The following is a 72,089-nucleotide window of genomic DNA, read 5'->3' on the forward strand; positions in this document are numbered from 1 at the left end:
TCCAAGAAGCGTGTGGAGAAACCAAGGCGCAAAATAACTGCCCATGAACTGAGAAAAGTCAAGCGTGCAGCTGCCAAGATGCCACTTGCCACCAGTTTGGCCATATTTCAGAGCTGCAACATCACTGGAGTGCCCAAAAGCACAAGGTGTGCAATACTCAGAGACATGGCCAAGGTAAGAAAGGCTGAAAGACGACCACCACTGAACAAGACACACAAGCTGAAACGTCAAGACTGGGCCAAGAAATATCTCAAGACTGATTTTTCTAAGGTTTTATGGACTGATGAGTCTTGATGGGCCAGATGGATGGATTGGTAAAGGGCAGAGAGCTCCAGTCCGACTCAGACGCCAGCAAGGTGGAGGTGGAGTACTGGTTTGGGCTGGTATTATCAAAGATGAGCTTGTGGGGCCTTTTCGGGTTGAGGATGGAGTCAAGCTCAACTCCCAGTCCTACTGCCAGTTTCTGGAAGACACCTTCTTCAAGCAGTGGTACAGGAAGAAGTCTGCATCCTTCAAGAAAAACATGATTTTCATGCAGGACAATGCTCCATCACACGCGTCCAAGTACTCCACAGCGTGGCTGGCAAGAAAGGGTATAAAAGAAGAAAATCTAATGACATGGCCTCCTTGTTCACCTGATCTGAACCCCATTGAGAACCTGTGGTCCATCATCAAATGTGAGATTTACAAGGAGGGAAAACAGTACACCTCTCTGAACTGTGTCTGGGAGGCTGTGGTTGCTGCTGCACGCAATGTTGATGGTGAACAGATCAAAACACTGACAGAATCCATGGATGGCAGGCTTTTGAGTGTTCTTGCAAAGAAAGGTGGCTATATTGGTCACTGATTTGTTTTTGTTATGTTTTTGAATGTCAGAAATGTATATTTGTGAATGTTGAGATGTTATATTGGTTTCACTGGTAAAAATAAATAATTGAAATGGGTATATATTTGTTTTTTGTTAAGTTGCCTAATAATTATGCACAGTAATAGTCACCTGCACACACAGATATCCCCCTAAAATAGCTATAACTAAAAACAAACTAAAAACTACTTCCAAAAATATTCAGCTTTGATATTAATGAGTTTTTTGGGTTCATTGAGAACATGGTTGTTGTTCAATAATAAAATTAATCCTCAAAAATACAACTTGCCTAATAATTCTGCACTCCCTGTATGTGTTCAGCAATATGTGTACAGTGATACCACCCATAGGTTTGCTGGGTTGTTTGGGGTCTAAAAGGCCACGATAAAGACTTGTGCATGTCAGTTTTTCAACTTGATATATAGGTATGCTTGGCCTATCTTCAGTTTGCTGTATTTTTGCATTTTTGCGAACGTCAGAATCCACGGTGATGCAGGTAAAGGAGGGAGTGCTTAAGTAGGATCAACAAGCCCCTCCCACAACTCCAGGCAAGCCTTTACATTTGTGTTTGGTGCTTTTCTTGTAACATAAACATATGTATTGTATGGTGTACATTATAGATATGAACAAGTCGGTTGAAGTGTGCCGAAACCGACGTATGCAGTAGGCCTGTAATAAAGAGGGCAAACATTTGCAGTGTTAATGCATAGATGAAACATAGTGCAAAGAAAATACCTCAAAAGGACAATTTAACAAATGCAGACCTCATTTCTAACACAGGTTGAGGTATATACAAAGCAAATGCTGATGACTTCCAGCGGCCCAAAGACTTAATTACGTGTACCGGAATTTCGTGACTAGATTGAAGATATGTATCCAGTACTTTTACCGGGCACCATTTGTTTGAAGTAGGACAATATATGATATGCAATTCTTTGCCCAGCTGACTTGTTTTAGTAACGGGTAATGACAAGATACCGTGATCATGTCGTTCAACGACATAGGACCGTTTGAGGCAGTCTTGTGCGTATTTGTTACCATGTATGGTAAACTCGCCAGGTTTAAGAAAACCATAATATGCCAAGTAAATGGCTGTTTTGATTACCAGATTTGTAGTGTGTTCAAATGGGGCAGTATCCAATAACATCCACTATTTAAGAAAAGTTTTATAAAACAGTGATAATTTCCATATTGTCAGTTACGCTTGCTGTTGATTGAAAATTAGGAATTATAACAGCATAACTATTTTTGGAGTCTGGAGTTTCCATCCAAGGTTGCGGAGATAGAGACATGTAAACATTGCTTCCATTTCAAAGAATTGAGAAGTCGCTGTTTTATATTCCAAATTATGAACAACCTTTTTACATAGAGCCATAAAGAGAAAGACTTGGCTTTAAAAAAAAAAAAAAATATTGATAAAATATTAATAATAATAATAATAATAATAATATGTTGTAAGAGCATTGAAAATCTAATAATGCAAAATTATGTTGATATTGCAAAGCCTGCAATATTCTAAACAGATTATTAAAATTAAAGAAAAAAGAAAAATAATAATGAATAAAGAATAATGCATAAAAAAATGCAGTGTCAATTAAAGTGATAATACTCTGATATATTAAATCACATTGCATATCACATATCTGCTATATAATTCAAATATAATTAAATATAATTAAAGTGACATTACTGTCCAAAGCCCATCCAAAGCCCATTACTGTCCAAAGCCCATCTATACTTTTCAGTGGTCACCTCCAAAGAAGCCTCTGAAACTGGGGGGCTTAGAGGGGTGCTCATCCTAAAAGGAATCAGATTTCACACTTAAAAAATAAATAAAAATAAAACAAAGAAAAACAAATGATAGAAAATGAATCACAGGAACACCCAGAACATGAATTTTTGTATATAATCTTAACTTGCAGATATTTTATGCCTTAAAGACATACAAAGGATAATTTAATATGCAGATATCTTTAAAAATTAAGCAATGTTAAATAAATAAATAAATAATAATAAAAAAAAAATATATATATATATATATATATTTACCACAATATAAACAGCTTTGTTAAACAGATTCAAGTACAAGTACTTATGTCAAGAAATATACAGAATACTTTTACAACAGGCAGGTTTAGCATAAACGCAAAGTGGTTGTTTTTTGGGATTTATTATTGCCCGAAAAATCTCTGAGCATATTCAGAATTTTTGAGAGCAGCAAGTAAGATAGCAGATTGCAATGGACACCATTACAATATTGCTTTGCCGATTGAGATCAGAGCTTTAAAGAATAAATAAATAAATGTTCTATAGCTCGCTATACCACTGGCTTTTATTGAACAGTTGGCACAACACTTATGAATAGTTTGTAATACTGCACATTATAGCTAAAAGGGTACAGGGTAAAAATGCTATTTCACTGTTTAATAGACTTACCCAGTATTTAAGGACGACATGTTTCTTGCAAAGTCATCAGGACTTTGAGGGAGGTTCTAACTACGTTTAATTAATTAATTAACTAAAGAAAAAAAGTTTTAGTTTTTTTCCCCTGCAAGTGAATTTTCAGCGCAAGGTCATTTTGTGTTCAGACTATTCGGATTTTAAAAAAGCTGTTCATTATCTCACACTAGGAACAGCCTTGTAATTCAATGTTATTGTTTTAACTTTAATATGTCATAGTTAATACAGAGGATAAAGTAATTTAAAGAAAGTATATTGAAAGTATATTAATTGATAGGATTTCATTTATCTATTTTGGTCCACTGTAACCTGATCTCGAGTCTCAGTCTGGTGTTCAAACAGTTTTTCTTACAATACGTTGTGTGTTTATATCCACAACTGCATTTTGCTTTGTGGAAACAAATTGAAAGCCTGGCATTGCAATACGTGTATGGACATGCTTATAACAAAGCATGGGCCCTCTCCTCATATAGTTGGCCGTTAACAGGCACTTTGATGCAATGTGTCTACCAACGCTTTTCTGTGGTCACTGGATCACAAAAGCATACCCTATCTCTCAGTCATGATGCAGAGTTTATGCTTGCAAGGATATCCAGACCTTATCCACCTGGTATCCACATAAATACTCCTATCGTTTAGAGGGGTTAATTACATAATAACCAGTGAAGGTAATATGTTGGTTGTTCTTCCTATAGAGGAAAGATAGACTTGCCCAAAAGCCTTTTCATGGGTAGGACAAGCTCTTATAGAGAGAGGTAATCTACTACTAACTCCTGAAAAGGAATATTGGTGGTCCAATATGGGAAATACTGTAATTCATGTGTTTAGTAAGCATAAGCATTTGCATATTGCCACATTACTGATGTACTGTTTATTGAAGTATTAATATCTAACATACTTTTTGAATTACTATATATTGGAAGTTTGCCAACATCTCATGGTTATAAATATGTTTTTGTATGTGTTGATGCATGTACCAGGTTTACTTGGATATATCCTGTGCGAAGTGCAACCTCTGATGCCACCTTTTCTAGTCTCACTTCCTTAGTATGCATTTGATAATCCCAGGACCATCCATTTGGATGGTGGTCCTGCAGTTACTGCAAAGGAAGCCTAAAACTGGGCAACCACATTTGGGTTACTTTGGGATTTCAGTGCCCCAACCACCCCAAAGTAGTGGGGTTGTGGTCTGGGAAAATGCGAAGGTTAAATGATTATTAACCAAGTTACTAGTTGCTTGCCCCACACAGTGGTATCTATTTATTCCTATGGTACAGATAAGCATTCACAACATACCTGATGATACAAATGGTGAGACACCATATGAAATGTTACATGTTTTTCACTGACAAACATATTTCTGCACCAGGGAGAGCTTAGAACCATTGGTTCTATTGGAGAAATTTAGGTAATTTTTTTTTCCAGCCCACCTCACCATGCACCACCACCTATTTCCTACTGTTGGCCAGCTTGTCCTGGAGAGGGTGACTGAGAACTTTTACTACAGAGAACAATCAGAGCCAACAGAGAACAGTGAGTTTTGATATTTTACAACCTGCTAAATACTTCCAGGACGTTCACAGAACCACTGACTGATACAATGGATGCTGTTAAAGATGACAAGATAAAACAAACAGAGGACGACAGAAATTCCACCAGAACACAGCCACTAGAATCATAGCCACGTAACAGACTGAATCATGATCTGACATCTGAACCTGCAAATGTGAAGGAGAAGGATGAACAGACAGATTCCAGTTAACATGGAATGTATGAAAAATGAATCATCAACATCATTATAAGAAAGACTCTGGAGAAAACAGACTGAACCTGAATTATCTTATACAGTAAGAAAGAAATGCAAAGATGGAAGCAAAAGGATGCAAGAAAATTGGTTATGGTGTCTCCTTCTTACAATCTGCAGCATTATCATAACATCAATCAAGCTGTCGTTTTAAAACTGCATTGGGATTATGTTAACAAGCAGGAAGCACCTGAACTGACTTGGACTGCACACTATACAAGTTCTTTGATCGTGAGGACTACCTCCAAGAACCATCTCAAAAGGAGAGACACAGCTCACAGTGAAATGATTGCTACATCGGTATTTCACAAGGAACCTATTGAGATCATTCCAAAAAATGATTATACATGAGAAAGATGTGATTGGACAATTACAAATCCTAATAATGGACTCAACGATGATGGCAAAGCATGCTGAAATCAGAAAAAGACGGGACGGATGCTTGTGAAAGACTTTGGTTGCACCTATGAAGGTGATGTAAGAAAAGATGTTATGGGCAAATGAAAATATTACAAGTTTTAGAATGAAATGTTGTATTTCTTAAACTGTGTACTTTGTCTTTAAGAGATATTGCAAACTGACAAGGTGCTAGAAATGGAACATATTGTTTTTCATAACTGTTTCTTTAAGCAATAACCTCAGTGCATAATATGTTTGCACCATTTTGTCCCAGACGAATTACAATAACAATAATGCATAAACAAGCTTCAAGGCTATACTACAACTTTTTCAGTACACAATATACTGTGGTAACCTTAGTAGATAAGGATGTTCAGACTTTAAAACGCCATCTTGTCTCAATTTAATGGAACTTCCCCAAATCCGGGAATATCCCATGACGTATACACCCTTTAGTTATGGACTTGTATTTTTGCCAAGTTAAAGCAGCACTGTCATGCCGAATTCCGTTTTTTTTTTAACCCCCCTCCCGCCTCAACTACATCCAATTGACCCCCTAGTCATCCCCAAATGCCCCTATGCCCCCCACATTACCTATTTTGTATTCTTTATTTTCTGCCCCGATCTATATTCAGGGCGCCGCCATCTTTGTGTGGGTAGGTGAAGTCCCTGTGGGACACGTCATCTACCCACACTACACAGACTGTGAGATTCCCGCACATGCCCAGTGAAACACCTGGACATGCGAACGGGAATTTCACCTATTCATTCATTCATCAGACAGACGAATGAATGAATAGAAAAAATCAGACGAACAAACTAACACTGTGTATCAGTGTTCGTTTGTTTGTTCGGTTTATTACAAGGAGGGAGCTACCGGCGTGCAGCTCCCTCCTTGTAATATGTGAAGATAGAAGCGGCAGGGAGCAGTGCTCCCCACCACTTCATAAGCCCCCCAGGTCCCCTCCTCACTCTATGGGGGTCAATATGACCCCCATAATAGCACAAGGGAGATTAAAATCTCCCCAATGCCCCTACTCGCTATACCGCGAGTAGGGGCATGTCCACTAAACAGTGAGCAGCCTGTGGCTGCTCACTGTAAAAAAAAAAAACAAAAAAAGGGTAATAAGGGGGGGGACGGGGGACCTACTGTCCTCCCCCGCCGGCCCCCACCCCTGGACGGCGGGTGGGGGCCATAATGGGAATGAGGGGGGACCTACTGTGGCGGGTGGGGGCCATAATAGTAATAAGGGGGGGGGGACCTACTGTCCTCCACCCCCCGGCCCCCACCCCTGGGCGGCGGGTGGGGGCCATAATAGTAATAGGGGGGGGGACCTACTGTCGTACCCCCCCCGGCCCCCACCCATGGGCGGTGGGTGGGGGCCATAATAGTAATAAGGGGGGGGGACCTACTGTCCTCCACCCCCCGGCCCCCACCCCTGGGCGGCGGGTGGGGGCCATAATAGTAATAAGGGGGGGGGGACCTACTGTCCTCCAGCCCCCGGCCCCCACCCCTGGGCGGCGGGTGGGGGCCATAATAGTAATAGGGGGGGGGGACCTACTGTCCCCCCCCCCCCGGCCCCCACCCATGGGCGGCGGCCATAATAGTAATAAGGGGGGGGGACCTACTGTCCTCCACCCCCGGCCCCCACCCCTGGGCGGCGGGTGGGGGCCATAATAGTAATAAGGGGGGGGGGACCTACTGTCCTCCAGCCCCCGGCCCCCACCCCTGGGCGGCGGGTGGGGGCCCTAATGGAAAAAAGGGGGGGGGACCTACTGTCCTCCCCCCCGGCCCCCACCCCTGGGCGGCGGGTGGGGGCCATAATAGTAATAAGGGGGGGGAGGATCTACTGTTCTTTGGAATTTTCCCACGCTTGTAAAATGACACAGAGCACTGTGATTGGATGGCTTGAAATCCATCCAATCACAGTGCTCTGTGTCATTTTACAAGCGTGGGAAAGTTCTTTGGAACTTTCCCACGCTTGTAAAATGACACAGAGCACTGTGATTGGATGGATTTCAAGCCATCCAATCACAGTGCTCTGTGTCATTTTACAAGCGTGGGAAAGTTCCAAAGAACTTTCCCACGCTTGTAAAATGACACAGAGCACTGTGATTGGATGGATTTCAAGTTTCCAGGTATGGCCTTAGTTAGATCACTGGGAGGAGAGGAATGATTCTCCACGAACAGAAAGTCGTCTAGGTAATGTATTACCACATGGCATCTGCAATTGTTTAACAGGAGCCAACATAAAGTTTCGGCAAAGGTGTCAAATATTTTTGGGCTGCTTTTTGACCCGAATGTGAGCCTTGTGAGAAAAAAATAGAAACCTTTCCATTTCAGACCATGCAGATGTCATAGTGAAGGGCGTATGGGTAGTAATTTGAATGTCTGTCTTACTCAGCCAAGCCCCTACACCAGCTGTTATAATGGTGTGTATGGCGTTGTCTATGGTGGCGTACTGAAGTGAAAATTCCTTGGATGGAATTAGAGAATTAAGGCTAGGTATGGCCAAGGAGTGAGGTGCGGATAGGTCTAAAATGTGTTTCCCTGAGGATTTCCCAGTGACTAATCCTATATGGTTGGTTCTCCAATTGTAAAATGGGGGAGAGTGAAAAGGTACAACAAGAACCCATCTTCCAATTCTCTTTGTAAAAGAGCATCACTATTTCCATGTCAGAAAATGCTGATTGCAAATTGTTGCATTCGGAAATGCCAGCAGGGGTATTAAGCCTGTATGAAATCCCTCTGTGGAACCATCAATCAAGAAATCCACTAAATGTTTGGATGGGTAAGAGGCTAATGCGTGAGCCAAAGAACCAATGTTTATGGATGTCAAATACAGTTTAGCATAGGGGGCGTGTCCAGCTTCCGGTGAGAGCGGTCGCATGGCTTAGGAGCTCCGCATCCAGCCCGACCTGAACGCGACTGAAAGCGACTTATCTGACACGAATTGAGTATATTACTCCACCGGCTGGTGCATGTGGATAGTGGCATCCAAAATGCCATCTTCTAAACAATTAAAAATCTCGGAACCGGCAAAAATAAAGAGAACGGAACGCCGGCGAGATAAACAAGATGGCGACGAAGCCTCTGCAGCGTCGGATGGTTTATCTGACCACGAGGCAAACTCGACCGCTTACACCAACTCTCCCGTGACTGAACGTTGCCTCCATAGAATGTTGCAGGAACTTCGTGCAACATTAACAGCGGACTTTCAACGTATAAACAGCGATCTCAAAAGAGAAATATCGGATATAGGGGACAGAACGGATCATCTCGAAAATAAAACTGAGGAACTCTGCGTGGCACATAATGAGGTAGTGGATAAGTTGCAGAAACTTTCAGAGGAAAACGAGATGCTGAAAATTAAACTGGCGGACGTCGAGGACAGGTCGAGGAGGCAGAACGTGAGATTCAGAGGCATACCAGATGATATCTCCCACGATGCTCTCCCTGCCCATATTTTATCCATCTGCAAATCACTTGTCCCGGATCTACCGGACTCAGCATGGGCATTTGATCGGATGCACAGGCTTCCGAGGCCTGCTCGCCTCTCCAATGAAGTGCCTAAGGATGTGATAGTAAAATTTCATTACTATGCTCATAAGGACGCACTCCTGTCGGCGGCGAGGAAACTGCAAACGCTTCCCGAACCTCACCAAAGCATTGCCCTATTCGCTGACCTGTCGGCCGCGACAATGGCGAGACGTAAAGAATTTATCACGATAACAAAAACGCTGCGCAACCACAATGTAGTATACAGATGGGGCTACCCTACTAAACTGTTAATTTGGAGACAAGGTAAACACCATGTTATCAACGATCCGGCGGACAGGATGAAAGCACTTACAACTTGGGGATTATGGAATCCCAGTCACCCCCCCCATAATGTAGCTGGCAACACCTCTCCAAGACGAATCCAAGCAGATTGGCATATGGCTAAGGCTTCACCCAAGAAGTCATGAACTTTGAAGTGACTTTGTTACAGGTTTTTCAGTTACACTTGTAGTGCCTATCTTTCAGTTACAGGTACCTTATTCGATGCTAACTTCTTTAGAAGTTTTCTTGTTAAGCTATTATGATGTCCCCCTCCCCAAAGTTTTGTCTAGCCATAACTCCATTGACCTTTATGTCCGCATGTCATCTCCTTATATCTAATTTCCACAGGGGTCTTGTAAGCGTGCATGGTTACTTTAATACAAGACCTGGTAGGTTATTCTACTTTGACACTGTTTAACGGATCTTGTTGCGTAACTTGGCATATCCCGACTTCAGACAGTTCGTTTCTGTGTTAGCAGGTCACTAAACTGTATCCTACGCTGGGTTTTATATATGTACTTGGCTTGTCAAACAGTCCTACATAACGCACGCCCAGGCCTAGCTCAGAGTACGTTAGCCCGAATGTGTTTAAATACGTTTCAGACTTAATGTTTTTTGTTTAGTATCCTAACGGCTAACGTTATATGATGATTTAGCAGTTTACATAAGGTGCAATGCATAGCATGATATACGCATAGCGTTATACATTACACGCCTAGGAGAGCCATTTAAACAATTGCCACTTCTTGAGTTAATTCTCTTTTGTGACATGATTTTAAGGTTGGCTCTTTAATATATGCTTATCGAGTTATGAGAGAAAATATAACCAGCGGTGTTTTATTACATAGTCGACCTCGACCGATCACACGCTGGAGTTTGTTTATATGCGCTGACATGCTCGTCGACAGGTCGATTCCCCTCTATTGGCTCTGTAACTCACTGGGCCTTCTGGGCAAAGGCCGTAGTTGTTATAATTAAGGTTTTTGCTGTCCACGGGGAAACTAATACTACTGGTATAGCTACCGGTAAACTGATAATATGACCCCTGTGAAACTATAAGTGACCAATGGTCTATTAGCCTTATGTATGCCCCACATGACAATTGGGCATTATATACGTAACTACATGCTTTATGTCTTAACATTGTGTTCATACACCACCACCATACCTCCGTAGGTCACTGAATGGAGGCAAGCCCTATATGACGCAAAAATTGTTATTATTTTTATTTATTATTTATCATTTATGGTCCCTTCACTTTTCATTTTCACGTGTGATACCGATATTGAATCATTTCAGGTCGGGAGGAGTTCATAGCCTCCCCCATTCACCCTTGGAGTCGCTATTCCATCCCTTCCAAGGATGACTTTTGTATATCTTCCTTTTCAGGAAGAGGTGTGTAAATATGTTTGGTTTTATGTTTCCTTTTTCCTTTCTCTCACCTTCTTACCTCTCCTTTCTGTGAGTCCGGACAAAACCCCTAAACAGGACAAGTTGCATGTGAGGCGTTTTCGCCTTATTGTTATATGCATTCACATAATGTTTTTCGTACATCATCACAACAGGTACCTAGAGGCCAAACATAATCAAGTGTCGGTACGTCCAGCTACCAATCTAGTATCAGCCCCCATTACTCTACACCCATGTCACAACACGTAATGAAAATCATGTCAATCAATGCTAGGGGCCTGAATAGTCCCTTCAAAAGGCGACAATTGTTTAAAACCATGAATGACGCTGCTGCAGCAATAGTTTGTGTTCAAGAAACACATTTTAATACAAAGAACCCTCCTCAAATTCGCTCCGCACTATACCCTACAGCCTACTATGCAAATGCCCCGAATAAATCTAAGGGCGTGGCGGTAATTTTCCACAAAGATTGGGTGTTTACGCTACGTAAGAAATTTGTAGATGCCTCGGGTAGAGTACTCGTCTTGGTGGGAGACTTGAATGGTATACTGCTAACTGTAGCATCAATATATGCCTCCAATGAAGCACAATTTTCCTTCCTCAATAAAACAATTAAAAGGATCGCACGTATGAAACAGGGTCATGTTATTATATGCGGTGACTGCAACTGCACCCTTGACCCATCCATTGACACAAAACGCACAGGCGATAAATTGCCCAGTAAACAAAGTACCCAAACTGCTAAACTTTTCTCCAACCTCTTACATTCCCAAGACATATATGACACTTGGAGAAGCCTTTTTCCCTCATCACACGACTTTACATATTTTTCGCAGGTACATCTCACTTACTCGCGAATAGATATGTGCCTCATTGATAAGTCCACCCTCCCTCACCTCATAGACCAATCAATAGGCCAAAGAACATGGTCGGACCATGCTCCAATTATAGTTACATTAACAGTACCGTACCCTACAAAGGGTCGAGGGAAATGGAGGTTGAACGAATCCCTCTTAGATGAACCAACGATCCAGCATAAGATTGCCTCTATAATAGCCCAGTATTTCAGCCTCAATAATACCGATGATACTACTACTGAAACCCAATGGCTAGCCCACAAAGCGATGGTTAGAGGCGAATTTATTAAAATGGGTTCTTTTCGTAAAAGGAGCTTCCAAACCAAAGACATAGCATTACGACAAGAGTTGGCTTCACTAGAACAATCCAACAAAAAGTCCCCCTCCAAAATACTGGCAAAACAAATCGCTAAAATACAACACAAAATTCATGAAATCCAAACTCAACTGTACACCAAACAGATGTTAACAACTAAACAAAAATTTTATCATATGGGTAACAAAGCTGGCAAGATATTAGCAAACCAATTAAAATCTAAATATCTACAAACCAAATTACCTTATATTACATCCAAGGACAACATTAGAATACTTACTCACTGGAAAGTGCTATATAGAGATTTGATTGAACAACAACGCAGTTGATATAAGTCAACTTGAACCTGAAAAGTAAGGATAGAAATAAATAAGGGAATCTCTGACATACTAGCCTTAATACAGTACTGTGGCCAATAGCGCAATATCAAACTGACCAGAGTACTTTGTAGCCAATAAGAGGTTTAGTAAACATACACCCATTAAACCTTGAAGCTGATCCATATCTTATGCAGACAGACCATACATATTAACCCCTCATATTAACCATATTATAATTATGCATATGTAAATGTATTCATTGTAATATATTCCCACTAAGGGTTAAATCCATGACATCTCATGATAATTGATGTAAACGATCCCCAAGTTTTATTCGTATCACAATCAGCTGGATACATATATAAACCTTTACTGGCTACTGAATCTTTATCTTGTCTCTGATGAAGTGGGGCTAACACCCACGAAACGCGTTAGACCACACCAGTACTGAGCAGGATACGGACACAGGACTTCGTAAACCAGCAACACGGGATTCCCTCTCCTCTCCCGACTAGTGAGAGTGTGCACCCTAAGATCTGGGGACCAATCGGCCTACAGCGCGCATTACCCAGAGTGAGGTCTGGGACGCACGCCAACCTCACAGCCGACAGCCAGAAGATTACAGTTTCTTGCAACACTGTATCTATATCCATCCTTGGAGGTCCCTGCGGTTTATTCGATTTTAGAACTGCCAAACTGCTGGTAATATCCTTGTTATACGTTCCTGGCTCATATTTTTATACTATTAATACTAATTATTATTTTTATAAATTCCTAGTGTTTTTACTTTTGATTGAAAAATTATATCCAATAAATTCCACATTACTGCATTTATTCACTTATTCATTTTCTCCTTTTTTTATATATATTTTTTAACGGTTTTAAAGAGATATGGTTTATATTACATTATAGAATACAGCCATATATACCGTATATCTAATACATAATACAAGAGGTTTATATCTCTAGTACAAAGTTTAACTCTGTCTATAACAGATTTAAAGACGTATACACCATATATAATTATTTCAAGTTTTTTTGACACAAATAGGGAACAGTTCCTCATACTGTTCTCCTATAGCATCCTTTCCTGTTTGGAGCTTTAAATCAAAAGTATATTATTTGGTGTGTAGCAAAATTTGACTCTGCCTTTAGCAGATTTAAAGACATACACCCCATATATGCAAGTGCTGTGCTCCTTCTGAATCACCAGAATACATTAGAATACGCCTTTCTGAATGAACTGACTCCTGGACCCACTGCACCTGATCTCTTTTTTTGATTTCAGTTGCGACCCAAAATAATCAGACCATACATATGTATATACTTAAACTCAGGAAAAAGCCCATGACTATGAAATTCATATGTATATCTAATTGTGTAACCAACATCAATAAACATAAGATATCTATAGAAAGAAAGGGGAAGATAAAAGTAGTCTGTCAATATCATAAAACTTGAATTGTCATATCTGTCTATTAGTGTAAAATGCCCTAAAAAGTAGTGTATATGTGCTGAGTCTGTCCCATGTTAAAATATGTGCAAAGAGGGCAGAATGCCCAGTAAATGTCTGAGTAATAGAAAAATCGTTAACCATATGGAATGGTTTATCAGTAGATAATATTGAGATAAATTGATCCCAGTGCATGTGAACTCAGTAGTATTGTAATATAATGTAAGTACCCCAGTAGTGTGTAACACAGTAGTATATGTAACACAGTAGTATGCAATGCAGTAGTATGCAACACAGTAATATGCACACAGTAGTATGAAACAACGTAATATGTACGTTTTATGCATGTTGCTGAAGTAACCGGAGTTTCTCCCACGTGAGAGAAGTAAACAAAACGGTCGGCAAATGAGGAGACCTTGGGTGGTCACTGAATGCTGCGTCCATGTGTAAGACTTCCGCCCACCTCCCCATAGCAGACAATTAGCATGTGGCAGAGGGGTGAGGGGACCGGGACCATATGAAAACTCACAATTTTTGCGCCCCCCAGCATATGGGTAAAAAAGCAGCAGTTTGTTTGCCGACCGTGAGTGCCCAGACCACAAACCGGAAGGGACAGGATCGTGACCCGGAAGAAGTGAAACCGGAAGTGATCACCTGCCTACGTCAGAATCAACGGTGATTCAGGTAAAGTGGGTAGTGCTTACGTAGGATCAACAAGCCCCTCCCACAACTCCAGGCAAGCCTTTACATGTATGATCATATAATGTAACTAAACACCCATTATTTTTGCCTAGATTAGGTGTTTTAAAAAAAAATTAATAAAATCTGTCAGCATTGAAGTTGCTGTTTAGTGGTTAGGTGAGTGCGCTGGATCTTGTGTATAGTATGTAATATATATATATATATATATATATATATATATATATATATATTAAAAAATATATATTTTCGCACCCTTCCTGGGTGGTATGCCTATTCCTCATTCTCGGGTCCTCTGGCAGTTTGAGAGTTCTGTGCAGTATCTTAGCTGTTCCTAGAACTGCACTCTTCTGGATAGCGATCTCAGATGTCCCATCTGGAATCTGTTGAAGCCACTCCCCCAACTTGGGAGTTACAGCCCCGAGTGCTCCTATCACAACTGGAACTACTACTGCATTCACTTTCCACATCCTTTCTAGTTCTTCTTTCAGTCCTTGGTATTTGTCCACCATCTCATGTTCCTTCTTCCTGATGTCACTGGATATTGCCACTTCCACCACAACCGCAGTCTTTCGTTCCTTGTCTACCACCACGGTGTCTGGTTGGTTGGCCAGCACTTACTTGTCTGTTTGGATCTTGAAGTCCCACAGTATCTTAGCACTGTCATTCTCAACTACCCTTTGTGGTATCTCCCATCTGGACAGGAAGGCAGGTCCAATCCATATTCTGTGCAGATGTTTCGGTGCACAATCCCAGCAACTTGGTTGTGTCTCTGCATGTATGCTGTTCCTGCTAACATCTTGCATTTGGCTACTAGGTGCTGGACTGTCTCAGAGGCCTCTTTGCACAGTCCGCACCTTGGGTCTTGCCTGGTGTGGTAGACTTTAGCTTTTATTGATCTGGTGCTGAGTGGCTGCTCCTGTGCTGCTAGGATTAGTGCCTCAGTGCTGTCTTTCAGTCCTGCCTTTTCCAACCAATGGTAGGATTTTGTCATGTGAGCCACATCCACAATCTGCCAGGGGTACACCCCATGGAGAGGGTTGTTGCCAAGGAACCTCCTCTTTTTCTGCATCCTCAATCTGTGGATGTCTCAGGCATTCCCTTAGCAGTTCATCTTTGGGAACGATCTTCGTGATGTACTTGTGGATGCTCTGTGTTTCATCCAGGACTGTGGCCTTGGCACTTATCAGGCCCTGACATCCTCCCTTCCGGTAGGTACAGTTTCTGGTTGCTGGATTTCGGGTGGAATTCTCCATTTATATTGAGTCGTTTCCTGGTCTTGACATCCATGGTGACCAGTTCTTCTCTTGACCAGGTTATTATTCTAGCTGGGTACCTGATGACTGGTAGAGCATATGTGTTGATGGCTTGGATCTTGTTCTTGCCATTGAGATGGGACTTCAGGACCTGTCTGACTCTTTGGAGGTACTTGGATGTTGCTATACTCCTTGCCTCTTCCTCGTGTTTGGCATGTGTTTGTGGTACCCCCAGGTACTTGTAGCTGTTCTCTACATCTTATATTTGGCCTTCTGGAATTTCAACTCCTTCTGTCCTGATCATCTTCCATCTTTTTGCTATCATGTGTCCATACTTCTATAGTCCGAACAACATTCCTATGTCCTTACCGTATATCCTAGTTAGGTGGATCAGTGAGTCAATGTCTCGCTCATTCTTGGCATACAGCTTGATGTCGTCCATGTAGAGTAGGTGGCTGCTGGTAGCTCCACTCTTGAACCTGTATCCGTATCCACTCTTCTTGATGATCTGGCTTAGGGGGTTGAGACCTATGCAGAACAGAATTGGGGATAGCGCATCACCTTGGTATATGCCACATTTAATGTTCACTTAAGTTATTGTCCTGGAATTTGCTTCTAGCGTTGTTTTCCACTTGCCCATCAAGTTCTTGGTGAAGACTCTTATTGTTTTGCTGACCTTGTAGAGAGCCAAGCATTCCAGTATCCATGTGTGTGGCTTTGTGTCATAACTGCAGCTAGTATGCTGTCTGTGTGTTACTTTCCAGTAAACTTCGGTAGTCTTGTCTGCAAGTTAATCTGCTAGTTTTTCTAGGATCATTTCCCTTGTATCTGTTGCTATGCCATCTAGGGGTATGGATTCAGGTTGACAATTCTCTGCAGGTAAGAATGTGGGTATGGGAATTTCTTCATCCTCATGGTGTATGGTTGATTTCTTCTGTAGTCTAAATGGAAATAAATGGGCTACAGAAGAAATATCTCTCTCTCTCTCTCTCTCTCTCTCTCTCTCTCTCTATATATATATATATAGTCACTATTATAAATATAATAATATAAAGCCACTGAATGATGCACTATTTTTTCTTCAAATATATTTTATTTTGACAGCTTAATACATTTTTATGAATATGTACAAGTTAGTCCTGTAAACTGTGTGGGTTCTTCAAGAATAGAACATAATCCCTTTATGTAAAAAAATAATATCAATTCTACTTCAATAGAATGCATTTGAGTCTCAGCCAAATATACACAGCTCTCAAATCAAATTAATTAAGGGAAAAACAATAGTACATTTACTAAAAGGTAAAAGTAACACTTTCAGCTAAGAAAAAAAAACAATTGAAAAAAGAAAGCAAGGGATTAATTAACAACCTATGTTTAACAAGTAGAATTAAAAAAAAATCAATCCAGTTGAAGACCAGATCATTTGACATGTTTAGTTCTATTAAAAATCTTTAAAGAACAGAAAATATTTTAAAATTTTGACTTGTCAAGTTTTTTATTGAAGATGTGATACTTTTATTTGAATTTATATTTTTATCGATATTTAAATCGTACTAACATATTTTAGCAGTTAAAGGGTGTGGCAAAAGTAACCTCGCCACTGGCTTTTGGAGTAGCCTGTTTGAAAGCCTCATGCCTTGTGACTATGGTCCCTGTAATAGACTTTGGTTAAAGATACTGTTTGTGCCTTTTTGAATTTGTATGGCTACACTTCTTACTCCCGAAGCAGTTTGAAGAGGCACTTCTGTGGCAAAAGTAACCTCACCGCTGTTTTTTGGAGGGGCCTGTTTGCCAGCATCCTACCCTGGGACTATGGGCCCTGTGATAACCCATGTTCAAAAGTACTGTTCCTGCCCCTTGGACTTTTAACTGGAACAGATTCAAACATGTGGTGGTGGCCATCTTAAATTGTCCAGCAGTGTTTTGTCGTTGAGTGTATGGAACTGTTTTGGGGATGGGACCATGTGTAACGATCACTTACCTTTCTCCGCCGGTCCCGCGCAGAGCGGCATTCTCCTCCCATGCCGACGTCAGAAGAAAAGTGCTGCCAAAATTCAAACGTGGCCACGCTCCCGGACCTTTTGGGGGCGTGGCTTTAAAGTTAAAGAACCCACACTATATAAGGGCTATCTTGACACTTGTCAGGTGCCCTAGTGTGGTTCTTGTCTGAAGTCCCCTAGTGCTCTTTACTCCTGACTGTCTTTTTGGTATTTGACCCTTGGCTATCTCTCCGACTATCCTTTTCTCTGGTTTCCCATTACTTGGCTTGGATCATCGTGTGCCCGTCTTCTGTAATCCCTTGACCTCTGGCTATTCCTTTAACTATTCTCAGACGCTAGTCCGGCCACTCTAAGGTCCGGTAAACGTCTTCCTCTGGGTTTCACGCTGTGTGAAGGGGTCACTGTCGTGACACCATGTGCATGCCTGCGTTTGTTTCTATACAACTTAGAAGGGCACTGTTTGGTGAAATCATTCGTCTGGATGAGGGGAACAAGCTCCAGGGTAAGACTCTTGACTACTGTTAGGTAGTTTGTTCATTTTAAAACTACCGAACTAGACCAACCGCAAGCTCTGATTCTCTGCGTGCAGTCGGTCAAAATGTGACTTCCATAGAATCCCTGAACTGATCTGGGTGATATTTGCATATGTTGGTCACCCAGATCAGGGCTATCAGAGGATGTAACTTTTGTGTGGATATTATGTGTTTTTGGGGTACTTTTGGGGTTTTATAGAAATATGTGTTTTTTTCTGCCTGGAAATAATTGAGTTAATACAGTATCTGACTTAATTATCTCCCAGGTAGAGGGAAGGGATTGTGTGCTGTGGTCTGTGACATTGTAAATCAGTCTACCATATGGTCCATGTGGGTGTACCCCTTGCATGAGGATTGTCATATAAGGTCAACTGTGGCACCATTAAAATGAGTTCCTCTTCACCCTCAAAATAGAGCCTCGTCTCATGTGCGGAGGGGACAGCTATATTCACTCTGGGGATTACTATACTCCTTATACTCCCCTGTGTTTTAATCACTAGGTCTTATACGAGCTGTTCCTGCTATAATCTCTGGAGTAGGAGAGGTGCACCCACTGGAAGCTGGATCCTGACAGCGAGTCCCCAGCCAAGTTGCAGCGGCTAAGGGGCTACAGTGCTTATGGTGTCTGGTGGAGTGCTTGGAGTTCTCAGTGAGCACTAGGAGCATCGATTGGCGGAGGTACCGGATTGTGGTGCCAGGCAGTCTGTCACAAAGGAATACTTTAAAAATGAAACAATTTTAGCTTAATAAAGCAATTTTGGCATATAGATTGTGCCCCTGCAGTCCCACAGCTCAATTAACTGTTATTTAGGAATTACATTATTTTTGCTGTTCATGCAGCCCTAGCCACAACGCCCAGGGCTGTGACTCACACAAATTCATAAAAGAGGGTGCACTGTGTCTTTAAGACAAAATGTGCAATATTTGACAATAATCACGAATTGTGATTGCAAAAATCATGCAAATTGTGATATTTATATATAGTGCACAAATATATATAAGGTGCAAAAAAGTGGGAAATCTTCACTTTAGAGAGATAAACTTACCCCTAGGGGTTTGCTTTTTTTTTCAAAATGCCCACCTTTGATCGGGATGATGTGGTCTTTTTCCTTTAGAATGATGTCCATAATTATCCAACAGAGACAGCGCAACCTCATACAACTGGATAAACAAATTATCAAGATAAAAGAGCTTTAAAACCAGTTGCTAACTGTGCAGAAATTGAGAACACATTTAAAGATGTTAAAGAAAAGGTAGAACAAAATACTCTTATCATAAAAAAGAAGATATTTCAGAGAGATCATAACAATTACACTAATAATTGTATAAGATTTTTTTCCAAAAAAAATCCTTCTCACTTATATTACAACACTATGAGAAATCCAAATAATGTGGTTCCAAAAAAACACAATACCCCACACATGTTTAGAGAGGGAGAGGACACACAGACTAACTCTCCCATGAGAAATTGGAGGAGAGATCAAACATTTTTCACCTTTTTACAGTAACCAATCATGTGCATTTACAGTATGAAAACACTCCCACACAAACCGTGTAACTCCTCCTCTCTATCCTGGAGATAATTCGGTTAAGAGTCCTGAAGTAACTCAATTACCTGCAGAGAATATCCCCATTTTACAATAACGGAAAAAAACACATAGAAATACATGTCTTATTTTACCGAACGGAACCCCCCCAGATATCCCCGGATATCCCCAGATAGCTTGGATCTGAGCGCTCAATATAACCGAACAGCACTCAGATCCCGTACATACAGTTGAATCACCATGGAGCTGAAAGTGTTCATTGTGCATTCGGCAAAAAGAATGGGCTCCATGGGTTTAGTTATCTGGGACAGTTCCGTTCATGGATGGTCAATATACCGAGTGGCACCTTCGTATGAACTGGAACGATGAGATGGATGGTTGGTGACTCAGCGGTGTTCGTAGGAAACAGTGTCCGAAATTAGTTCCATGCAGTTGTCGCCGAACACTGCTGGGCGTTCGACAGTCCAAGATGGCCACCGCCACGTGTTCGTTCATACGAACGACTACCACCCAGCTGACCATTCGGGAGTTGGAAGTGACTGCAGCTAACCACAATGTTAATAAGGTCAAAAAGGTTACCAAGCAGCACGCTTCCATGCTGGGTGGCCCACCATTCGGTAGTTTACTCGTATTTTAGGGAATGCAATCAGGGAACACACGAACAACCAGGGACGGGCGAACAAACAGACAAAATAGTCTTAAATAACAATCCAGAGGCAGAGAGGTCTGCCACACTCCTCCTCCTCTTTTATAGGTCGGGGCTCTCCTACAAGGGCTCAACGACTACCTCAAAAACTCCTCTTCTTAATACCAGAAGAAGAGGAGTATGGGAGGAAAGATCCTCACATAGGCATTTTCAATCTAACCTCTAAAACCCTATCCAAGGACCACATTAATGTATTAAGCAAAGTCTTAAAGTTTGCTCCCACCTGTCATAACGATCATTTCAATACTTTTATTGATTTAAAAAATTTTTACTAGGAAATTCTGCTTTAAAAAGTTTTTTTTAAAAAAAATTCAGTTAAAGGGACTCTCCAGTGCCAGGAAAACAATCCATTTTCCTGGCACTGCAGGTCCCCTCTCCCTCCTACCACCCATCCCCAGTTGCTGAAGGGGTAAAAACCCCTTCAGTGACTTACCTGAGACCCCCGCCAATGCCCCTTGGCGGTGGTTTGGGGTCGCCGCCACTCCTCCTCTTCACTATGCCAGCCGGCTGAGGAGACCAATGCCACGCATGCGCATTAAAGCTCTCCATAGGAAAGCATTGAAAAAAATTCTCAATGCTTTCCTATAGGGAATTGAGCGTCGCTAAAATTGAGCTAATAGCTGAAATGCTGTCTATTTTTATTACTTGAATTAGGACTATATGGACTTTTAGTGGTGATTTCTGTGTTTATACACTGCTTTATTTTATGTTCATATATGTTTTTTTAATAATAAGTAATAATCCGGTATCCTGTCCTGGTACTCTATTGTTTAGCCTGTATAGGCACCCTATATGCTAACTATATAGAGCCTGGCAAGGCTCTATTTTTGTTAAGTTGATTCTATTTATTTTAATCTCACTTTTACAGTTATTATACAGAAAGCACTATGTTTTTATTTTGTCTGTATTTTCAGATGTATTGAACTTGTGCTGCTCCTACACAATAAATATATTTTATGTGTATCCACGTTGGGTGTATATTGTTGTATATCTTATAAGTCTTATATAAAGGGGAGTACACCTTTTCTTACACCCTTTGTATCATTACTGTATTATGGTTTCACTTTAAGCTTTCTTGAAGCGCCTACACAAACAGTTTTTCTCAAAAAATATATATACCTGTGCTCCCAATGTAATAAGGGTGCTCTTATACTGATAGACCCACTTGGTTCAGCTTGAGTAATTCTCTCCAACATTCATAATATAAATAAAAACAAAAAAGAGAGAGATGTATAGCTTTCACAATCTTCACATTAAAAGGCCGCTTGGTATATCACTTCCTACTCTCTCTGCCACCCTTCTGATTGGATTGCAGTCCGTTCTGTAAAATGGTTTTTGTTTTAATATTTCCTTCTTCCATGTAAATCTTGAAATCTAAAAAAAATGATGTTGCATTTACTATAGGAGCTAATGAGGTGAATCCCCCAATTGTTATCATTTAATTTGTTTAAAGTTTTTTTCCAAATTTGTTTCAGTACCTTTCCATATAAAGAATACATTGTCAATGTACCTATAGTTTGTGACTAGGTCTGCCCCCCCCCATTCCTGGCTATTATAAATAGAAAATATTCTCCCAACCAGACATAAATACATTTGTGTAACTAGTCCCCATGTCTAATTAACTTGTCTAATTAATTTTTATACATATTATTAATATTCCCCCCCCCCTTTTTATTTTTCTATGATGAGCAGGTACTTTTTTATAGATTATTTTCGAGATTGTATGTGATTTAAAAAAAAAAAGAAATTACCAGTGTAAGAATATGCTGTATAGATAATTTGTATGTTTTTAAGTTTGTTGTTTAGGTGATATACCACTTTTTGTGCTAATAATATGGACTTTTGTATAAAGACACTATTTGCATAAAGTTTTAATTTAGAACCAATGACTTTGAGACTATTGGGGTCTGCACGCCCATTTGGACAGATTTATAATATGGACTTTTGTATAAAGACACTATTTGCATAAAGTTTTAATTTAGAACCAATGACTTTGAGACTATTGGGGTCTGCACGCCCATTTGGACAGATTTATAATGAAGACAGCAGCAAGAGGGAAGTGTGATATGATAAAGCCGATCTCTGGCGAAACATGTCATCATGCACGTCCCGCTATTACATCTCCGCCTCCAGGAAGTATCCATATTTGGAACCCACAGTAAACGGCTAGCCAGCAACAATACCGAACGGACTGCATTCCAATCAGAAGGGTGTCAGAAAGAGTGGGAGATGATATGCCAAGCGGACTTTTAATGTTAAGATTGTAATATAAAGATTATATCTGATTTGCTGCTGTGATTTGGTCCTTGTTAAAGGAGGTACCAAAAGTGCAAACAGTTGGAACATACTTCTCTGCTCTTTTCTTCTGAGTGTGATTCTTTGAGTTTTTTGTAGAAATTCCCTAAACTGTGTTACACTATATCTCTCTCTCTTTTGTTTTTATTTATATTATGTACATTATGAATGTTGGAGAGAATTACCCAAGCTGAACCAAGTGGGTCTGTCAATGTAAGTGTTCCCTTATTACATTGAGAGCACCGGTATATATCTATTTTTGTACCTTATATATATATATTTCTGCACTATATATAAATATCACGATTTGCATGATTTTTGCACAAGAATTTCCTTTTTTTATTACCAGGCACTTTAAAAGAAGTTTTGATATCATGATTCCTGATTATTGTCAAATATTGCACATTTTGTCTTAAAGACACAGCGCACCCTCTTTTATGAATCGGTGTTGTTTTAAGTGTTTTTGAGCTATTGCACTTTGTAAACAGAGCTGCTTTTATTCACTTAGTAAATGTTGTTCTTAACAAAAATATTTTAGATATCTTTTTGACATTTAGTTAGCGTCTATTTTATTTGTTTCTCTTTGGTGTACGTGTGACTCACTGCCAAAATTAAAAAAACAAAATTGGATTAATTTTCAATCCAATTTTGTAGCACTGTTTTTTTTTTTTTTTTTAAGTATTTGAAACATGTAGGCTTCTTCAGGCTTTAGCATGCTATTAACAGGGCAAAGATAAGAACTCATATATTAAACAGACTGTTCAATACACACAGTTTAAAAATTAGATCTCTTACCCCAACCACAATCCCGATGGATCTGAGTTAAAGGTATATTTTTTTGAAGAGTGTTATACATTTGCAAATATGTAGCTTTGGTCCACCTACTAAATCAGCAACAGAGTAGATTATAACACACTCTTATGGCCTATCAAGAGGAATGTTTGATTTTTGGGTGCAATTTTAATCTAAAACTAGATCCAAAATTGAATACCTCGGCAGACACTCAAAAAGGGTAGTTGACTGCTGTAAGGCAACTCACCCTGGGGAGAAAGACTATGCGTTCTACTCTGTACCGCATGGGACATACTCAAATTTAGATTATTTCTTTCTTCCACTTTACTATTTAAAGTACCCTCAGACCTGCTCAGATTGGCACTTCTACATGGTCGGATCACGCACCCCACACTCACACACTTTGACATTTCCAACGTGTAAGCCCAAGACTGCTAATTGGAGACTAACAGAGTCCATGATAGCTGATCAGGTAATAGACTGGAAACAAAACTCACATTGACCCAATATTATGCAGAAAATTACACAACCGAATCATCACCCTTTATAATCTGGGAAGTCCACAAAATGTCATCAGATGTTTCTTTATTTCCAAAGGCACAACATTTAAAAAAAGGCTGTTCATTGCAAATCCAGACCCTGACAAATAAGATATATAAGTGGGACTCCAACATAATCAGACCCATGACAACAAATATTTGACTGACTTGTGGCAGGAACTGGCAACACTATTGCACTTGACTTATCATAGGGCCCCTCTAAACATGAATGCTTTCTTTTTCCCCCATGCAAATAAATGTGGATCCGTTCTGGTCTACATGACAGCTATGAAAAGGTCAATTACCTGTATTATAAAAAATGCACTCCTGGGATAACCAACTACACTATATACTTTCTCCAACAATGGTGCGGCCCACAGTAAAACAGAACATATATGACCACCTAGTGGCTCACACAATCCCCAATGAAACCCAGGCCACAGACTGTTGAGGAATTAGCTCTCGCAGTCAAGACCCCTAAAAAGGTAAATCCTCAGGCCAAGATGGCCTGCCAATCAAATATTGGAAATACACTTCAATCCTTTTTATTTTATTTTTATTCTTTATTTGTATTACACATAAAGAGCATGTCAGATGAAAATTAACAAGAAGATAAGTGAGTCTTGCATGAACTATAATACATTTGGTTAAACCATAAAATAAGTAAGAGCCTTCAACTCCCTTCATGAAGGCGGACTCTTACCGATGCAAACGTTGGCAGCATTCTCAAGAAGGGTAAAGACATTGAGTACTGTGCAAACTATCGCACAATATCTCTCCTTAATTTAGATATTAAATTTTATAACATGACAGGAGGCTTCGTATTTGCTTAAGTCTCTCTTTACTAGAACTCCACAGCAGCACAGAAAAACAACCAATCAGAAAAAAGTTAGGTACTATAAAACTCCCCTCCCCATGCATCATTTCCTCTTTCTTTGCTGCTCCGCATCAGTACAGGTCAGAGTACCTCTGCCTCCTGCTTATAGTGGGTGGCTTTGGGTCTTATTATGCTTTCTTTAGGTTATCATTATATCTATCTTATGTGTTTTTGTATTTTGTCATTTTTATTATATTGATATCATATTTTATTTATTATATATATTGCTTGTATATATTTTTTGCTATGCTTTTTGTTATAGCCTTTATCCTTTTTTATGTTTTCTTTGCAGATTATTCATAGTATTTTCGTTGTTTTATTTACTGATTTTGCTTCAGGTCTTCCCCCTTTCCTACTCATTCCCCCTGTGTCTTGGGGATGTTTTTTCCCGGAGATGTGGTGTTTTTTGGGGGGGTCCCCCTGCGGTTTACTTTCCCCCTCCCTCCACCCTCTCCCTGGCGCCATTTTATTAGTTCCCCCCCCCTTCTGGGGCTGCGGGCGCGCCGCTCGGGATGTCAGGAGACTAGCCGCTTGGCTGCCTCCTCTGACTCCCTGAACTCTGGTGTGAGCCAGCCGGCGCCCGGGGTTTTTCTCGCGGTCAGACGCGAGTACCCCGCGACCGGTCCGCTCACACACGCGGCCGCCTTGCCGCGGCCGGGTTCCTCTCAGCCACGTGGATCCGACCGGCTAGAGAAGGGGCGCCTGCTCGCGGCCCCTCCTCCCTCCACGGTCGGAGCTTGGAGTTTTGCTGCCCTGCTGGGATCCCCCGGCGGATCTCAGCAGGTCTACCTGTTTTCTACACATGACTTTATTTTACATACGGTGTATATCTGGCTGTGAGCCTTTTGGTTTTTTATATCACCTTTCTTTGCATATGAGGCTTATGTGTTCTATGACAGTTGTTTATTTTATTGCTAGGTGTTTTACTGTGTGTGTGTATGTCACTGTTTTTCTGTCAGTGTATGTCAGTTTTCTGTCAGTATATGTCACTGTTTTCTGTGTGTATTTCACTGTTTACTGTCAGTGTATGCCACTGTTTACTGTCGGTGTATGTCACTTTTTTCTGTCAGTGTAGGTCACTTTTTTTCTATCAGTGTATGTCACTGTCTGCTGAGAGTGTATGTCTCCGTCTGCTGAAAGTGTATGTCTCCGTCTGCTGAGAGTGTATGTCTCCGTCTGCTGAGAGTGTATGTCACTGTTTACTGAGAGTGTACGTCACTGTTTACTGAGAGTGTGCGTCACTGTTTTCTGAGAGTGTGCGTCTCTGGAGAGTGTACGTCGCAGTTTGCCGAGAGTGTACGTCGCAGTTTGCCGAGAGTGTACGTCGCAGTTTGCCAACAGTGTACGTCGCAGTTTGCCGACAGTGTACGTCGCGGTTTGCTGACAGTGTACGTCACGGTTTGCTGAGAGCGTACGCCGCAGTTTGCTGACGGTGTGTATCACGGATTTCTGCGTGTTTTACTGTTGGCGTATATTGCAGATTGCAGTGTGTCTTACCGACAGTGCATGTCACATTTTTCTGTGAGTTTTGCTGATAGTGTATATCGTGGGATACTGCGAGTTTTACTGACAGCGTATATCACAGATTGCTGTGAGTTTGGCTGACTGTCTATATCTCAGGATACTGTGGGTTGTTTGCTGACAGTGTCTGTCACGGTTTCCTGCGAGTTACAGGTATTAGGATCTAGGATTCATGTGCTTCATAGCATAATTTTTCGGGTCCAGCCATGGGGTCTCAGAGGAGATTTTTCTGGTACGAATTCACCGTCCATGGCATAGATATAAGGTTACCAGACCTTGATCTGGCTCACACTGGCTTGGGAAGACCAGTCTGCACTGCTACCTTATATATTTTTAGAGATGAGGATGGTATCTATATTAATGATGAAACATCAACAGATCTGTGTGAGCAGGTGCATTCCGCTTCACAGTAAGGAGCGTATCGCTCAATGCATCTTACTTTCATGGACTTGGTAATCACTCACACAACTTCCGCTTATACCCAATGCAGCTGGGATACCGCTATTTGCCGACTGGGCATTTAGGGACTGCCCGGCCCGGTTCAAGTTATTCACACGGCACTACGCTGTCTAAATGGGTTGATGCCTGGGGGCCTATGTCAGAGTGCTCTGAAGGTCTGCAATTTTTTGGGGAACTCTACCCCAGCTTAGAGGTCCCCATTACTCATGCAAGGCTCATGGTAAAGCGCCGCGGAATTGGATGGCGCTATATAAATAACACATAATCATATGATATAATATACAACCCAGGATTGGCCCGCTATGTCTGTGCCCATAAGAACGGCCTGCTATGTCTGTGCCCATAAGATTGGCCTGCTATGTCTGTGCCCATAAGATTGGCCTGCTATGTCTGTGCCCATAAGATTGGCCTGCTATATCTGTGCCCATAAGATTGGCCTGCTATGTCTGTGCCCATAAGATTGGCCTGCTATGTCTGTGCCCATAAGATTGGCCTGCTATGTCTGTGCCCATAAGATTGGCCTGCTATGTCTGTGCCCATAAGATTGGCCTGCTATGTCTGTGCCCATAAGAACGGCCTGCTATGTCTGTGCCCATAAGAACGGCCTGCTAGGTCTGTGCCCATAAGAACGGCCTGCTAGGTCTGTGCCCCATTTATTGGCCTCCTAGGTCGGTGCCTATTTGTATGGCCTACTATGTCGGTGCCTATTTGCTGGCCCAACTATCCTGCGTCCATTAGTTTGGCCTGCTGGGCCCGCTCTATTGGTGCCGAACCCCCTTTTGGCCGCGGGCCTGGGGGAATATCACTGAGGAGAAGCCAGTGCCCACCAGTGACACGGAAATAGGCAGGTGTCCGGACAAGCACCATTGCCATACTATCCAAGAGGACACCAATATACGGCCATCTGGATAAGGTAGGTAGGATGAAGGCCCTAAACCTCAGACCTGAAGGGCAAGTTTTATTACGAAGACCCCGGACACACATCCGCGGTTTGCGCCAGTCCAGCGAGGGCACATCTCCAAGGAGAACTTTGCACAGGCAAGGACCGGTGCTCAGTCACCTACAGGAGAACGCGGTTTTTTCCTTGTCTTCATCAACTACTCCGTATCTGCCTCCCGGTATCCATATAGCTATCGGTAGTTATTCCTCCGTAAGGTTAGCTCCTGGCCCTGTGCAGTGGGGCTTACTTGTCTTGCCTTCCGACCTGCTATTTGCCTTCTAGCTGAGATAGAATTTGCGTTTTTTACTCATATCTACGTTATTGTTGTCCTTTTCGTTTTTCGTGGCTTCCTTTTCCTTTCACTCGGGTCGTCGAGAGGCCTGACTTGACCTCCTCCGACCTCCCGGGTGCTCGTGGATTGCGGAGAACGTCTCCTGCTTTCCTCAGACTACCAACGGTCCGCCTGGAACCCGCGCGCGCGCACGAGATCCGGACGGTCAGTTGATAGTTTTTCCATCGTTTTTCCCGTGGATTACCCTCAGCCTTATGCTGATACTCGTATTTGGTGTACCCTATAGTTGGTCACCCTGAGTCTCGAGGGACTCTAGCTTGGATCACAGGAGGGTGCGGCCCTCCATCACTTCGATCCGAGGACATTTTATCTTCTGGAGCAGAGAGCGAATCCCTCTCAGATACGGAACCGGACACTGAGTTGTTCTTTGAGGACACACCTCTCCCTCGACCTCGGCCAGAGACTGAGCTGGATACGGGGGTCATGTTGGAGGAAACATTCTCATAGAGAGGAACGGTCACGGGTGCAGACTCTACTGTTTGGTTATTTACGGGTACGGCCCGCTCAGACTATCAGCCGGACGTTAGCACGTTATTTGACCACATTAGTAGAGAGCGCGGCTCTCTCATACACTCGACGCCCTACGGTGCCATCCATTTGTTCATCACACAGGCTTGTACCTATGCTAGACATCGATGGCTACATGGAGGGGCGTCCCTCCTGCATTCGAGTGGATCTGACGTCCGTGCTACTGATTCCGATATAGAGGACTGCCTGGTCATGCAAGATATCCATATTTAGACTGGATTCCTCTAGTCTATCTCCTGCAACGGAGGGATATTCTCACAGAGGTATAACGAGGGGTGACCCCCACTTATCTATACACATTCCTGGAGATGGTTCGGCTATCGGATGGAACTCAGGTATTATGTGAGTGCAGGTTTGGATATATTCGGCACCGTAGAAAGCAGAGGATTGCTTTCTGTTTTTGGATATCCAGACCATTGTAACAACTGCTCAGACAGTTTTCTCCCATTTTTAGGTGGCGGGAGATACGGGGACCTACATGGAGCAAACGGGCTCTGCCCTGCTCGGGTAACACGATTAAGGAGGGCCTATTACCCGCTCTGAAGGTACAAACCGTACATATGGTTCACATGGTAAGACCGGGAAACCCGGTTTGTCTCGACCTCCCCGGTCATCAGATCTTGGGATAAGATGGCAGGACTGCCCCGTCTCCTCGAAACGCATACCTGGTGATCAGGGTTCGGAGATGGAGGACCCTCCGTCTATACTCTAGTTATTCCTCACGGGAGCCATTTTGTTGGATTCACGCTACCCTACTTTTCAACTATCGTCGAGGAGACCTACGGGACCTTATGGTGGTACCTGGTATACCCAGACTTCTACACAGACATCTTTCACTCTTGGACGAGGGCATTTCTGGATGGAAATCTGCGTTCCTGTTTGCTCTTCCCATTCCTTTGAAGATTTCTGGGATTCCCTATTCCCAGAATGGTCGACCTCCGTTCCTCCACTCAAGTCAGTTCGGAACCCTGAATGGACGTCTTTTGGAGCCCTTTCTCTACGGCGTCCGAGGTTTTACACAGTCCGTTTGGACTATTGGAATCACTTAGTATACGGCTGGTTTGGACACACTCTCATTGTGTGCGTTATGAATTTATGCTCGGATGAGACATCCCACCGGGTAGGACAGGAAGGTACGAAGATCCTCCTCGGTTTCCATTGCGATTTTGGTGGTGGTCTTCGGTGCATTCCTTGAGATTGGAGATCTCCCTGCAAGGCCGCATCACCGAATGGCCCTGGCACGATCGGAGGAACCGCCTTACGGATCATGAGTTGAGACTTGGTGTCAGTTTTCTTCTCGCGACCCTAAGTCCTAGTTCGGATTTCGAAGCTATACAACTACAGGAATGTGGCTAATAGGTCAGCTTGCCAGCTCATGGACCGACTTCTAGGAAACAGGTTGCTACACCAGGGGCAATGGATTTACCGGCGGTGGGTGCCTTTTTCCGTATTTGAGATACTTCGTCGGTTGGCATCTCCTTTGACCCGTCGGCTGTCATTTATCGTATTTGGAATGTCCAATTAGGATTACTCTGATATTTCCTGGAATAATTACCAGCGACACAAACAGCGTTGGATTGGTGAACTGAGCTTTCAAACAGCAAATACGAAGCCTCCTGTCATGTTATAAAATTGTAGATTATGCTAGCTTTAGTGTACCTATAATCTTAATTTTATTAATGACAGGAGGCGAGTATTTCCCACCCATTCTTGTCCCTCCCTTGTTTTATGTTATAGTTTAGATTATCAGGTACGTATGCAACTCTGTTTGTTGTCTCTGCTACCTGTCGCTTGTTCCTTATGTCTGGTTTTTCCATTAATAGGGTTGGGATATTTACATATTAGGTTAATTTGGTTGCTACATTGGGTACCTACATGTTTATTCAGAGTACATTTCATTGGATAATCAACCTGTTCGATTCTGTTTTTTATCTCGTTTCAGTTTACAGTCCATCTACACTATCTAGTTTGACGGTTGCACTTGGATGGTGGACATCGTTATATTCATCGTATCTAGGACTTCGTTTCTTCCCCATGATGTTCTCTGCCTTTTATTCTGTTTTGTCGCAGCTTGAAAGAGGAAATGATGCATGGGGAGGGGAGTTTTATAGTACCTAACTTTTTTCTGATTGGTTGTTTTTCTGTGCTGCTGTGGAGTTCTAGTAAAGAGAGACTTAAGCAAATACTCGCCTCCTGTCATTAATAAAATTAAGATTATAGGTACACTAAAGCTAGCATAATCTACAATTGCCGGCTAAAATCCTAGGTAAGAGATTACAACTGCGCCGTTCTATGCTGGTCCATGGTGACCAGGTGGAATGTATCCAATAACAAGAAGCAACAAAGAGATAACACTATTAAAATCTCAATCTGATATGTCGGGTATGAGATAAGTCAAACTGGCTTCTTCTATTGTCTACTGGCATAGGGAAGGCCTTCGACTAAGTTAAGTGGGAATTACATTTTTTGGCAATACTTTGCCAGTTGGGCTTTGGTCCACACCTGTACAGTAAAAAGAATGAAGCGCTTGTGTATTATGGAGATTATATAATTAATTATGGAGATTATATAATTATAAAGCAGATTCCCAAGTGAGTATTTACAATATCTGGAGTCAGTATTAATGACTCAATTCCACAGCGTTGTGCAGATTTGGGACTGCACTCCCATCTGTTGAAATTAATTCTGGAACCAGGGTAAATTGATTAAAATAAAAACTAGGTTTATTATAATAAAGTATAAAATAAAAAAGGCAACAATGTCCTTTTAAAACGGAACAATGTCCTCTAAAACCAGAACGCGTTTCACCACTTCACCGTGGCTTCTTCAACCGGTTGAAGAAGCCACGGTGAAGTGGTGAAACGCGTTCCGATTTTAGAGGACATTGTTTCCATTGTTTGAGGACATTGTTTGAGGACAACGCGTTTCACCACTTCACCGTGGCTTCTTCAACCGGTTGAAGAAGCCATGGTGAAGTGGTGAAACGCGTTCCGGTTTTAGAGGACATTGTTCCGTTTTAAAAGGACATTGTAGCGGTGTCAGGATTCACACCGTGACCTCCAGACTGCCAGACGGGGTAGCCCCTTTATTGCCCGAAGAGGGATTTGAACCTGTGTACTCGGCAGTTCTGAACCTGCTCTATTACCTCTGAACCATTTCAGGACTTTGGATAACTCCCGTTTAATCTTGAATTGCCTGCAGCACTAGGGGGCTGGACTTCACCTGGCTCAGACCTGTCAGTTACTCTCCAGCTGAATCTGATACCTAATCAACAAGGTATAAGACACTGCCCCTCCCTAAGGGCAGTGTCAGTTCAATGACTCTGGTTAGAGTATTGCTATTCCACATTCCAGTATTGTCCTGACCTTGGATTGCTACTCGTTTGTACCCTGTCCTCAGGCATCCCTTGACCTCGGCTATTTACTCGTATCTCCTGATTTCTGGCATCCTCTGACCATTGGCTTACCTACGACTATTCTCCTAGATTTCCTTTTCGGTACTGCGACTTCAAGCATTCACCTGCACAGCCCCCGTGCACAGATTCACAGGCCAGGTGAGTTCTACCTTGACCACCTAGGCCTGTGTCTAATTGCAAGGGTGAGCATATCTCTGCATATTAAACTCCCAGCAAGGTAAGCCTGACAAGCAGATCCTTACAAGTCCCTGGTGGCTGTGAAGCAAGTAAGGGAATTACAGTTTAATCCTCTATTCGTTTCATTTTCCTCCGTTCGCATGGTTTACGTGAATCCACTGTGTAAAGTATAGGTGGCCGCCATTTCGGGACTTTTGCACGTGTTCGCGGCCATCTTGTACACGAACAGCGGTGTTTGCCAGCAACCGTCTGGAACTAAAATCGGCTACGCTACCAGGCGAACACCGCTGGGACCTCCATAACATCAGGGATTCGTGCCAGAACTACCGAACGCCCTGCCGTTTGGTAGAAAGACTTAATCAAGTATGGGGATTTAAGGGGGGCGTGGCCGGCCGAGCAGCAGAGAAGACATGTTTACACAGAGCTCTGTCCCAGATAGCAGAAAAAGCCACTTTAAACACCGAAATTAAAAACCTAAATAAGCTGGGAGCCAACTACCCTCACACAGAAGGCACTATGGGGCGGAAAAACAAAAAACCTCGCCATCCCGAGGCTCCAAAATCGCAAGATATAAGATTATCTTTTGAGAGGCCTACACCGCGGGCCCAAGCCAAAATGGCGCCCGACCCGCCTAGTGAGGATGAGGCCTTGGATAACTACCAAGAGGAGGAAGACGCCCAGACCACACAATCGGAGGAGACCCCCTATAACGAGTCGGAATCAGAGGAAGACTCCTCACTGGCTACAAAGAGAGACATTAAAAATCTCCTGCTGGATATGCAGCGGGTGTGGAAGGCTGACCTCCTAGACACTCGCACGGAAATAGGGGCCCTCAAACAGCGGGTCGCAGCACTCGAAACTAAGGAATCAACTACAATCCAGAGTGTGCAAGAGTCCCACAACAATCTGCAAGCACTAACAGACCAAGTACAGAAACTTACCAGGTCGATGTTAGTGATGGAGTCTAGACACAGAAGGAGGAACATCCGCCTCCGCGGCATTCTGGAGAGTATTGAGGGTGAAGCGGTAATGCCTTTCCTTCAACGCTTCATGGCCTCGCTAGGCATAGGAAGCACTACGAGCGCAGAAACATTGACATCAGCGTTCCGGGTCCGTAAAGCGGCAGCTGCCCCTGCGGACGCCCCAAGAGACGTAATTGCCGTGACTAGAGACATTATAACCCGATCCACAATCATGGCTAAATCGAGAGAGCTGGGCTCCTTCCAATTTGAAGGTTGCGAGATAGCCATATACGGAGACCTCCCCTTTGCCGTCCTCGCAGTCAGAAGACAGCTGATACCGGTGGCAAGACAGCTGAGAGAAGCGCGGATTAGATACCGGTGGGGAGCGGACGGCTCTCTACTAGTAGCACAGGGGACCGACATACTTACCCTCTCATCTCCTGAGAAAAAAGAAACTTTCCTCCAACAACTGACAGCTACCTCGAAACTGCCTGCGACAATCCAGAAGCCGAAGATAGGTGCACAAGGACTTACCAGAATCCAACCGTTAAACCCACGAGCTCGACCCCTGGCTACACCACGTCTCATGTAGATACACATCGCCCACAGCGGTCTTCTAAAACCGCCAACTATTTGACATCGGGACACAATACCTGCCCAGCACTACACAGTCCATAATTGTGAACTCATTACAAGTCAACGGCAAATACAGCCATAAAACATATGGACCACATGTTAGCCCCCAACCAGTGAATATCTACTTGGCTTTGCGTTACTGAATATTCCTCAGTTAAATGTTTTGTATTCTATGCTAGCAGAACCCTAGAGGCGAACATGTATAGACCACACTGCACACTAATTTGTCGATGCCTACTTATGTAATAATATACAAGTTAGCTATATTATATGTTGTGCATGGTACATATCTAAGCTTATTGCCTTATATCTAACCTCACTGCCTTACACCTTAACATATGTTTTACCATACTCTACCGCATACCACACCTAATGAGACTTCGCAGAGACCACATATAGAGCAACAGATCGTCTCCTTAGATCCTCTGTAACTGGCCCACACATGCCCGATTTGTATGCCTAAATGCGTATGTAATACTGTGTTAATGACAGTCTCCTCTCGTATATACCAACCACTGAATAGGGTTCAAGAGTCAATCACCCATAGTCCACAATGTACACTAAAAGCCGAGGCCTAGATATGCTTAATATATAAGTTGATTTATATGTTAAATACGCTCTATGTTATATATGCTCTATGCAAATGTTTTATTCTTACCTTCTGTAACCTCATACCTTGATGCAGATATTTTCTTTGGAATTGGAAACTCCAATAAAATACTAATTTAAAAAAAAAAAAAGTATGGGGATTTAAGCGAACACCGAGATTCGGCTAGATGGCACGAATGTCATGTACTTTTACCGTACGAACGGCGACCGACCGCAAGGCCAAAACTCATGGAACTATTTTCGGCTAGCTGGTCTGTGCGGTCGGTCAAAACTTGAGAACCCTGTATCTCCCGAACCATTTGTCCGAATTGACTGATTTTTCGGTATGTTAATACCAAATTTAAAGATGTACCCCCTGTTTTTGGGGTACATCAAGAAACTGTGTGATTTACTGTACCCACTAATTATGTTAACTGTTTATCTAAGGGGAGGGGATGTGTGGGTTGTAACCTGTACAGGATTGGTGATTTAATGCCTCCCCCTGGGTGTGTTCTTACTGTATGTAATTCTAATAAAAAGCAGGCTGGGTGTTCCAGTCCTCAGTTCTTCTTGACCCTTCAAAACGTAGCCTCGTCTCGTTCTTGGAAGGGAATTATTTGGGAATATTACTCTGCTCTGTTCCAGCTGAACCTGACTCTTACTCTGGATATCGTGGATGGGATTACACCAGCTTTACTTCTCCACAGCAGCTTGCAGGGAAAAGGACGTCTCCAACGGCAGATACCCTCTCTCTATCTGGGTAGCCGTTACAGACATTGTTGCCTTTTTTATTTTATACTTTATTATAATAAACCTAGATTTTATTTTAATCAATTTAACCTGGTTCCAGAATTCATTTCAACAGATGGGAGTGCAGTCCCAAATCTGCACAACGCTGTGGAATGGAGTCATTAATACTGACTCCAGATATTGTAAGTACTCACTTGGGAATCTGCTTTATATATTAAGAACAGCATTAGCAATACTGCGCAATCGTTTGTGCTTTTACTCCCCCCTGCAGGACAAGAAATTTTGTTCTGAAAATAGGGGTGGGTCGCCTAAACGGATCCAGAAGTGATACACACCAGAGCTGGGTCTATAGCTCTCTGTTTGTGAGTTTAAATATTATTATATTAATCTCTGTAAAATTATATACAGTCTATACTATGTCTGATTATCTTTTATAGATATCAACACATTTTTTTCTGGCATTCAAGGGAACATCCCTCAATTTCCCAAAGGTGAATAATTATATAATCTCCATAATACACAAGCGCTTCATTCTTTTTACTGTACAATTTCGTTTGTGATTTTAGAAGGTATCGCATGAATGCATAGCAGATGGTTTTTAAATCTTTATATATATTGACAAATTAGATAAGTGGTAAATAAGGGCTGGTCCTTATCCAATTTCTTGTTTTGGTCCACACCTGCTCGGATGGGTACAGGCTCTAACTCCACATCAAGTGCAAGAGTCTGTGTAACTTAATCATTCACTGATCCTTTTCAGATTCACTATGGCACACACCAGGGCTGCCCATTATTGCCTTTGCCGTTCATCCTTGCCCTTGAGCCTTTCCTGAATGTGGTCCACCAGAATCTAGATATTACAGGAGTGAGGGATGGAAGCATATGCAGATGACCTATTTAATGTCACCAAAACACATAATACCATGTGTAACACCAAACACCAACACCAAATACCATGAAGTCATCTAAACCGTATGGCCACTTGTCCAATCTCAGTATAAACTATTCCAAATCAAACATTTAAAATATTAGTGTCCCTCCAGATCTACCATTCTGATCCATCACTCCTTCCATTTTACATAGGCTTGTAACTCAATACAGTATATGGGAATTTGGTTGTGTACTGATCACACACAACTGTTTATTAGTAACTTCCAATTCATACTAGACAGGTTTCACAAAGATCTGAGAGACTTTACACTCTTGACTGGGATGCATAGATGTAGTAAAAATTGAATCTCCTCCCATGCCTTCTATATTTTATTTTTAAATGATACTTACCGTATTTTTCGCTCCATAAGACGCACCTCACCATAAGACGCACCTAGATTTTAGAGGAAGAAACCCAGAAAAAAAATATTCTGAACAAACTGTCCCATAGTGTTTCTTACTATGGGACAGTTTGTACAGAATATTTTTTTTCTCCCCTGTCCCATAGTGTCCCCCCCTCCCATAGTCTTCTCCTCTCTCCCATAGTCTTCACTCACCCCCTCCCCATAGTCTTCACCCACCCCCTCCCCATAGACCCATAGACTTCATCCACCCCCTCCACATAGACTTCATCCCCCCCCTCCCCATAGACTTCATCCCCCCTCCCCATAGACTTCATCCCCCCTCCCCATAGACTTCATCCCCCCCTCCCCATAGACTTCATCCCCCCCTCCCCATAGACTTCATCCCCCCCCCTCCCCATAGACTTCATCCCCCCCCTCCCCATAGACTTCATCCCCCCTCCCCATAGACTTCATCCCCCCCTCCCCATAGACTTCATCCCCCCCCTCCCCATAGACTTCATCCCCCCCCTCCCCATAGACTTCATCCCCCCCCTCCCCATAGACTTCATCCCCCCATAGACTCCATCCCCCCCTCCCCATAGACTCCATCCCCCTCCCCATATTCTTCTCTCCCATACTGTCCCCCTCCCCTTGTCCCATTATTACTTACCTGTCTTGCAGCGTTGGCCGGCAGCACAGGGCGCACCGCGGTAGTGGAACTTGAATTTCATGTTCCGGTTTCCGGCGGGACTGAAAGGAAGTGCGCACTCAGCTTGTGCACACTTCCTTTCAGTCCCGCCGGAAACCGGAACATGAAATTCAAGTTCCAGTACCGCGGTGCGCCCTGTGCTGCCGGCCAACGCTGCAAGACAGGTAAGTAAAGCTTCATATTCGCTCCATAAGACGCACAGACATTTCCCCTCACTTTTGAGGGGAAAAAAAGTGCGTCTTATGGAGCGAAAAATACGGTATTTCTATACGTAGGGAATTCTGGAGAAAGAACAAACCACGGCTGCAATTTAGCACCCTGACTCAGACAAAGACTCAGGGATGCTTAGCGGCCCCGAATTTCAATCTCTATTACTAGGCAAAGCATATCTTATAAATGGTGGAACCAGTAATTCAGCTGTCTGTGAGAATGTAACATGGAATACATACAGATAGCATCACACTCACTAATAATGAATTGCTTCAAGATCATCTCCATAAAAGAAGCTCCTGCCTTATTTAAATCACTGGGACTCTTATCCAGACATATGAGCAATATATTTCTGTTAAAGTGCTACAGGAAGATTTACATACCTTGTGATTCACTGTGTAGCATTGTTTAATATGCAATTCTAAAACATAATATTCCATCAGATATGGCTGTATATGGGTTTCCTGACCCTTTTCTCTTTTCATCTTCATAGAGCTGTACATTTTATATTTCTCTCTCTGCTATGTTTTACTTTAAGGCATAGTTTTTTTTTTGTTTAGATTTAGATTTTTCTATGCATTAAATTTCAGGTTGACTTTAAAGTAACTTTAATGTAAATGTCATAGTACTTTTGACTTAATCGTGAATCTTCACCTTTCTAAAAAAAGTCACCACTCTAATAGAAAAAGTTACTGTAATTTCTTTGATTTTGTTCCTCAAGCACAATGATAAATCTTATTATGTTACATCTGGAATCATAATCATGATTTTACCTGTGGATCAATAATACAGCTAATCTAAATTATTGCTGTTATATCTTATATTTTTCTTTGTTGTTTACAAATTTAACCTTCTCTGAATCAAATAAAATATAAATTATATTTTTATAAATTTCAATACAGAATATAATTTACAATGTGAAAAAGTTTATATTTGTCATTTTTTTTATATAAATATGCAGAAATAAACACTTCAATTGGTTATTTTTCCCAGTAGACTTCAATAGAGAAATATATGTTCTCCCAGGTACAATTGCAGTCAGTTCCTGTTGACTATTCTGACCTTTATTAATTCAAAGTTGTCCAGTAGTGAACACTGATCTGTCAAAGCTGACACTTTGTCACAGTAGGATTTTGCTGGGAGAATTTTGAAAGAGTCGCAAGGCACCACACTGAGTTTTCTTAATACCAGCAGGGTGCTTAAGAACTTGGAACTTTACTCTGGAAACTGTGTTGTGATCCCATGGTTTGTCTGTAAGTAGAATAACTGTCACCAGAAATTCTCAGCATGAATGAAAAGTTCTGTATCTTCATTGTCCGTTAAAACATTTTGTTTAACTGATTAGTTGTATATATATATTTCACGTTCAATTAAAATAATTGAGTATAATAAGTGTATATAATTTCACCGGGAGTTTAAGCTGAGAACATGCTATTTCTTTAATAACAGTGGTATTAAATCAGTGTGAATTAAAAATTGTAGTGTAGCTGTACATGACAGGAAACTTACCTTGTTATATGATCATTTAGCTGCTCTCTGTGTCCTTACATCAGTGACATTGGTTACAATGCTCCTGTTGCGTCAAACTGAAGTATATAATTTATTACTCATGTATTTAGCAGTGTCAATTCCACTTGAACATAGAGACCCGAGTTATGTAGCCTGTTGCACACTACGGCAGGGGCACTTGCTTCTTTGCCATTTGACTACATGTTTTATTGATCATATTGCCAGAAAAAAAAGCAGTCAAAGGGCATTGAGGAACAGGCAACTCTGATGACAGAGGATGCCATTACTTTCTCTGTGCACTCCTGGCCTACTCACAGAACAAAAAGACGATAAACACACACAGGAGGCTAATATTTTTTTTTAAGATTTTTATAGAGCTTTCTGGAAATTCATACATTCAATTTTATAGACACACATCCAACCTTAAGCCATTTCAAACTGCCTTAAATATTTTTTTCCCCAAAAGTGCAATTAAAAAAAACTATACTGAGCAAATCAAAAAGTAGTATATTTACAAATTTGTTCGGTGCTGTAACAGTGATTTTACAATTGCCAACCAAATATTTGTCATGTTTCCTGGTCAAAAACAAAAAGAGAAGAGCAGGATTATATAGTGTAAATATCACGTGTGTTGCATTATTTTTCATGTGATATGCTTAATTCAAAAACGCATGCTTGGTTGCTAGTGTTGGCTAACCTGTCAACATGTGTCTGTCAAATTCCAAATAATGTATGCAGGAAAGATCTTTCAACAGGATTTTTCAACAATGTTTTTTTTTTAATTCCATATATCTAAAAATAGTTCCCACCCACAAATTATTTCTGATGACATTTTCAGAATGGAAAGTAAAAATTGTGAAGGATATGGATATCTGTCACATTATCCCCTTTTGTGATGGATAGGTCTCTGATTCTGTCTGCAAGTACTAAAATACCCGCTATGCAGATAATAATTAGCATACTATTCAAAGCATGGGGAAGCATATACAAAGGCTTTTTCCTACTTTAGAGTGTATTCTGTGTGGAAAACGAGGAGTCTTTTTTTTTGTGTGTTTTATTTTTTTTCCTGCTTTTTTGCAAATCAGGATTTTTTTTTCATATGGACATCAGGATGTAATGGCTATTTTTGAGGGCCTTTTGGGTCGTGAAGAAATGAAGACTGAGCTTGTACTTATACTGACAAAGGGGTAATATTTTTGTCCATAGTTCTATTATTTTTTTCCCTACATTTTAATGTAAATTTTTAAGACTGTCTTGATAAAGCTCTTTGTGAATAAAATGCATAGATTCAATTGTGCTCAAGTTCTTTATGTCTACTGGGTGAGTACTCATTTGAGATTAACTTGGGGATTTCCTCTCCAAGGACTCAATTTGTTTGCGACTGCCAACCCACACACAAGTATGGATAACAATATTGTATGCTCCCTCCACATCACAGTGACTGATAAAATCAAGTGCAAATTTCAATTGTTTAAGATAAAATCAGATTGTTCAGCAGACTTTAGCTGAAACAATTCTTTGTTTTTCTATAAATACTGGAAAATGTATTTCTAGGAATATCCCAAGCATTCTCTATTTGCTGAATGCTAAATAATCTACCCTTCTTAAATATATTTTAGTGGGAAAAACCCACGTGCTATTCCATTTATCACATATAAAGACTTATTTTTACTAAAGTCTGAGCTGCCAGTAGAGTAACCAACAAGGGAAAACAACAATATCTATGTATTGTTGATAAATACATGGTTTTATTTGTTTAACCATAAATGTTAAAATACTCAATTCATCTCTATAGGGAAAGTTCGTGGAGAAACTGAATGTCAGTGCTACACACTATGCAGCACTGCCCCAGGATGCACATATAGTGGCTGTCTGAGGAGTGGTCACTAGTTATGTTCCTAAATTGTAACGTAAACACTACGTTTTCTCTGAAAAGGCAGTATTTACAGCAAAATGGATGCAGGGACAGTGTATACTCACCAGAACAAATGCATTAAGGTGTAGATGTTCTAGTGACTAGAATGTCCTTTTAAACTAGCCAAGCAATTATTGTTATACTTAGATATTTTAAGTGCATCATGCATTCATCTCTTAGAGGTGATGCTGTTGCTGCAGTGCTGCTTTGCTCTTAGTGCTGATAGAGAGAGTTCCTTTACTGTCAGTTCCATCTGACATCCAAGTGAGTGTGACTGTTTTAATTTAACCTTTTTAGTCCATAATCTGTGCCTTTAGGCAAAATCTGTGCCTGTAAAACTACCACTATTAGCACAGTCAGACAGTGTTGTGTTTTGTAACTCACTCACTGACTATGTGGGCTTACTTTGCAGGCAGTCAATGTAATTGTAAAACAAAGAGTTTAGACACTCACTAGGTGGCAGCATTAACTCAACAAGGATTCCCAAAACCAAAAACAAGAAGTGTAAACAATGCCAAATAAAGTGGGTCAAAACCATGTTGTAATCAGGGCCGATGCTACCTGTTAGGCAGACTAGGCAGCTGCCTAGGGCGCCCCTTGGGAAGGGGCGCCACCAGGAGCACTGGCCCCCCTCATGCTGCAGCTGCCCAAGTGCTCTGTAGAGTCCATGAGAGCGCACCATGAGGAGAGGGGCTGACAGGAGGGCTTATTTGGCCTATATAAACCCAGTAAACCCATGCTTACCTGTCATCACAGATTTCGGAAATTCCTGCTTCCTCTTCCGGTTCACGCAGACCTCTGACGTAATTCTGTTTCGACGCGCTTAAAAACAAATACAGCATTCATAGGAACTTTCGGGCTAAAGTTTGGGAGTATAAACATACAAACAGAGTCCCTTCGTCAAGTTTCTACTGCAATCGTAAGTTATTTCGGCTATACGAACGCCAAACTCAGTTCACATGTCCTTTCATCTAAATTAATTTTGTGCATTCAGTCGTCCGGCTACCTAGAGTCATTCATGCGGTTTTGTTCAAACGAATGAACAGCATTTTTTTCTCAAATCACTTTCACATCATTGTTCGGATAATCATTTAGTTAAATATTGCTATCAGGTCGTCAAATCGTTCGTATAAACAGTTTTTTGTTGAAATTCAATTTGTGTGTCAGGTCTGTTCGTATGATTCATTCACATTAATGGGTATTAGTTAGTTTCTATTTCATGTGCTCTTTCGTCAATTCATTCGTATTACATATGCACGAACAAGCTTTTGTGAATTTCATGGTGTACTTAGCAGAAGCATTTATTAAGCATTAACACTTTCTTAGGCCAATGCTGTTAGCGCCAAAATTCTTAAAAAAAAAATGAAAAAAATAAATCATGGGACATGCTGTTATGCATAATTAATTGCTCTCCTTTCATTTCTAGGAATAACAATTCAGGGTTTATATATCAATTGCTCTGAAATTGATACTTTACGGTTCGGTTAGCAATTACATTTTTTTTTATTTTTTTTTATTTTGTTCCTCTCTCCTTTCCTATTTCTAGTAGAATACTTGTACACTTGATTCCAGCAGCAGGTTATATATATAATAAGTTATCAGAATATATTTCAGTTCATACTCGGTCATTTCAATACATGCACAATTCTGTCTCATGCTCATTATGTATTTAAATAGTTTTAATTTGAACAGAATTCTGTCAATTTAATAGTATTGTTTACATTGGATAGTTATAAATATTTTAAATTAACCTATTTTGATACCCGGACTTGCCAAATAAATAGACTAAAAAAGTTCTCCTTGTCTTCCACTTTCCCGCTAAAATATTGTGCATCAGATCTTGTTACATGTCATCCGGTTAAAGCCTAAAGATCACATAAAGAGGTCAAAAGAAACATCTCAAGTACTTATATACGCCTACCAGTTCACTAACAGGTAAGGGTAACATGCATATTTAATCTAACTAGATATAATATACTAACTAATTAGTTAGTATAATATAATTTTGCCTCTTGGCACTAGAAAAAGAGAGTTGGGTTACTTCATATCTATCAGGATATCATAATAACCTAAACGTTTCCTCTCACGCCCGTAGCATGTCTAACACTTCACTACAAGATGATGACTTATCACTTTCCAACACCCCGACCAGGTCTAATTCTCAGACGAGACAAACCTTCACAGTCAGCACAGCATCCAGCTACAGATCCTGGACAATTCCAAAAATTACAGCTGAACTAAACAGAAGAAACATTCCCTTTCCTGCCACAGCCAGGAAAGCCAAACTTTTCCATTTGCTAAATACACAAAATGATGATGAAAGACCTGGCCCTAGTGCTGAATGTACCATTCAAAACAGTCTGGCAGAACTACGTAGTAGGATGATCTCTCTGGTGGCTTCTGTAGCTACAATTAACAACTGGTTAGATAACCTGGAAGCCACTAACCAAACTATCATTCCGGACGTCCAACTTCCCGTAGATCAGCCTGAAGCAAGCACGGTAAGTAACTGTACTCCTGTTCCTGCCAAAATAATTAACATTAACCCTGTACATTTGATACCGCAAAATTTAAAACGAGACATATTAGAGGATATAATTGAAAACAGGTCATACACATTTGACGATGTATTTGTGGTAATGAAGTCTAGAGGAAACTGAATATTCCAGAATTTGTGTTAGCTTTCAGGTTTATATAGGGATGTCATTTGCTCTTCCTTCCCACACCGTAGAGGAGAACTGGATTTATATCTGCACAAACTGGTGGATCTAGCTTGCAAATATATACGCATTCTACGACTACCATAAGCCCTTTTCAGCCAGATCAGCTACGTCACTGGCTCAGTACAATACTGACTGGGGCCAGTTGGACACAGAATTATTCTACAGACATTTTGCGGGACTTAAAACACCAGTTTGTGCAATAAAAATTTCTGCCCTAGTAATGTAGATTCTTTGCCCAGACTATCATCCAAACATGACTCAGAGAGAAATAAATGACAAATAGTGAGGCCTATTGTTTTTCTTGGTAAGCACAAATGTGTAACAACTTCAATGCGGGGGTAGGTAGTTACAGCGCATGTAGACTGCTTCACGTTTGCTCAATCTGTTTTAGAGCACATGCAAAAACTATGTGTCCGAACAAATTGTCCCCTAAGAAATCGCTAACCCCAATAAATGTACCCAATTTGCAACGTTACTTGACTTATTATCCTTCTTCACACCTGGTTGACTTTCTTACCTCTGGTTTCACTAACGGGTTTCACACAGGCTTTGTTGCACTCCCTTCAGGCATCCTGGAATGCCCCAACCTACAATCAGCACTAACAGAACCAACTAGTTTACAAAAAAATTCTCAATAAATAAATCGAGAACGGTTTTATGATAGGACTCTTCACAACACCACCGTTCACCTCTTGGAGAACAAACCCTCTAGGCATAGCCACAGGTAAATTTAACAACAAATGGAGACTAATAATTAATTTCTCAGCTCTCCACTCTTCCACTACCCCAAGTTTACATTCACTAATACCATTAGAAGACTTCTCATTACAGTACGCAAACATAGACAATGCCATGCAAGCCATTATCAACTTTGGCAAGGCAGCCTGGTTAAGCAAAACAGATATCACAAACGCTTTTAAACTTCTACCAATTAGTCAATCACTCCGGCATCTGCATGGCGTTAAATGAGAGTATAAATACGATTTCGCAACAAGGCTGACTTTCGGTTCCAAAAGTAGCACAACATTTTTTGATGTATTCGCAGAGACCTTGACATGGCTATTACTTAACAAAACCAGATGTCCAGTAGTGATACACTACCTTGATGACTTTCTCTTGATGACCTCACTACTACACAATATACAATTTACAACACACACTTTCCCTATTCAAGGAATTAGGTGTTCCGGTAGCCCCAGACAAAACGGAAAGACCCAATACCGAAATAACATTCCTAGGTATTACACTTAATTTAGTGTCCATGCAAGCTAGCCTACCTCAAGACAAAGTAGACAGGATTTTAACATATATTGCCGTCTGCACCACTCACGGATCTTGCACCAGAAAGGAGTTACAATCACTTCTTGGTTCACTTAATTTCACCATGAGGATTATTCCTCAAGGTAGGGCCTTCATCTTAAGGTTATTTTCTCTTTTACACGGTCTCCCTGACTGCGACTCTAAAATTAATTTAGACAATCCAGCTAGGGCTGACCTATGAATGTGACATCTATTTTTATCTTCTTGGAATTGCAGGTCATTATTCATCTCCCCATCTCTGACGAACTAATCTAGTAATCATGACAGTGGCATATTTGGCCTTATTCGGGTTCTTGAGACCCAAAGAATTTTCAGTAGAAAAAAAACATCTGACCTTAACACATGCCTTAAGCAAAAATACTTAACAAAAGTGAATGACTATTACATTCTAATATCCCCGCACTAAAATGAACCAAGACGGCCCCCCCCAGTAGAAATTAAGTATTTCCCTACCTTTTCCAAATGGTGCCCAGTTCAGGTGCTGGACAATTTAATTAAAAATCAGACCATCAAAAATCCTGAGCACCCTCTGTTATCTCTACAAGGGAAACCACATACCACCAAACAATTCATGGTATACATACGCACACTATTCCGCAGACTAGGACTCAATCCAGCCTCCTTCTCAGGTCACTCATTCAGAATTGGGGCAGCCACTGCAGCTTCTAGCAATCATGTTCCGACACATATCATAAAGAACATGGGACGCTGGAAGTCTTCTGCATACAACAGGTACATTCCAAACCCAGAGAAGGAAATCAAACTTGCTTTCTATAATATGTAAAAATAATGTTGTTTGTGGAATAAATAAGATTGTTTGCATATTTTTGCCCTCTTTTTTACAGGCCTAACCTCTCGTCAGTTTCGGCACACCTCAACCGAATCTTGCTTTTATCAAATTTACATTTAAAATAATTAATTATATGCCCCATTCATTATCTCGTACACAAGTGGAAGGTGCATACCTGAAATTGTGGGAGGGATTTTTTGGCCTATATAAACCCAGTAACCTCTGCTTACCTGCCATCGTTGATTTCGGAAATTTCCCTCCCACCACACCCACTATTATTCATATTAATATATCCAGGTGAGCGCTCTTTTTTTACAGGCCTAACCTCTCATTGGTTTAGGCACACCTCAAGCGACTCTTGTTTTTATCAAATTTACATTTATATTAATTAATTATACGCCCCATTCATTATCCCGTACACACACACTCACATATATATACATATATATACACACACACATATATATATATTATATATATGTGGTCGGGGACAATAAGCCAAGTTATAGTAGTAGTGGTGGCATAAGTCGGCTGTGGTGTGCGGGAACTGATGTTCGGGTAGGCCTGTAAAAAGAGGGCCAACCAAATTGAATGGTTTGATAAAGGGAGGGTGGGCTTAACCAGGCAGCAACAGCACAGAGGAAGAGGAGGCCTGTATATTTATAGGCAAACTAACCTCTCCCACAATTCCAGGCTTCACCCTCAGGCTCAGCCTTCTATTTGTGGTCAGAGACAATAAGCCGAGTTATAGTAGTAGTGGCATAAGTCGGTTGTGGTGTGTATGAACTGACGTTCGTGTAGGCTTGTATAAAGAGGGCAAAGGTTTAATAGTTTACAACTTATTACGTGTTGACATTACATAACCAATACTTAAATATTTATCAACATAGCCATACCTGAAAGAGAAACAGTTTGTTAATGGGAGATACTGTATAACACCCAGGTATTGGCTGACCCTTATTAAGCCAAGTGGCGAAACGATTAAGCTAAATTTGTGACTTGGAAACCTAACTAGTTGCCAAGTGGCGATGAGAGGCTCTACCTATGATTTGGCCCATTGGATAAGTTTGCCAATGAGCGTTGTGGCAGGGTGTTGGCCTCTCAGTGAGAGCTAAACAGATATATGATAAGTTGGCCATGACTGATGAGGCCCTAACTGCTTTGCCAAGAGAGCGGAGAAGTAAGGCAGTAACTAGGATTTGGACCAAGGGGCGAAATACCTTTGCTGAGTTGGCCTCACGAGACAGCGATGTAATGGCACAAGAGGCCAAAAACTACTCATGGCCATGTAGGGTACCCTAACAGCCAGACCAAGCTAATAATAGCATTATGTAGAGCAAGTGGTTGTTGTAGGGAGGTATTATCGTAAAAGTAAATCACTTGCGTGGTGATAGAAAATGAGAAATACAAAATAATTCATGAGTGATATGATTAAATAGACGTATACCTGGATGATAAATAAAAGTTGATAGTAATAAAGGGCAAAGAAATACTTGTACAGTGATTAAATTAACCAAAACCTGAGAGTTACCCGAGAGAATTTATGTTCACAATTACTAACATTGAACAATTGTTTATCAACAGTCTGTGCCAGAAAAGAAGATACAATAAGTACTATGAGCTCAGAACACCAAATTACTCTACAGTTGTCAGTTGTCAACCTAACTGAAGGAAATTGAACAGCATAATAAAGACACAGTTGATCATATATGACAATCGTCCCCAGACATGGAACGATCAGGAAGAAGTAGACGCGGAGAGACTTTACGTAAGGATATGCACGTAACTCGATATGACATGAAGCCTAGCAAGAATAGATTTACTGACTGAATTACGTATGCGAAAGAACAGCCTAAGAATTTAAACAACAATCACATAAAAATCACCTGCCTATCGTACTAGCATAAAGCGAATGAAGTAAGAGCCTGACATAGGAGGTAAGGATAATACTAATACAGTTAAATTAGTGACAGATCGAAAAGTCCAGGATATGTTAACTGCTATGTGAGAGGCCCAAGGTACTCGGGAGTGTTCTGAGAGAGGGCTGTATGGGAAGAATGTATGTGGGCCTACAGAGGCTGTGTGTAATATTGAAATGTAGAATGGAAGATTTGTATTTAAAACTTTTTTTTTTAAATTAAAAACGTATTTAAGTGCCCCATCGATGTGCGTTAACAGTCGTAGCAGTTGCCCCAGAGGGCCATGTGTAAGTGAAAGGTTTGTGATGGCTGTGTGTAGAGGTACTGTAGCGGAAGGCAGAGATTGCCCAAAGTAAGTCATGAGCTGCAGGAAGGAGAAATAATGCTAAAAAGGGGTAATGGATGTACGGAGTGAACAATTTATTTATGTTTAGAATGCCATTAGGCATGTCCTGGTGTAGACCGGTGCAAATGTAGAGATAGGAAGAGTAGTCAGACTGAAGGGTGGCAACATGGAATGTGGTGTAGGGCCATCTATAAGACCGATGGCAAATGATGACGAGTATGTAACCGACACAAAGTATATTTTATAGTGTCATGAAGGAGGTGACTAAACACCTATTACTTACAAATACTGTACAAGATCGAAGTGGCCCAATATGAGAAGTAAGGAGAAAATGGATAGGAAGAGTGAAACTGGAGAATAGGTCCTAAGAGGCAGGATACAGAAATAGAGCTGTATAAGGGGAATAGATATATGGAAGAAAGAAATTATTTAGATGATATTCCCCTTCATAGAGGAGAAGGGATTTTTAAGTTTTATTGTGTACAGATAATGCATGCCTGAATACCAAGAGGGCAGCCATAAAGAAAACATTAAAAAGCAAGGTGACTAACTGAAATGCATATGATAAAAGTCGATATAACCTAGTGAGGATCAAATACAGTAAGCAGAATGCATGAGATTAATTAAGGCAGCTCTATGAGGCTATGTAGGATTGAAATCGGCTGAATTTACTTTAGTGAGGTAAAATGAATATTTGCTTGGGCCACACTAGGCCAAGACCAGCTTCTTTGGACTTTAGGCAATTTGTGTTGATGACCTTTGAACTGGAAGTAGATCAGAACCAGGCAACAACAGCAGAGAAAGGGAAGGGGGAGCCTGTATATTTAAAGGCAACCAACCCCTCCCACAATTCCAGGATTCACTCACAGGCTCAGCCTTCTATATATATGCATACTCTTCCTCACAATTCTAATAGACAGTGGTTCAATATTCAATAAAAATCTGAAGAAAAAAAGGTAAAGAAAACAGTCCAATAGGTCACTTACATTTTTAGATGTTAAATGGGTGGTTGAGAAAACTAACTCACACTTTGCTGAGCTACTTAGAGCTCTGCTGTTTAGTACTTGGATGGTACAATCCTCGTCTTAGGATGTATGAAGATCCACTGTAGTAGATCTAGCAGTTTTACAATATAAGAAGATTTTGATGGTGTAGTATATCAATATAAAACTGTTATTGCTACAAACAAAGTATCCCACTTGCAACTTCAAGAGCAAAGAGTTGTATAGGGAGAAATATAGGGCCCTAAAGAAACTCCAGAAAGACAACAAAGTTATAAATAAACTGGCAGATAAAGGAGGAGGGATAGTTATTCTTAACATCAAGGATTATTATACAAAGTGCAGTAGGTTATTAAGCGATGAAACTACATACACAAAACTTAGAACAGACCCAACACAAGAAATAAAAACAAAGTTCCATGACCTCATTAATAGAGGTTTAAAAAAAATGTATTCTAAATGAAAAATAATTTCATTATCTATGTGTTAAACACCCCAAAATTCCCGTATTCTATTACCTCCCCAAGATCCATAAAAACCCGATACATCTGCCCGGAAGACTATAGTCTCAATTATAAACTTGATATCGTGCAGACTCTCTGAATATGGTGTTTGCCACCCATAGTCCAAACTATCCCCAGCTATTTGAAATACACTGGCAATATTTTAAGACACATAAAGACAATTAAATGGGAGAAAGACTATTATTTAGTAACCGAGGATGTAAGCTCCCTATATACTATCATCACACACCAGAGGAGCTGCACAGCAGTAAGAAAAATTCTGGAGGAATCTAATTTAGACAAACCAGTTTAAATTGATTTTATCATGGAAGCGATACAATTGATTTTAACCAGTAATTATTTCTGGTACAATGATACTTTTTATCTTCAGGCATGTGGAACGGCGATGGGCACCAGGTTCGCACCCAGCTATGCCAATCTGTTTATGGCAGATTGGGAATGACACCATCTACAACTCAATCATGGCTGGGTGGAGGGCCTCGTGACCTATCGCTGTTACATAGATGACCTGTTTTTTTGTATCTGGAAAGGCACTGAGAATACTTTATGCAGTTTTTTTAAACCAACTAAATAATAATGAAAAGGGCATCACCATAACCACTCATTTTAGCCAACACAGAGTCAAATTTTTAGACCTAGAAATTTTTATAGATGATGGAAAAGTTAAAACTAGAACACATTTTAAGGATAAATAGTTTCATCCACAGCTCTAGCTGCCATTTCTCCTCGTGGTTGAACAGTGTACCCAAGTCACAACTCATCCGTATTAAAAGAAATTGTACAGATGAGGACACTTTTAAAATACAAGCCAATAGTTTAATGGCTGATTTAACAGAAAAAGGGTACAAAAAAGAGATACTAACGAACACACTTACGCAGGTTTCAACCATACCACAGGAATCTTTGTTACAAGAAAGGAATAAAATTGGAGACCAATATACCCATTATATGCAGTTATAGCCACACCAATAAGGCATTGAGAAAAATTTTAAATAAACACTGGCCCATCCTCCTACAAGATAATGCCCTGGCACAAATTTTACCGGAGAAACCAAAAATAATCTTCAGGGGAGCCCCAAATTTAAACAGATTATTAGTAAAAAAAAAACAAATTAACAAAATAAGGGCACACTCTTTGCTAAACAAAGGAAAATGTTTCTATGGATGTGGCACATGTCTAGCCTGCAAAAATACCAACACTAAAAGACATACCAAGAAGTTCAAAAACTATAATAACAAGGAAGAGTTCCCTATTAAAGAACTAATAACTGTCACGTCCTGCTCTGTTCTGTGGAGATGTCTGGCCTTGGCTTCTGGTATCCAGTACTCTTTTTGGTATTCTTGCTTAGTTTTCTTGGTTTTTGGTTTTCTATTCTATGTCTGGTATTCTTTATGCTGGGATTTCTGGGTTCATTCCTATAGTTCGTCCCTGGATTTCCCAGTCTCCAGGTTTCCTTTAAATGTTTGTTTTATTTGCCACACCCGTATGTTTCCATCTTTCATTATGTTTCAGTGTTCCTGCAGGCAGCTGCTCACTGCTTCTGTCCTTTCTTGCAGCTACTATATATGTGTTTTGAATCTGTGGATGTTTTAGTATACATTAGGCAGTTTAGGACCTGCCAGATATGGGGTACATTGGCGTTGTTGGCAGGCTTATGCAATGTATGATCATATAGTGTGACTAAATCCCCATGATTTCCATATGTAGTACTTAGTTATTTCTCCTCTTGTTTTGCCTATGTTATCTTGTCTTGTTTTAGTTTGTATACCCAGCCCATGTACAGTCCTGTCCAGTCATGCCCATGTTATGTTCATGTTTTCCTCGTGTCTTTCCTTGTGTATATGTTCTGGGTTTAGCTTCCTTCTCTGGTTCTGGGTTCTATTAGTTTTGTCTTGTTTCCATGTTTGGTGCCTATCTCTAGTCTCGCCTTGTTTCTAGTACTGGATACAATCTTTCTGCAGAGCCTCCCTATTCAGCTCCTGGGAGGTCTGCTAATTTCCATGCTCCTAGTTCCTGGTATCCGCTTAAGCTGATTCAAGGTCTTGGTATGTGGCTGCACAAACACTGGTGCTCAACACCAGGGGGCGTGCGGTTACCCTGCACCAGACCCTGCTAATCCACCTCCACACATTGACTCCTACTCTGAACATCAGGCATACTGGGTCCCGGTCCTGCACCGCCGCCCGGACAGTGTCTGGGTCCCGGGCATCGGACCGCCACCCTGACAGTATGGCCATAGGCTCTTGGAGTTCAGCTTTCCTGATCTGTTCTGTCTGTATCCTGTCCTGCCTGGATTATGCAGCATACTAGAGTACCTGTATCTGGACCAGTCTGCTGGAAATGACTTCCTCATTCCTGTTCAGTCTGTCTGAATTCTGTCTTGGAGGGGGTCGATCTGCTAAGCAGTTCGGTGGTCTCTGCAGGTGTCATCTTGTTCTGCTTCTTGTTCTAGTTCCTGTTTCGGCATGCAAGAGTTCCTGTATCTGGACCAGTCTGCTGGAGATGGCTTCCTTATTTTTGTCGTGGAGGAGGTTGATCTGCTAAGCTGTACGGTGGTCGCTTCAGGTGTTCTCTTGTGATGCTTGGTTCCTGTTTCATAGTAGTGCTCCTTTTCTGGTGGTTCCTATGCAGAAGGCCTTTCATCCGGTGGGGGATCCTTGCCTTTGTGGAAGTCAAGAGGACTGTGTTGCAGGATCCGCTCGCCATTGCTGGTCTCTGCCTGGGAGCTGTTTGAGGCATCTAGAGTTTGCTCCTTAAGAGGGGCGTTGGGTCTCAACCTACTTTGATTCTGTTTCCTGGTAATGCTTCTGTTTTGGAGTGGACATTCTTTCGTTGCTGGTGGTTCCTATGCAGGAGGCCTTTCCAGTGGGGGATCCTTGCCTCCGTGGAAGTCAAGAGGACTTCGTTGCACGATCCGCTCACCATTCCTGGTCTCTGCCTGGGAGCTGTTTGGAGCGTCCAGAGTTCGCTCTTTAAGAGGGGCGTTATGTCACGTCCTGCTCTGTTCTGTGCAGATGTCTGGCCTTGGCTTCTGGTATCCAGTACTCTTTTTGCTATTCTTGCTTAGTTTTCTTGGTTTTTGTTTTTCTATTCTATGTCTGGTATTCTTTATGCTGGGATTTCTGGGTTCATTTCTATAGTTCGTCCCTGGATTTCCCAGTCTCCAGGTTTCCTTTAAATGTTTGTTTTATTTGCCACACCCGTATGTTTCCATCTTTCATTATGTTTCAGTGTTCCTGCAGGCAGCTGCTCACTGCTTCTGTCCTTTCTTGCAGGTACTATATATGTGTTCTGAATCTGTGGATGTTTTAGTATACATTAGGCAGTTTAGGACCTGCCAGATATGGGGTACATTGGCGTTGTTGGCAGGCTTATGCAATGTATGATCATATAGTGTGACTAAATCCCCATGATTTCCATATGTAGTACTTAGTTATTTCTCCTCTTGTTTTGCCTATGTTATCTTGTCTTGTTTTAGTTTGTATACCCAGCCCATGTCCAGTCCTGTCCATTCATGCCCATGTTATGTTCATGTTTTCCTCATGTCTTGTGTATATGTTCTGGGTTTAGCTTACTATCCTTCTCTGGTTCTGGGTTCTATTAGTTTTGTCTTGTTTCCATGTTTGGTGCCTATCTCTAGTCTTTCCTTGTTTCTAGTACTGGATACAATCTTTCTGCAGAGCCTCCCTATTCAGCTCCTGGGAGGTCTGCTAATTTCCATGCTCCTAGTTCCTGGTATCCGCTTAAGCTGATTCAGGGTCTTGATATGTGGCTGCCCAAATGCTGGTGCTCAACACCAGGGGGCGTGCGGTTACCCTGCACCAGACCCTGCTAATCCACCTCCACACAGTGACTCCTACTCTGAACATCAGGCATACTGGGTCCCGGGCATCGGACCACCACCCTGACAATAACTTGCCACTCGTCTAAAATGATATATTTATTGGAATGTCCTTGTGGCTTAAAGTATGTGGGGCGCACAAAACGCAGTCTACACATAAGAATTGAAGAACATGTGAGGAATATTAGGAGAAGGTTTGAAGGGCACAGTGTATCACACCATTTTGTATTAAAACATGATAGCGATCCAAGAAATCTAAAATTCACCGGTATACAAAGGGTTAGAGGGAACTGGCGAGGAGGGGATCTGGTTAAACGTTTGGGACAGAGCGTGATGAGATGGATCTTCAACTTTGGGACTTTAAAACCCCAGGGTTTGAATATAGACTTTGAACTTTGTCACTTTATTTAAATACACTTTCCATCCCACTCGTCTTTCTGTTCCAGTTTTAACCACCCATACACTTTTCATTTATTTTTTTTAACATATATTTTTATCTCACATAGATTCCACTAACACGCCTGTAGCAATACAATACTATCTAGTCTCCACTTTTCAGTTTTCAATTTTATCCTAGCCATTACAACCTTTTTATCACCCTTTTTTTAACATGAGTCATAAGGATACATATCTTTATACCAATCCTTAAACATAATTGTATATGTTTAGGTATAATTGCACTAATTTTCACCAATAACTAATTATATATATATATATATATATATATATATATATATATATATATATATATATAAAATGAGTTATTTATATATATATATATATATATATATATATAATTAGTTATATATATTAATTAGTTTTATATATATATATATATATATAGAAAAAAATCACTATGCACCTTACTAAAAAGGTCACCTTACATAATGGGCACTTTATGCACGTAGTCATATTTACATATATGTGTACTAATTATGTTCATATGTCCTTTTCCTTCCTTTTCTCTATTCTTTATTTTGCCCACACACAGCCCTACATTAGTAGACTTTATTTTATTGTTTGCCCTGTTTCATTATGGGAACTTTTTGTCGAGGGCAATATGGGCGGAGCAAAGCGTTCAGCACTAGGGCTGCACGCTCAGGGGGTGTAACGATCTCCAGGTTTGGTATGACATTCAGCACTGGAGAACCTCCCCTTGGGCGTGCAATACACGGAGGTAAGGTTGGGCTGCGGGGATGGCCTGAGAGCCGATTTTGGGGAGGCAGTCAGGTGACGTCGGCGGTCAGGTGACGTTGGCTGAGGTCCGCAGCGTGACTTCCGGCAACCACCGCGACGGACTCCTGGGCCTTCCACCAACCAACACTGCCCACCAATAAAATTATACATAAAAATGAGCGCTGAAATTCAACCAATAAACATAACGTTTTAAACACACACAATTTTCACTTTACAAACAAATGATCTGTTTGACACTATGATTGGACAAATACTCCTTGGATCATTAAAGGGGAAGGACTAAAGGACATTTAAAATGGAAGATTCAGAGGACCATCACTACAGCTAACTGAGAAAGCTCTTTTGAGAGCTTTACGCGTATTGGCCATTTTAAAGGACTTATTTTTTTTAATTCTTTATTTTTGTTGTGTGGGTTACACAGTTCTCACAGACGCCACAGCAGCGTATGTGAGCATACATCAACATATAAAAATAGTATGACAGTGGCTAGCGTGGTCGCACATTTTTTGTTTCTATACGTAAGCAGGGGTTACAATTATTGCCTATATAATATATTGTTAAGGTTACAATTACATGTTGGAAACAGTTGGATGTCTAACGTGCAGCACTTGCTTAAGTGATGCAAGGGTGAGTGTGCTCTCAGCACCTATGGGTCAGGGTGCAACAGTTGCTTCTCTGGTCACTAGGTGGAGCTAGGAGCGTGTTAGAGAGGCTTGAGTCCCCTTTCACTGACACCTGGGTCAGTTATAATGATTGATTTCTCTAAGGATTATAATGGGATTGGGGGGGGGAGAACAAGTAAAAAATAGTGCATTTTGCACATACATCAATGGAGAGGATATGCACATATGTCTAAAGTAGTGGGCAACATTCAAAACTCAAATAAAAAAAAACACAAGTATAACGTTACTTATAAAGGCTTGAAATCAGGGTCCGATATCATAGTCCTAAATGTTGTTGTGACAGAGAGTTCATGGCACCGATGCAGATGCTTTTTCTCCTCTCTGGGCTGCCGGTACAAAGGGTCGCACTGTGGCAGGGTTCCAGGCTGTAGTTGTCGTCGGCTTGTTAGGTTCTGCTGGGCCTGGTGTCTGCCGTCCCAATGCGAGCTGCTGCAGGATGTCAGGTATTTCGGTAGCTTCACGTAGTTTCAGATGACCAGTGTCTCTGGGTATAATCAGAGCTTTGGGTGCGCCCCAACGGTAGGGTATATTATGTGCCAAGAGTTTTGTGGTCAGGGGCCGCAAAGACCGTCTCTAGTCCATGGTGGCCTTACACAGATCTGGGTAAAAGGTCAATGAGTGGCCCTCAAAGTGGTAAGGTGTCTTATTGCGCACGGCCGCATGAATGTCTGGCGATCTCTGCCTTGTTGAAATCTTATAATTACACTGTTTCCCTTTTCTGCTGTCCCAGTTTGCGGTCTGGAGATGTGGAAGCAACTGTCCAGTGGCATTCCTTTGGCCTGTTTGGCCGTAAAGAGCGTGGTGAGCAATCTGCGAAATAAGTGCGGCAGTTCAGGTAGACCTCGGATTTTAAGATTCTTCCAGCGCCTCCTGTCCTCTAGCACCGCCAAATTGTCTTGTTGCTGCCTTTGTGTCTGTTGTAGGGCAGAAATTTGTTGCTCCATTGAGTTCAGTCGGGATTCCTGTGCGGCGTAATTAAGCTCTGCGTTTTGCAGGCGGGCTACCACTCCGCTGATCTCGTCTCGGAACACGCCTATGTCGGCTGCAATATTGCGGCGTAGTTCACCCAGCATGTCTTTGAGCTTTTCCTCTGTAATGCTAGATTTCGTGAGTCGGTCCGCTCAACGCCCCAGCGCCGTAGTCGTCCTCATCCGACTCTGTGGCCTCACTAAAGGAGTGGTATAGGCCTTCCAGCTGTGGCACCATATCAGGCCTCTGGTGGTTTTGAGGCCTCCGCAGGAGTTCTCCGATGTCCGCGGTAGATGGAGGTCTGTCCGGCCTCAATTTTTTGTCTCGCCACCCCATGCCTATCCTAGAGCAGGCAGCTGCCCAGGTTGCCGTGAAAATTGGGTTTTTCCTCCATTTTTATGATTTTTTTTGCAAGTGTCTCTCGTAGCTCTAGACATGTGCGTCTGCTCGGTATGCCTGCTAGCTCTGCCCCCCCCTTAAAGGACTTTTTAAATGAATTTTTATTATATTATATACACTTTTAATTTGTCATTGTACAACAATAAATGTTGTTAATTTTAATCCACACATCCTAAGCAAGTCTGAGTGTAATGGTGTTATGGAGACAGGCACTGAGGGTAGTGGTGTTGTGGAGAGAGGCACTGAGGCTAGTAGTGTTGTTGAGAGAGGAACTGAGGCTAGTGTTGTTGTGGAGAGAGGCACTGAGGCTAGTGGTGTTGTTGAGAGAGGAACTGAGGCTAGTGGTGTTGTGGAGAGAGGCACTGAGGCTAGTGGTGTTGTGGAGAGAGGCACTGAGGCTAGTGGTGTTGTGGAGAGAGGCACTGAGGCTAGTGGTGTTGTGGAGAGAGGCACTGAGGCTAGTGGTGTTGTGGAGAGAGGCACTGAGGCTAGTGGTGTTGTGGAGAGAGGCTTGGAGACTATGGTGAGGCCCAATAGAAAGCAGTTGTTGTTGGGGGATTCCATCATAAGAGGTGTGGAGATGGACAATGGTGGTCTTGTGAGGTGTCTTCCCGGAGCTACTGCTCACAGAGACAGGAGACGTATCTGTAATATTGTTAAGCAAGCAAAGCAGGAAGGGGAATTGGATGTACTTGTCCATCTAGGGACAAATGACTTAGCTTGCAATGAGGTTTCAGAGGTTAAGGAAGTTTTTAGTGTTTTTGCCAATGGTATACGGCAGGTTGCTTCCACACTGTCATTCTCTGAAGTTCTGCCTGTGCATAACACTCAGAACGACAGGTGGATGCGTATTAGGGACTTTAACTTGTGGCTTGGTGAATGGTGTTGGAAGCAAGGATTTGGCTTTATTTCTCATGGTAGTTCTGTTTGGAATGGAAATAAACTGCACAAAAAAGATGGTTTGCATCTTTCTCAAAAGGGAACAAATGTTCTCAGTGAGCAGTTCAGAGGTTTTGCTAGGATGTATTTAAACTAGAAGGGGGGCAAAAGGGTGATAAAACATCAATCCAATTGTCCCCCAAAACAAGGACAGAAGGTTCCTGTAGCAAGTGTGTTAAAAAATGATAAGCTTAGAGTCATGTCTACAAATGCTCACAGTTTAGGTAATAAGATCCATGAACTTGTGGCAATAATGGAAACTGATAGTTTAGATTTAGTCGCTGTTACTGAGACATGGTATAAGGAGAAAAATGACTGGGGCATAGCAATACCAGGGTACTCTTTAAATAGAAAAGACAGGGAAGGCAGGAAAGGGAGGGGGGTGGCCCTGTATGTGGCCCTGTATGTGTGAACATAGAGTCTGTTTGGGTTACGTTAGAATTTGGTAATCACACAGTAATTCGTGTAGGTGTGATTTATAGGCCCCCAGGACAAATTGAAGAGTTAGATAATCTACTAGTTGAGGAAATAGCTAAAATGACAATGAAGGGGGAAGTTATCATCATGGGTGACATTAATTTTCATGATGTGAATTGGAAAGCAAAAATGGCTGCTTGTGCAAGCAGCACACATATTCTAAACTCCGTATTGGGATTGTCTCTAAAACAAGTCGTTGAGGAGCCAACTCGTTAAGAGGCCATACTAGATTTAGTGTTAACAAATGGAGATTTGGTATCCGATATTACTGTAGATGAAAGTTTAGGATCCAGTGATCATCAATCAGTGTGGTTTAATATAAGAACAGTGACTGAGTCACACCCCACAAAAACAAAAGTTTTAGACTTTAGAAAAACAGACTTTTCTAAAATTAGAATATGTGTAAAGGAGTCATTATCAGACTTGAGAAATTTAAATGGCGTCCAAGAGAAATGGGATTATTTAAAAGTTGCACTACTGAAGGCAACATAAAATTGCATTAGGCTTGTCAGTAAAAGCAAAAAATTCAAGAAACCACTGTGGTACTCCGCAGATGTGGCCAAAATAGTAAAAAACAAAAAGTTGGATTTAGTCTGTTACGGTACCGCTTTCCGAGCTCCAATCGTACGTATCGCCCCTTACAGCCGAACAGCAATAGGACCTAAGCAGCATACAATCTCCATAAGCAGTCCTTAGTCACTAGTAATCCCGGTTCCCCCAATAACGAGACCAAGCTCCATTATGAGGGTAAAACATGAACTGAGGACTGGTTCATCCAGCCTGCCTTTTATTTCCATTTCACACATACTGGCCACACCCAGGGGGAGGCATAAAATAACCAATGGCATAGATGTTACATCCCACACATCCCCTCCCCTTGGTGTGACACATAATCCCATTATACATACAGTTTGAAATATACTTTTACACCACTTTCATAACTTTAAACCCATACATCATATTCACATAAAAATCACATATTCAGACTCAGCATACTTTAAACATAAACACTCTCAAAAATCATACCAATCCCTTCAGTAAATAAAAAGTTACCCGGAAGTCCTTTTATGACCGACCGCAAGCACCTTTTCTTGCCCAAAATAGTTCCCTGGATTCGGGCTGTGCGGTCGGTCACTTTCTGGCATAAAAATGGCTAAGTCCCGTTCGAAGTGGGGTCGGTACTTCGACTTTAGTCGAAGTGTCGAAGTGCCGTTGATAGTATGGGTCGGCGGGTTCGAAGTTAAAATGGCCGCCGCCACGTGGTCCTTTGTCCGATGCTGGACACCTCGACGACTTCGGTAACTTCGGCACTTCGATAGCTTCGGTAACTTCGGTACTTCGACAGCTTCGACTGTGTCCGAAGTGTCATTTACAAAAAGTACCAATCCTTCACATTATCTCCCAGGGACCATAAGCACTGGGCAAATCAGACGAACCCAGTAGGTTTAGTCCAGACGGATGGGTCTGTCACATGGCTCCCTCCTTGTGGAACACTCCGGCAGACCCGGCTTGACCCTGTGGCGGGTCAACTTGGGGATGACCGGACTTAGAAGAAATAGGGATGTCTGTTTGCCGGGATAACCCATCCGCATTCCCATTCTGCTTACCGGGTCGGTAGCTGATGGTGAAATTATAAGGCTGCAATGCCAAACTCCACCTCAGCAGCCTGCCATTGTCTCCTGAGACCCGGTTAAGCCAGACAAGGGGGTTGTGGTCTGTTACGAGAGAAAATTCTTGTCCGTATAAATAAGGGCTCAGTTTCTTCAGTGCCCAGACCAGGGCTAAACACTCTTTCTCCACTGCCGCATAACTCACTTCTCGAGGTAGTAACTTTCTGCTGAAATATGCGACAGGGTGCTCTCCTCCATCCTCCCCGACCTGGCTCAGCACAGCCCCCAGTCCATACATGGAAGCATCTGTGTGGACAAGAAAACGTTTGTTAGGGACTGGGGCAGCCAGGACAGGGGCATTCACAAGAGCCTGCTTCAGGGCCTGAAACGCGGCTTCACAAGCTGGAGACCACAGGACCTGCCTAGGTAGGTTCTTTTTAGTCAGGTCAGTCAGGGGCTTGGCAATCGTGCTGTAGTCGGGGACAAAACGTCGATAATACCCTGCCGTCCCTAGGAAGGCTAGCACTTGGGTCTTGGTGATAGGTGTGGGCCAGTTAGCTACTGCTTCTACCTTAGCTGGTTCTGGCCGCTGGCTCCCACATCCTACCCTGTGACCCAAGTACTGCACTTCTGCCATGCCTAAATGGCACTTGTCCGGTTTCAGAGTCAGGCCGGCGGCCCGAATCTTGTCCAGCACTACCCCCACGTGTACTAGGTGGTCTTCCCAGGACTCACTGTAGACCGCGATGTCGTCCAGGTATGCACATGCAAATCCCTGGAAGCCATCGAGGAGCCTATCCACCATACGCTGAAAGGTAGCCGGAGCATTCTTCATCCCGAATGGCATAACCTTGAACTGGTATAGGCCAAACGGGGTGACGAATGCCGACTTGGGGATAGCATCCTCGGCCAGGGGGATCTGCCAGTACCCTTTACATAGGTCAATGGTGGTCAGATAGCGCCCCCTGGCAATGCGGTCTAATAACTCGTCTACCCGGGGCATCGGGTAGGCGTCAGTGGTAGTCCGCTCGTTGAGCCGCCTGTAATCCACACAGAACCGGGTGGTCCCATCTTTCTTAGGCACTACGAATAGAGGCGAAGCCCACGGACTATCTGAGTGCTCAATAACCCCCAGTCGGGTCATCTCCTGTATCTCCTTCCGCATTCCTTCTCGGACTGCTTCAGGGATACGGTATGGGGGTTGTCGTAGGGGGTTCTGTCCGGGTGTCTCGACCTTGTGCACAGCTAGGGTAGTGTACCCGGGTTCTGCTTCTCCCACAGAAGCTGTCTTGCCTGTTCCTTCTCGGACGGGTTTAGTCGGTCTCCTAGCTGCACAAGGCTGTTAAGGTCGGTCTGGGGATCCTTTTCTAACAGGTCAGGTAAGGGTAAGTTCTCTGGGTCGTCAGTATCTGGGGCACAAACTGCCGCAACATCCTCTGGTCGCTCCTGATACTCCTTGAGCATGTTCACATGAAAGGATCGCTGAACCCTTTCATCTGAACAGCTGGCTATAAGGTAGGTAGTATCACATACCTGAGCTAACACCTTATACGGGCCCTGCCAAGATGCTTGCATCTTGTTTGCCTTCACAGGTTTGAGCACTAGAACCTTCTGCCCAACCTGGAAGACCCGCTGTCGGGCACCCCGATCGTACCATCGCTTCTGTCTCCCCTGGGCTGCCCGGAGATTTTCCCTTACCATCAGGGATAGTTTCTCCATGCGGTCCCGGAGTTCCAGAACATATGGCACTATGGGGGTCCCTTCTTGCTCCGTCTCCCCCTCCCAGTGTCCTCTAATGAGATCTAGGGGTCCACGAACCCTTCTCCCATAGAGTAACTCAAAGGGGGAGAACCCAGTAGATTCCTGGGGCACCTCTCTGTATGCAAATAGCAGATGAGGCAGGAATCGCTCCCAGTCCCTGCAAGTGTCAGTAAAGGTCCTCAGCATCTGTTTGAGGGTGCCATTAAATCGCTCGCAGAGACCGTTAGTCTGTGGATGATATGGTGAACTAAGTAGCGGTTTAATGCCGCACACCTTCCACAGCTGCTGGGTGAGCACAGCGGTAAACTGAGTTCCCTGAGGGAACCCGATCTCCTGAGGGAACCCGACCCTAGTAAAAATTTTAACCAGGGCATCAGCAACCGTCTCTGCCTCTATATTAGACAGCGCTACTGCCTCTGGGTAACGTGTGGCGTAGTCTACCACAGTAAGAATATATTTCTTACCGGATGGACTAGCCCTGGCCAGTGGACCCACAATGTCAACGGCTATGCGGGAAAAGGGTTCTCCAATGATAGGCATCGGCTGAAGCCTAGCTTTTGGATGATCTCCCCGCTTACCTACCCGTTGACAGGTGTCGCACGTGCTACAATACATCCGCACATCTCGGTTAAAATTGGGCCAGAAAAAGTTTTGGGTGATTCTATGAGCTGTGCGGTGGGAACCTAGATGACCCGCTAACGGCACATCATGCCCAATCCGCAGAATCTCCTGCCGATACTTTGCAGGTACTACTAGTTGTCGTTTCTGCAGAGGGGCATTCGGTTTCTGGGACGGTTTCGGGATCCTGTACAGCCTATCCCCCACCCACTCGTAGTGTTCCCCATCTACTCCTTCTTCCCCAGCGTCGGCCCTGGCCCTGTACGTCGCTAATGTCGGGTCTTCCCTAGTTTCTTTCCCGTACATCTCTGGGGTATCCCAGCCTAACGGGGCCTGGTCTAAGGTACAAGTCGGGGTAGAGAGTCTTACCTGGGTCTCAGCAGCAGGTGGGCCGGCCTCGGCGGCACGGGTCTGGGCACGGGTCGTGACAGCGTCCACTGCAGCGGGACCCATGGGGGCGTAGGCCGAAACAAGGGGAGCCAAGTCATTGCCAAGGAGAACATCAGCGGGTAAATCCTTAATGACCCCCACATTCACGTGTCTAGCGCCCACTCCCCAATCCAAATGTACCCGGGCAACGGGTAGGCGAAATACTGCACCCCCGGCTACTCGTACTGCCACGGTATCCCCGGTATGTTGAGCTTCGGACACCAGGTGCTTCTGCAGCAAAGTCAGGGTTGCACCAGTGTCTCGTAGACCACTGACCTCCCTTCCGTCGACCTTTACATTTTGTCGGTGGTGTTGTCGGTTGTCCTGGTGGGCAGCCTGAATGGGGTCTGCCTCATGTAAGATGCCCCAGCATTCCTCTTCCCCTACACAGTGGGCTGCTGGGAGAGGTGCTCGGGGAGGGGCCCCTGCGGGTCTCCTCCAGGACTGGCTCTGGTTTGCAGTGTTCATCGGGCACTCCGGTCGTTTGTGCCCTATCTGATTGCACAGGTAGCACCGACTGGGTTGGGAGTACTCTCGGGAGTTAAACCGGGGTGGACGTTGGTACTGGGCAGACGGAGGGGGTGCGGATGGTCGATTCATGGGAGGCTGATAAGTGGTAGCTGCTGGTTTGTATTCCACTCTGGCGGGAGCCTTGCTGATGGAATTGTCCAGTCTGCGGGCATCGGTATACTCATCTGCCAGGCGAGCTGCCTCATGTAGAGTGGAGGGTTTACGGTCCCTTACCCACTCTCTGACCCCTGTTGGCAATTTATCGAAGCAATGTTCCAATAAAAACATCTGCAGCACCTCTTCTCCTGACACCGCCTGGCACCCTGCCATCCAGTGGGCAGCTGTGCGATGTACCTTACATGCCCATTCAACGTATGAGTCCCCAGTGGTTTTAGCAGTGTCTCGGAACCTCCTCCGGTATGCCTCGGGTGTAACGGCATACCGGGAAAGTAAAGCTTCCCTGACGGTCACATAATCCCCGATCTCCTCATCAGGAATGGCCCGAAAAGCGTCGTTGGCCCGGCCGGATAACTTGCCGGACAGTATAGCAACCCAGTCTTCCAGGGGTACCTTGTGCAGGGCACATTGCCGCTCAAAATCAGCAAGGTACCCATCAATCTCTCCTTCTGTCTCACTGAAGGCTTTAAATGCTGCAAATGGCACTTTCTTTTTGTCCCCCGGGTTTGCTGTGACTGGGGCTGCTGCAGCACCGTATTGGCGTAGCAGGTTGGCCTCCACAGCTGCTTGAACCTGGGTGATAATCTCTGCAGAGGGGTTGGGGCCATAATGGGCCAGCCTAATTCTTACCGCCCGGTCAAATCTTGCCTCCTCGGGGGTTCTGTCGTCTGGGCTGGGTCCATTGGTTCCCTCTGCCGCTGATACTCCATCCATTTCCAGCAATAAAGCAATAATGTCCCTCTTCTTGAGGTTACTGGCCTGTCCGCCTCTTTGTTCTAATAAGTCTTTTAGGGTAGCTCTTCTCAGGTTTTGGTATTGTAGTTCCATTTACTCCTGGTCGTAGTGGTCTCTTCGGGCGCTGAGGATCATCCCGTCGCTTGCCACCAGTTGTTACGGTACCGTCTTCCGAGCTCCAATCGTACGTATCGCCCCTTACAGCCGAACAGCAATAGGACCTAAGCAGCATACAATCTCCATAAGCAGTCCTTAGTCACTAGTAATCCCGGTCCCCCCCAATAACGAGACCAAGCTCCATTATGAGGGTAAAACATGAACTGAGGACTGGTTCATCCAGCCTGCCTTTTATTTCCATTTCACACATACAGGCCACACCCAGGGGGAGGCATAAAATAACCAATGGCATAGATGTTACATCCCACACATCCCCTCCCCTTGGTGTGACACATAATCCCATTATACATACAGTTTGAAATATACTTTTACACCACTTTCATAACTTTAAACCCATACATCCTATTCACATAAAAATCACATATTCAGACTCAGCATACTTTAAACATAAACACTCTCAAACACATACCAATCCCTTCAGTAAATAAAAAGTTACCCGGAAGTCCTTTTATGACCGACCGCAAGCACCTTTTCTTGCCCAAAATAGTTCCCTGGATTCGGGCTGTGCGGTCGGTCACTTTCTGGCATAAAAATGGCTAAGTCCCGTTCGAAGTGGGGTCGGTACTTCGACTTTAGTCGAAGTGTCGAAGTGCCGTTGATAGTATGGGTCGGCGGGTTCGAAGTTAAAATGGCCGCCGCCACGTGGTCCTTTGTCCGATGCTGGACACCTCGACGACTTCGGTAACTTCGGCACTTCGATAGCTTCGGTAACTTCGGTACTTCGACAGCTTCGACTGTGTCCGAAGTGTCATTTACAAAAAGTACCAATCCTTCACATTATCTCCCAGGGACCATAAGCACTGGGCAAATCAGACGAACCCAGTAGGTTTAGTCCAGACGGATGGGTCTGTCACATAGTCATTATAAAAAAAAAACAGAGTGAGGAAGACAGAAGTATTTATAAGATTAGGCAGAAAGAGGCTAAGCAAGTTCTAAGAGCTTCCAAATCCCACACAGAAGAGAAAATAGCACAGTCAGTAAAAAAGGGGGACAAAACTTTGTTTAGATACATAAATGAGAAAAGAAAAGTAAAACAAGGATTAGTTAGATTAAAAACAAAAGAAGGAAGGTATGTAGAAGAGGATAAAGGTCAGGCTGACTGCCTCAATGAATATTTTTGTTCGGTATTTACAGATGAAAATGAAGGAGAGGGACCTCAGTTAATAAAAAGGATAAATGAGTAATTTATTACACGTGAGTTTACAGAGGAAGAGGTTCTATTTCAACTCTCAAAAGTAAAGACAAATAAGTCAATGGGACCTGATGGAATACACCCAAAGCTATTAAAAGAGCTTAGTGGTGTACTAGCAAAACCATTAACAGATTTATTTAACCAATCATTGATAACAGGAGTAGTCCCAGAAGATTGGAAGTTGGCGAATGCTGTGCCCATTCACAAGAAAGGTAATAGGGAGGAGTCGGGCAACTATAGGCCAGTAAGCCTTACTTCAGTAGTGGGGAAAGTGATGGAAACCATGTTAAAGGATAGGATTGTTGAACATCTAAAAACACATGGATTTCAAGATCAGAGACAACATGGGTTTACTTCAGGGAGATCATGCCAAACTAAACTTATTGATTTTTTTGATTGGGTAACTAAAATTATAGATCAGGTTGGTGCAGTAGACATTGCTTATCTAGATTTCAGTAAGGCTTTTGACACTGTTGCACATAGAAGGCTTATCAATAAACTGCAATCTTTAAGTTTGGATTCCAATATTGTTGATTGGGTACGGCAGTGGCTAAGTGACAGGCAACAGAGGGTTGTAGTCAATGGAGTATATTCGAAGCTTGGGCTTGTCACCAGTGGGGTACCTCAGGGATCTGTACTTGGACCCATTCTCTTTAATATTTTTATTAGTGATATTGCAGAAGGTCTTGATGGTAAGGTATGTCTTTTTGCTGATGATACCAAGATATGTAACAGGGTTGATGTTCCAGGAGGGATAAGCCAAATGGCTAATGATTTAGGTAAACTAGAAAAAACTAGAAAAGTTGTGGCAACTGACATTTAATGTGGATAAGTGCAAGATAATGCATCTTGGACGTAAAAACCCAAGGGCAAGGTACAGAATATTTGATAGAGTCCTAACCTCAACATCTGAGGAAAGGGATTTAGGGGTGATTATTTCTGATGACTTAAAGGTAGGCAGACAATGTAATAGAGCAGCAGGAAATGCTAGCAGAATGCTTGGTTGTATAGGGAGAGGTATTAGCAGTAGAAAGAGGGAAGTGTTCATGCCATTGTACAGAACACTGGTGAGACCTCACTTGGAGTATTGTACGCAGTACTGAAGACCGTATCTTCAGAAGGATAATGATACCTTAGAGAGAGTTCAGAGAAGGGCTACTAAACTGGTTCATGGATTGCAGGATAAAACTTAGCAGGAAAGGTTAAAGGATCTTAACATTTATAGCTTGGAGGAAAGACGAGACAGGGGGGATATGATAGAAACATTTAAATACATAAAGGGAATCAACACAGTAAAGGATGAGACTATATTTAACCCCTTAAGACCGCAGCCAAATGTACAAGTTGTGATCCAAAAAAAATGTAAACAAACCACAGAATTTTACTATATGTCTGTTCAACAATAATTTACCTCTTTCATACTAAGTGCACCCACACTTATTATATATCATTTTGTTCAGGGGAAACAGGGCTTTCATTTAATATCAAACATTCATGTATGGAAGTCCATTTTATATGAATAAAATCTAAAAAACTTGAAAAAATTATGAAATCTTGTTATTTTTCAATTTCAGCATGACAATTTAACTGTTAATGTCAGAATACTATTCGGTTTTCCTGCAATAAAACATACATATTTGTATTCAGAAATGTCTCACGAGTAAAACAGTACCCCCCATGTATAGGTTTTATGGGGTTTTGGAAAGTTACAGGGTCAAATATACGACTTGTCCATTATTTTATTTTCTGCATAGAAATTTGACAGATTGGTTTGAGTGACCTAGGTTGCCTTTTAGACCGTATGGCAGCCCAGAAATGAAAATTACCCCCATCATGGCATACCATTTGAAAAAGTAGACATCCCAGGGTATTCAAAATGGGGTATGGCCAGTCTTTTGTAGTAGCCACTTGGGCACAAACCCTAGCCAAATTTAGTGTTTGCTTGTTTTTTTTGCATTTTTCACATAAAATCTGTACTTTCACTGATAATATTATTGTTAGTATATAGTTTACTGCCCTGAAACACTCCTAGTTCTGCTCAGTGAGGTCTCACGAGCGCCATGGTACCCCCCATGTATAGGTTTTATGGGGTTTTGGAAAGTTTCAGGGTCATATATACGGCTTATCCATTTATGCTTTTTCACCTTGAAATTTGTCAGATTAGTTTGCAGTGTCCAGGCTGCCTTTGAGACCGTATGGCAGCCAAGAAATGAAAATTACCCCAATCATTGCATACCATTTGAAAAAGTAGACATCCCAGGGTATTCAAAATGGGGTATGCCCAGTCTTTTCTAGTAGCCACTTGGGCACAAACCCTAGCCAAATTTAGTGTTTTTATTTTTTTTTTGCATTTTTCACATAAAATCTATACTTTCACTGATAATATTATTGTTAGTATATAGTTTACTGCCCTGAAACACTCCTAGTTCTGCTCAGTGAGGTCTCACGAGCGCCATGGTACCCCCCATGTATAGGTTTTATGGGGTTTTGGAAAGTTTCAGGGTCATATATACGGCTTATCCATTTATGCTTTTTCACCTTGAAATTTGTCAGATTAGTTTGCAGTGTCCAGGCAGCCTTTGAGACCGTATGGCAGCCAAGAAATGAAAATTACCCCCATCATGGCATACCATTTGAAAAAGTAGACATCCCAGGGTATTCAAAATGGGGTATGCCCAGTCTTTTGTAGTAGCCACTTGGGCACAAACCCTAGCCAAATTTAGTGTTTGTTTTTTTTTTTTGCATTTTTCACATAAAATCTGTACTTTCACTGATAATATTATTGTTAGTATATAGTTTACTGCCCTGAAACACTCCTAGTTCTGCTCAGTGAGGTATCACGAGCGCCATGGTACCCCCCATGTATAGGTTTTATGGGGTTTTGGAAAGTTTCAGGGTCATATATACGGCTTATCCATTTATGCTTTTTCACCTTGAAATTTGTCAGATTAGTTTGCAGTGTCCAGGCTGCCTTTGAGACCGTATGGCAGCCAAGAAATGAAAATTACCCCCATCATGGCATACCATTTGAAAAAGTAGACATCCCAGGGTATTCAAAATGGGGTATGCCCAGTCTTTTGTAGTAGCCACTTGGGCACAAACCCTAGCCAAATTTAGTGTTTTTATTTTTTTTTTGCATTTTTCACATAAAATCTGTACTTTCACTGATATTATTGTTAGTATATAGTTTACTGCCCTGAAACACTCCTAGTTCTGCTCAGTGAGGTCTCACGAGCGCCATGGTACCCCCCATGTATAGGTTTTATGGGGTTTTGGAAAGTTTCAGGGTCATATATACGGCTTATCCATTTATGCTTTTTCACCTTGAAATTTGTCAGATTAGTTTGCAGTGTCCAGGCTGCCTTTGAGACCGTATGGCAGCCAAGAAATGAAAATTACCCCCATCATGGCATACCATTTGAAAAAGTAGACATCCCAGGGTATTCAAAATGGGGTATGCCCAGTCTTTTCTAGTAGCCACTTGGGCACAAACCCTAGCCAAATGTAGTGTTTGGGTTTTTTTTTTGCATTTTTCACATAAAATCTGTACTTTCACTGATAATATTATTGTTAGTATATAGTTTACTGCCCTGAAACACTCCTAGTTCTGCTCAGTGAGGTCTCACGGGCGCCATGGTACCCCCCATGTATAGGTTTTATGGGGTTTTGGAAAGTTTCAGGGTCATATATACGGCTTATCCATTTATGCTTTTTCACCTTGAAATTTGTCAGATTAGTTTGCAGTGTCCAGGCTGCCTTTGAGACCGTATGGCAGCCAAGAAATGAAAATTACCCCCATCATGGCATACCATTTGAAAAAGTAGACATCCCAGGGTATTCAAAATGGGGTATGCCCAGTCTTTTGTAGTAGCCACTTGGGCACAAACCCTAGCCAAATTTAGTGTTTGTTTGTTTTTTTTACATTTTTCACATAAAATCTGTACTTTCACTGATAATATTATTGTTAGTATATAGTTTACTGCCCTGAAACACTCCTAGTTCTGCTCAGTGAGGTCTCACGAGCGCCATGGTACCCCCCATGTATAGGTTTTATGGGGTTTTGGAAAGTTTCAGGGTCATATATACGGCTTATCCATTTATGCTTTTTCACCTTGAAATTTGTCAGATTAGTTTGCAGTGTCCAGGCTGCCTTTGAGACCGTATGGCAGCCAAGAAATGAAAATTACCCCCATCATGGCATACCATTTGAAAAAGTAGACATCCCAGGGTATTCAAAATGGGGTATGCCCAGTCTTTTCTAGTAGCCACTTGGGCACAAACCCTAGCCAAATTTAGTGTTTGGGTTTTTTTTTTTGCATTTTTCACATAAAATCTGTACTTTCACTGATAATATTATTGTTAGTATATAGTTTACTGCCCTGAAACACTCCTAGTTCTGCTCAGTGAGGTCTCACGGGCGCCATGGTACCCCCCATGTATAGGTTTTATGGGGTTTTGGAAAGTTTCAGGGTCATATATACGGCTTATCCATTTATGCTTTTTCACCTTGAAATTTGTCAGATTAGTTTGCAGTGTCCAGGCTGCCTTTGAGACCGTATGGCAGCCAAGAAATGAAAATTACCCCCATCATGGCATACCATTTGAAAAAGTAGACATCCCAGGGTATTCAAAATGGGGTATGCCCAGTCTTTTCTAGTAGCCACTTGGGCACAAACCCTAGCCAAATTTAGTGTTTGCTTGTTTTTTTTGCATTTTTCACATAAAATCTGTACTTTCACTGATAATATTATTGTTAGTATATAGTTTACTGCCCTGAAACACTCCTAGTTCTGCTCAGTGAGGTCTCACGAGCGCCATGGTACCCCCCATGTATAGGTTTTATGGGGTTTTGGAAAGTTTCAGGGTCATATATACGGCTTATCCATTTATGCTTTTTCACCTTGAAATTTGTCAGATTAGTTTGCAATGTCCAGGCTGCCTTTGAGACCGTATGGCAGCCAAGAAATGAAAATTACCCCCATCATGGCATACCATTTGAAAAAGTAGACATCCCAGGGTATTCAAAATGGGGTATGCCCAGTCTTTTCTAGTAGCCACTTGGGCACAAACCCTAGCCAAATTTAGTGTTTGCTTGTTTTTTTTGCATTTTTCACATAAAATCTGTACTTTCACTGATAATATTATTGTTAGTATATAGTTTACTGCCCTGAAACACTCCTAGTTCTGCTCAGTGAGGTCTCACGAGCGCCATGGTACCCCCCATGTATAGGTTTTATGGGGTTTTGGAAAGTTTCAGGGTCATATATACGGCTTATCCATTTATGCTTTTTCACCTTGAAATTTGTCAGATTAGTTTGCAGTGTCCAGGCTGCCTTTGAGACCGTATGGCAGCCAAGAAATGAAAATTACCCCCATCATGGCATACCATTTGAAAAAGTAGACATCCCAGGGTATTCAAAATGGGGTATGCCCAGTCTTTTCTAGTAGCCACTTGGGCACAAACCCTAGCCAAATTTAGTGTTTGTTTTTTTTTTTTGCATTTTTCACATAAAATCTGTACTTTCACTGATAATATTATTGTTAGTATATAGTTTACTGCCCTGAAACACTCCTAGTTCTGCTCAGTGAGGTCTCACGGGCGCCATGGTACCCCCCATGTATAGGTTTTATGGGGTTTTGGAAAGTTTCAGGGTCATATATACGGCTTATCCATTTATGCTTTTTCACCTTGAAATTTGTCAGATTAGTTTGCAGTGTCCAGGCTGCCTTTGAGACCATATGGCAGCCAAGAAATGAAAATTACCCCCATCATGGCATACCATTTGAAAAAGTAGACATCCCAGGGTATTCAAAATGGGGTATGCCCAGTCTTTTGTAGTAGCCACTTGGGCACAAACCCTAGCCAAATTTAGTGTTTGTTTGTTTTTTTTGCATTTTTCACATAAAATCTGTACTTTCACTGATAATATTATTGTTAGTATATAGTTTACTGCCCTGAAACACTCCTAGTTCTGCTCAGTGAGGTCTCACGAGCGCCATGGTACCCCCATGTATAGGTTTTATGGTGTTTTGGAAAGTTACACGGTCATATATACGGCTTATCCATTTAGGCTTTATTACATTGAAATTTGGCAAAGTGATTTTCTGGGCCTATATCGCATTTGAGAGAGCATGGCACCCTGGGTAATAACATTTCCACTATTATGGCATACCATTTTCAAAAGTAGGCAACCCAGAGTATAAGAAATGGTGCATTGCAAGATGTTTGGTATAACCACTTTATCAGAAATGAAGGGCCCACATAGGGGTTATAGCTTTATTTGTGCTTTTTCACGCACATGAACTCCATTTTCACAGGACATTTCATATTCCTGATATGAGTTATTGCAACAAAGCCTCACTATTTGTATTTAACATTGTCTCCTGAATGTAACAGTACCCCCATGTACTAGATTCTCTGTTTTGGGGGGGAAGTCATGGGGACAAAAATATTAGATGTCCTTTTCAAAGTTGGCAATTTAACAAAGTGATTTTCTGGGTCTCTCTCGCCTTTGAGAGAGCATGGCAGCCTGGGTAATAACATTTCCACTATTATGGCATACCATTTTCAAAAGAAGGCAACCCAGAGTATAAGAAATGGTGCATTGCAAGATGTTTGGTCTAACCACTTTATCAGAAATGAAGGGCCCACATAGCGGTTATAGCTTTATTTGTGCTTTTTCACGCACATGAACTCCATTTTCACAGGACATTTCATATTCCTGATATGAGTTATTGCAACAAAGCCTCACTATTTGTATTTAACATTGTCTCCTGAATGTAACAGTACCCCCATGTACTAGATTCTCTGTTTTGGGGGGGAAGTCATGGGGACAAAAATATTAGATGTCCTTT

This window comes from Pelobates fuscus, chromosome 3, assembly GCF_036172605.1.
Source record: "Pelobates fuscus isolate aPelFus1 chromosome 3, aPelFus1.pri, whole genome shotgun sequence".
In the NCBI taxonomy this organism is placed as follows: Eukaryota; Metazoa; Chordata; class Amphibia; order Anura; family Pelobatidae; genus Pelobates; species Pelobates fuscus.